Raw genomic sequence first — 62100 nt, 5'->3', positions numbered from 1 at the left:
GTCAAATAATTTACATCTCAAAGTGGTTATGTAGCCCTAAATTATAATTTAGCTTCATAAAAAGCAATGTGGTTTGGACACATTGGATGCAGAATTGAGCCTGAGTCTTAACTTTGTTTAACAGCTGTGTGATCCTGCATAAATCTCCTAGCCTCTCTCTGATTCAGGTTCTGATCCAAAAAGAATAAAAAGTGTGAAAGTGGTAGGCACAGTAACTGCTCTGTGTATTTATAAAGAGGAAGAAGAGTGAAAGAAAATTTTCCCTCTGTGCTTTAGAGGGTATGTTCACAGCACACCTTATCGTATAAAAGTACAATAGCCATTCATTTTTAAAGACTTGAAATTAGCCACATCAACCGGATTAGTCCTCAGTTTAAAGGGACAAAGGCAATTTGCTCTTGTCCTCTCTACAGAAGCCATCTCAGTTGAAGAGTATTAACGATCTATGGTTGCCCTATGAATCTGCGAGTAGAAGTGTAAGTGTCCCTGAATTGGTTTGTTTTGTTTTGTTTTTTGTTTTATTTTGTTTTAGTCCAGGGAAGTTGCAGTGTTAGATCCTAAGGTTCTTATCTAGGAGAACTTATATGGTGATGATGGGGTGGTGTACTTCTGGTATTTCTGTTTGCTGCTGAGCTTGCTCTACAGATGAGGGTCCTAATAGTCACACTTTACAAATCCTGTCCCTTTATGGGCAGGTGTTACTGAACAAACTGTGGATTTTATTCTCTAGCCCTACAAAATCATGAACTCTGTTAGGAGGCCCCTCACTTCCCAGGAAATACCTGTGAATAGGTGTTTTGGAAGAAGCATAATATGACATCATCTTTCTAAACTACACGTAGCAGCCTAACTACATGAACCTCAATTCAACTATGCAGAATAGTTATGGGTTCCTGGATAATTGTAGAAATTCCTTGCCTATAAAAGTCACCTTTTTGGAACCTGTGTAGGCCATGCATCATGCTATGGGGTGGTTTGGCCTGAGAGCGTGGTGAAAAGACATCACACAGATTGGAGAGGGTTGAACCAGTTGCCATAATGGTGAAGTACACGAGAAAGGGAGTCAGAGGCACATGGCAGTTGAGGGAACAGAAATGACCCAGAGAAAGGTTTGGTGTCCTGGGTGTGCTATGTTCTCTGTGGCATAGTTTGATGAGAGGGTTTCCCATCTTCCTTGTTCCTTTCCTTTCATTTTTCCTTTCCTTTCCTTTTCTTTGGAAGGATTTCCTTCTTTTTTCCTTCCCATCATACCTTTTCCTATGGTATGTACTTAACATAAATTGCATTAGCTGAAGGAACATGAATAGGACTTTTTCTGGTAATATAAAAGCTCCTCAGAAGCTAAAACTACATGTTTGTGCTACTTACTCTCCAAGATATGATGAAGACCAAGATGGAGTATCTGCCCAGAAAGGGCTTCCACACCCAAAGAAGGAGGAAAGCAGACAAGTGTAAAAAGATATTGGTATATTATAGACACTGATAAGGAAGCACGGATAGTGTAGAGCATGGGCCTAGTTAAGGGAAGGATTCAATGCTGAAACAGTGGATAAAGTTTTGGACATGTAATATTGGGTTCAGATTATAACTGTACCAATTATGGTACATTTATGAATCATTTATGCCCTGAAAATTTCTTTATTTGTAAAACGAGATGCTTCTCTTTTTCCTTGAGGACTTCTGTTATGTGTGTGAAATGACTTTGTACACTGTAAAGTGCTTTGTTCGTGTAAGACAGTAAAATGGGAATTCAGTGGCAGACCAAATCCCCAAGATCCAACTCCAGGGTTGTCTCAGTTTTAAACCTTGGAGCTCACTAGCCACATTAAAGTGGCCTATTAGCATATAGATAGGAAATTTGGTGAAGTGACTTGGTGAGAAAGATAAATTAGAAATGAAACCCACTCATTATTTAAAAATTTTCATTGATAAAATGTTATGGGACAGGGGTACTGTCCTTTGTGGGGGAGTTCTAGTCTGTAATGATGTACCCATTCTAGGGAGAATAAAACGATAGATAATATTCTGTAGCCAATTTTGGTAAATTGCTGAAGTTTTTCTGGGCCCATTTTTCTTTGTCAGTACTTTCTCCTAGGGAGAATATGATGATTTTATACAAGATATTGGAATCTAAGTCATTATGTGTGCTTACTGCAACATTAGACTACACATTATTCTTTTACATACCAAAGGATTTAAAGTAGTAGCTACTGAACCAGTCTATTTTTCATTTTCGTGTCTTCCTTTTTGATGTTGGTTTTTGAAGTTACTTGCACACCTAGGACTATCTTATTAATAAGCAGTTCTCTCCTGAATAATACTTGTAAAAATAATTGAGTAAAGCCCTTGGTATCCTCATAGAGGTATGTTAGAGATGCCAAGTACAAGCCTAATTATACCACTTTTGTTTATAATTGAAGGTATATCGAGTAGTAACATTTTAGTTTGTAAGCCATGTAATTTTCCCTGTAGAAAGGAAAGGCAAATACTTCTCATGCAGGTAATATCTGAAGGTTTCACTCCAGTCACTCCTTCCACAAACCCTCTCTGTGCATTAAATATTTCAACAGTGCTCCCACTTGGAAAAGGAAGAAAATGTCCCAACAGCTCAAACAATAGTTTCGTTACTTTGTAAGGAACTCCTGCCTGGATCCTTAGGGACTAATGCAGAGGCCGAAGACTGTGTACTCAGGACTGAGAAGTCCTCTTAAAAAGAGAAGTATCTTTGAAAAAGAATCTCAAGAGCCATGAAGTATTGTTAGTGCAGGATTTTTATCCTACAACTCCACAGGTAGATACTCTTGAGAAGACCATAGTAAAATTATGGGTCATGTTACAGTGTTACAGTAATAATGCTAGATATCTCTTGGGATTTCACTTCTTTTTTTTTTTTTTTTTAGTCCAACATGAAGTCTACCAATCTGAAGGCAAAAATATAAATTTTCCTACTTGGATTAAAATATATATTATAATTCATTAACCACTTATGTCAACAACAACAAAATAATATAGGTGGGATTTGCTTCCATGTGACCTTTGGCATTTCATGTTGAAAGAAAGAGGAAAGCTAGTAAGTGAGGAAAGATAATGCAAAGTAACAGACAAAATAAAAGAAACATGGAAAGGATACAGCATTGGTCCAATTGGGACATCAATATTTCTGTGACAAGCAGTAGTAAAACCAGTCATTTAGTGTTATCTAGGTGTTATTCTGGTTAGCACAAGTAAAGAACAAAATCAGATAACGTGTGTTTTGTTGGTGGTGTTGGTGTTCCCAGAAGTCCATACTCCGAGAGATTTGCCTGACAATGAAATAAGACACAAATTTCTGTTCTACATGGCAAAATCACGTTGTTTTCTGTGAGAGCTAAATTAGTAAGTGGCTCGCTTCATTCTAAATACATTTTAAACTCTGATGTCTGTTTTCAACTTACAGTGAGATAACATTTATATGCTTTAACTACCTACCTTCTTTACTTTTCAGGAAGGATTGGACTTAGTTGAAATGTTTACATCTCATATGTAGCAGGAATGACCACCATATGTGCACAGACATTCTTATCTGATGAAAGCTACTTGGCTCTGTGTGTGTGTGTGTGTGTGTGTGTGTGTGTGTGTGTGTGTTTATGGTATCAACTTGATAAAATACAGGTCTCTCACAGCTAATAATTGTTCTGTCTTAAGTGATTCTTTCCTAGTAAAACTTATACAATCCATAGCATGACCTAAATCTTTAGATTCTTTGACTAAAGTTACAAAAATAAATGTTGGGAGTCAGAAATGAACTTCTACTCCTTGACTCTTCAGTAGAGGTCATTAAAGAATCACAGAGTTTCTGCATTACCAGAAGCTTCATGACATTATGTCTAACCGTGTTTCCTGACAAGGGGCACAATGAAGCCCTGAAAGGTTGGGTGCTTTGACCAAAGTTACCCAGCTCCTTTAAGGGGAAGCTGTGACTCACCCTTGAGGCTTCTGGGTCCCAGTTCAGTTTTGACGATACCTGACCACCCTTACCCATTTTAAGCAAAACATGATGAACGTCCTTAGGAGGAAGATGCTGAAAGACTCACGTGGTAAAATGAGACATCCTATTGTAGCTTAGAGTTTTGGGTACCATTTATAGATCATGTCAGGCAAAATCTTGTTTAAAGTACTCTTTGTGGTTAAGATATAGATGACACAAAGTACCCATCTCTGAGAAGCTGTCACACCCTCATTAGGGTAAGCTACAATGATGCCCAGATGGCCTTTGATTTTGTTAATGAAAAAAGGGCAGAGTTCACGTTCAAGAAATGAAAGACAAGTAGGTGTGCCTATTTTCCACAACACCTATAATATTATACTGATTTTTCCCTAACTTATTCCAATCTTGAGACATGCTACAAGTTTCTACTTCCTAATTACAAATGTTACTAGTTGATGTTAAAAGATCTTTAGAAATCTTTTAGAAAAAACCTTAAATCCATCACAATTACCAAGAAATGTAAAACACAAATACTGTAGTACCAGTGGAAAGTAGGGAGAAATTAAACATCAAAAACATGAAAATTAGTAAGAATAATAAATCAATACTACCAAAAAGAGATGCTGAGTATGTGAAATATAATACTCTTTAAAGATCAAGGAGAAGAAAAATTAACTCTTCAATTATTGTCATAAAACATGCCTGTGCAGAGAATAGGAGGCAAACTTAAGTGCTCAGAGGTAGCGTTTAAAATCTGGGTGCATGCAATCAGTTTTCCTTACAAAAACAAAAGATTTATCTGAGTTAAAAGCATGGAGATGACCCCCAGAAGTATAACAAGAGATCTATACTGATGATTCTCTTTTTTTAAAATAATTTTTTAAAAAAGGATTTTATATATTTGAAAGAGAGTGAGAGAGAGTGTGTGAGCACTAGCTGGGGAAGCGGGGGACAGAGAGAGAGTGAGGAACAGACTCCATGCTGAGCTGGAAGCCTAAGGCGGGGCTCTGCCTCAGGACCCTGGGATCATGACTTGAGCTGACAGCAGATGCTTAACTGACTGAGCCACCCAAGTGCCCCAATCCCATAATGGAAGATTCTTAATTTCTATTAAAAATTGAGTCAGACTCTTTCCTTTTCCTTTAACAACATAAGTAATGATCATTTTAACAAGGAATTACACTTCTTTTTGGAGTTTTTCAGTTTACAAATATTCTTCAAAAATGGTCTTATTTAATAATCTGTCTCCCAAACTCAGAGAATGGAATGTTCTACCACTGTTCCCTTCCAAGCTTGGGCTGTGTGCTCTTTGGCAGTGTTAGGCTCCTGCATTGCTTTTTTTTTTTTAAGATTTTATTTATTTATTTGACAGAGAGAGATCACAAGTAGACAGAGAGACAGGCAGAGAGAGAGGGGGAAGCAGGTGCCCTGCTCAGCAGAGAGCCTGATGTGGGACTCGATCCCAGGACCCTGAGATCATGACCTGAGCTGAAGGCGAGGCTTAACCCACTGAGCCACCCAGGCACCCTCCTGCATTGCTTTTGAAGCTTGTGGAAACTGTGAAACCCAAAAGAATGGCACTTGCTGGGACTACTGGGTGGCCATGTGTTCCCTTATCTCCCTAGCCTTGGCTGTTCTCTGCCTTTTAGAACTGATGTACAGATGAGTCCCATGTAAGGCCAGTTGCCTGAGAATATGGTGGAAATCATTTTCCAAGCTAATATCTTAGTATCACTGTGGACATTCCTGGGAGACTGAGGTAAAGTAAAAAGTAGGGTATTTGCCTTTATTTGCTTTGAAAGCAAAATATGTACAATTTCCTAATGATCCCCTCCTCTTATCATTCCCTTTACTTTTTCTTAACTGTGTTGACTGAATTGTTCTGTCATTTGACCATCAATAGACTTATGTCTAATGTAATCTAGCTTAATTTAATTGATTTTTTTTTCAAAGATTATTCACTTATGAGAGAGAGAGAGAAAGAGAGTGCATGAATTGGGGGAGGGGCAAAGAGAGAGGGAGAGACTCTCAAGCAGACTCCTTGCTGAGTGCAGAGCCCGTCTCGGGGCTCGATTCCATGATCATGAGATGACATAAGCCAAAATGAAGTGTTGCATACTTAACTGACTAAGCCACCCAGGCCCCTCTAGTTGAGTTTTTAAAATAGATTTTTCTAATTGAAAATTAGTAAATTGACCAGCCTGATCTTCATTCTGTAGGAGCCTGGCATCAGAAGCTGCCTTATCTTATTCAAGGATAGGATACTTGCTATGCAGGATACCTGTCTGGAAAGCACTTCATGCCTTGAGCACCCAAGGGTTGGAGGAAACTAGTATAATATCCAAAAAGCCATGTTTATTTTAAAGAAATATATCATTTAAATGGTTCCTTCCTGGACTGCAGGAATACTTTAATAGTGCCAGAAAGGGTCTGTACTAATGACTTGGTTTTCTTCATTTTTCTTTAGCCATTTCTGATAGGAAAAAAATTCTCATATGAGTTAAATATTTCATGGTTATTCACAATGTAATTTTGACATACCTAACATTCCTTCATTTTTGAAACAAACCCACAGGGAAATAACTGTTTAAAAGAAATGGGCTTGACCAACTTTACTTCCCTACATATATAGAATCCATTTGCACTAGGAATTTTGACAACAACCTGTTTGGTTTAAGTATAAATAAAATAAAATAGAAAAATTAATTTTGTTTCTGACTATAAATTTTAGAATTGTTCTGGTATTTAATCTCAATTAGACTATGCCTGTGATGCCATTGAATTCTAATCCCCCAGCTTTTCTATGGAATTTGGTCCCTAAAGCATGAAGAGTCCTTTCAAGTCACCACTGGCTGAACTCACAGAACTCTCTTTATAGGAACAGGTTTAGAAAGGAATAAATCCCATGCAGAGAGTCTGAAAACTAACAGAAGAGTTAGGCCTTAAGTCTGCATTTCCTTTCCAGGCCTTTAAATTCTACTTACCATTAAAATGATTAAAAGGCAAATGTTCCTGAAAAGGAGCCAATCCATTCCTTCGAGTATCTCTTGCAGACGAGCCCCAGTACGATTTGATGTTAGTCCTATTCCTCTGGGTTCTGAATTTGGCTCTGCAGCAAGATCTGCTTCAAGATGCTCTTTTAGGAGGGCATGGGTGATAACTCTGGTGCTCTCTGGGCAGAGGAATGAAGATGTTCTATAATGACTCTGTTTCCCCACCCCAAACTCTTGGGCTGGTCTGGAAGGCTGGCATTGTTTGAGCTCTGGGTAAGAACATAGACACACCTTGATTCTTATTGCAATGAAACCCTTTGTTGGACACCAAAGAAAAATCTTATAGAGTGAGGACAAGATTTACAGGGAAGATACCCAATGAATAATAAATTACTCACAACATGAAAAATAATTAAAATGTTAGGGCCTATCATCATGCTGAATAAAATTAGTAGGCTTCTTCTTCTGCCAACATCGTAAAAGCAAAATTATATATACTGACAACACACACACACAGGTCCACTACAGCACCAACTTCAAGGACTGACACTTTGAGCAGAGGGCCTTGTGAAAAGGTATTGGGCCCAAAGGATGGTGTAGGGAGAGAGAATAAGGAAACTCTCATCTCTTAATTCAGGTGATTCCTGCTTCCCTCCTTGAGAAATCCTATCAAACTTCGTTTCTCAACTTTAAAGATGTTCTGAAAAAATAAGGTTAGGATAAAGAGACTCTGATTTCACCAGTATGTTTGTTCCCACATTTTTGCACCTTCTCTCCTCAATATACAATTGAACCTATTATATAAGGTACTAATTGACTAAACTGTCTTAAGGTAACCACAAGACAGAGTTTGCTCATTCTTCATGGCATTTCCACTGGTTAAAAAAAAAAAGTATATAACATGGGTAAGGAACACATTTGAAACCCTCATAAATATTAAGGAGAAGCTGAAATCGGGAACCTGAGAATTTAAGGGGTAAACAGTGCTGCAGCTGGATGTTCCTGAAAAATCACTTCCCTTTTTCCACTTCTCTCTTATCCATAGTTAGTGTGGGTCTAGAATAGATATATTTTCCCCATCGAAAAAATTGCAAGTTGGAAAGTATCATCAACAAACGTAAAAAGAAAATGTGGTTGAATGTTCTCTAGCTGCTATTGTGTGTTAGTTGGAGAATTTGATACAGTTCTTTGCCTGCTAATAGATGTTGGTTGGAGACTGATTTTTTTTTTCCATTTTATTTATTTTTTCAGCGTAACAGTATTCATTCTTTTTGCACAACACCCAGTGCTCCATGCAAAACGTGCCCTCCCCATTACCCACCACCTGTTCCCCCAACCTCCCACCCCTGACCCTTCAAAACCCTCAGGTTGTTTTTCAGAGTCCATAGTCTCTTATGGTTCGCCTCCCCTTCCAAATTTTTTTTTTTTAATAAACATATAATGTATTTTTATCCCCAGGGGTACAGGTCTGTGAATCGCCAGGTTTACACACTTCACAGCACTCACGATAGCACTTACCCTCCCCAATGTCCATAGCCCCCTCCCCCTCTCCCAATCCCACCTCCCCCCAGCAACCCCCAGTTTGTTTTGTGAGATTAAGAGTCATTTATGGTTTGTCTCCCTCCCAATCCCATCTTGTTTCATTTATTTTGTCTTCACTACCTCACTGCTACAATTCTGGAATAAGACGGGCTCTATCACTGGTTAATGGAATGTATTCTAAATAACATTTAGTCTTTGAGAATCTTAGTCTGACATTTTGGGGAGCATAGGAGAGAGCAATAGAGGGCTGATGTAGTATCCTAAAATGAAGATAAATGAATTATATGTTGAAAATATTTACAAGAAAGCAGGAAATTATATTTAAGCAATGGAAAAAGTGAACTGTTATAAAAAGGTGGTATTTGGATACATCTGTCCAAGCCAAATCTAATATTTGAAAGTATCTACCTAATTCAAAAATATATAAATTGACCTGATTAAGCATCCGTATGGTATCAAGTTTTGAAGTACATCCAGAGATCCTCCAGATACTAATTTACTCTTCCGTTGTCTGTTAGGTAAGTACTTAAACCAAGAGTTATGGAAAGCTATGCTTGAGTAAATAAGCTTTTAAAAAAATTCTTTTACAACTGTTTTACATGTAACTGAGCTTTCATCCTTTGTTTTCATAAATTGTTCAGAGGTTTGAAATGTGACAGTTGTCTCTACCTTGGAAAAACTTTCTTTTATAGCAAGGTTAGAACAGCGTTAAATACTTTTATTCTTCAAATATAACCTCTATCAATAGCGCTAGTGAGTTTTGGGCTTTGGGGACACAATGGCATTTTTCCTGTGTTTCTTAATATGTGAGAAATATAAAGGGCACTGTTGCTTGAAATGATTCCCAAGAGACAGGATGGTGTGAAGTGGTTCTCTCCAATCCAGCCCACCAAAGACCTTTTCGTTGACTATAACTGTGTTTTGGCTTTTTTTTTTTTTTTAATTTTCACACAAAGCATTCGAATTACTTTGGAGTAAAGAAGGATGGATGATGAGAATTTGGGCTATATCAATGAGTAGGGATAGTCCTCGGCGAACTGTGCATTGTTATCCCTGGGAACGTACCAGAAATAGCTATGGAGATGGTTTGTGTCTTGTGGAAATTCAGTGTGCTATGCTGCTTCAGATTTGAATTATAGAGATATAAGAGGAGAATACAAAGTGTGTCAAATAAATGGAATTTTAGGCTTTAAAAAAGATATGGCTGACCTCTTCTTTCTATGTGCCACCCAGCTGACCATGGCCCATGTACATAAAATTTCTTTTGGTGTCTGTATTGAAAGGAAAATATGAAGGCATAGAAGAGAATTCACAGCTTCTGGGCCATCAAGCAGAAATGAATCTGGGAGACCCTTTTATCGTAATGGGACTAACTGCAAAACAGTGGAGAATGGGAAAAGCCAGTAAGGATTCTTAAACAGACTTATGGTTATAAACAATGGGTCAGTCAGAGCTTAAGAAGGAATTAAAAGTTCAGGGAGAAGTCAGTGGCTGTTATGATGGTTTTATTTCCACCACTACTTCCAAATAGGCTCTGAGTCAACATATAATAGCGCATTACATTAATACGCATAGTAGGGCAAGTTGATTATTGTGTAGCCAGCTAAAGAAATTCATTTTTATTTTATTTCAGTTAATATTGAATTAGAATAATTTAATTTGGTTAAGAGAATTAATGAAACATATCTAGATCTCTATGTGTTCCTGTTTTTGACAAGGAGAAAAATTATACTCTTCTCTGGCTATGTTTGATGGAGGTATTTGCAAGGGTTTCCTCCCTGATTGATTTCTCCTGAAATATAAAATTTTCTACTTACCTGACTTGCTATTTATTCACAGGGTGAGTTTCAAAAAAAGAAAAGAAAAGAAACAGCAAACAATAGAAATAGGTACTAGATCTTTTAGGTGATTCCTCCATATTTCCCCATTTGTAACTCCTGTTCTCAGTGATTCAGAATTTGAATCTGGAGATTATGATTAGACACAGATTTAAAAGATGTTGCAGTAACTGAGAAGTGGACACTTGATCCCCCATCACCTCATTTGTATTTACTCCTTGGGACAGTTGTGGAAATGATCTCAAAGTAGAATCCTGAAAGAAGTTCAGTTAGTGGCTAGTTACTAACCGAAATCCTTTTCCAGGCAAAACGTAGGTCATGATTTTGAGCTTAGGTAGATAAAGAGCAGTTACTTTTGTTTCTGTTGTGGGGTACCAGCCATCATAAAAACAGTATGAAAATATTAATGCTTAAAAATACCCTAGAGATGATCTAATGCAATCTCTCCTCTCTTCCTTCTCTCCGATCCATGTTATAGGTATAACCCTTGGTACAGTGTAGTAATGCCAAAGTAGGGGAAGAATTCAACCTCCTGATTACAGTCCATTTCTATAAATACCAAACCACTATTCTGTATTGACTGGATATATGAAAGTAAAATAAAAAAGGGTTGATGGCCAATAGCTATTATCTTTTACAAAAACTCTTTACATAGTTTAGAGTTTACCAAACTATTAAGTTTAATAGCTGGCACTGCAAGCAAATTCTACAAGTAAGTTTGTCCTTTTATTAATCTTTGACATCAAACCAGTAGCGTCTCATTTGCTCATATGAAAGTATACATAGAATTTCAGGGATGTTCTTGATATTTAAGTATTGTTCTGTGCTTCTGTAATGTTGTCTTGTACTGGGACATTTTTTAAAATAGTGGGACATTCTCATTCCATACATCATGTCTATCTAAAAGAGTATTTTAACACTTACATTTTTTAAAAGTAATGCCATCAAAAACAGGTAATTGAATGCAGGTCAGTACAAATTATTTTTGGGAAAAAAAAAAAAAGAAAGAAATGTAATCCATTTAGGCCAAATATTGTGAACGTGATATTAAGGCAGCATTTGCCATCAAGTTATCAGGGTAGGGTTACTGGTGGATATTATTTATGTATCCAAGAGCAGCTCTGTTTCTTGCTAGCAGGTCTTAGAAGAAAGGAAATTTTAAAAGCATCTATAGTCCTAAACTGTGTTTGTCAAATGCCGTAGGCAAGTAGGTTCTAGAGTTGACTCAAGTAAAAAGGTTTTCATTAGCATGTGCCTGGGGGGAAGAACAAAATGTAAACAAAGCTTGTCTTGGTTTTGACTTAGAGCAGCGCTGTGAATACACATCTGTCTGTCCACCTTGAGTAAGTGGCACTGAAGATAAACAAACTGTCCTCTAGTTAAAGCCAAATTTATGTATGGCAACCGTGGTGCCTGCAAACCAGGTTATTTGGGAGGTGTTGGAAATCACCGAGATTAAATGTCAGTTTCCTAAAGAGTTATGTTAATACCATAAGGGTGATGTCAGTTTACACCCTAAAACTGACAGAGGGGCCTTGTTGACTCTCTCTGTGACGTCATGTCCTCAGTGTGGGATGCCTTCTCAGTCAGTGCAGAAAGAATAGTGTAGCTTCTCACTCTGTGTTAATTAAAGTGTGCCCTTACATACTTATTACATACTTGCTGCAGCCTTATCCCACAAAAATGTCATCTTTGTCTGCCCCCTGACTCCTGGTCATGATGACAGTGGCTGCTCTTCCGCGCTATGATAATTACCTAAGTGTCATGCTGGTTTCTTCAGTGGCTCTGGCCGTGACCCTGTTTGGCAAAATTGTACTGTGTATGTAGTTTATGCTGTTAGTTTTGCATCTAGCAGTCTCTGAAGTGGGACGTGGACTTAGGCTGTCTAGGAAGAAATTCAGGAGTAGGCAGGTCAAAAGCTAAGCAGTGGTTTTTGAAACAGATTTCTTGGACTGCTTGGACCCCAAAATCATAAGTCCAGTATATAGTACCTCTTTGTGCCTCTCCCTCCTGCCTCATACCCAAAGATCTCTAGGGGGGAGGAAGCTTAGTTACAGAAGATAAAGGTGACATATTTAAGGAGTCTGCCTTTTAGCTTCAACTTCTCTATGGACCAGTGATGTGGAATGGGTTCCTAGAAGAATGTTTTCTGATAATTCTATGGCTTGCTTACATCACTAGATCTTGAAAGAATGTGTTATTATCACATGTGTTAGCTTTTGTGTAGAATTTAATTTTATTTATGTAGTTTATCCCTAATTATAACTTTGCTCATAGAATTATCTATTTATAGTTCAGGTAAATGTGTAATGCTACTGCAGCAGATTGAAATGGATGAAGATGCAGATCTGGTTCAAATTTCAGATATTTTATTAACTTGGTCTGTTTCTGTGGGTGAGTAAATTTATCTCAATAAATTGTAATTACCTCATCTATTTTCTTCCTGGTCAGATTTTGGGAGTTACATTAGATACATTTCTAGAGAGAAATTAGCACTTAGTACGCTCTCTTTGACTAGTATTCTTTCTTCATTATTTCTAAGGTGAATATGTCTATAATAGACTTACCATTTATTAAAGCCTATGGCATGAGGTATCAATATGTTATTTTTTCATTTACTAATATTTAATTTTTGGTGACAGTCAATAAATATGTCAGTAAATATGGTTTTCCTTGTTGCTTGCTCCTCTAGTTTATAGCACATTAATTTCTGACAGTTTCGTACTTGTGTTTGAAATTTTATTCTATTTAATTGATTTTAAATCTTCATTTTGGCTTTAACGATTTTTAAAATACATTGTATATCTTTTTTTAGAAAGTTCATTTTTAAATATTTCATTTATTTATTTATTTTAGAGAGAGAGAATGAGAGAGAGAGAGAGAGAGAAAGAGCATGAGACAGGGGAGGGCCTGAGGGAGAAGCAGACTCCCTGCTGAGCAGGGAGCCTGATGCAGGACTGGATCCCAGGACTCCAGGATCATGACCTGAGCCGAAGGCAGTTGCTTTACCAACTGAGCCACCCAGGCTCAAGTTTATTTTTACTTATTTTTTATTTTTTAGATTTTATTTATTTATTTGAGAGAGAGAGAGAACGTAAAAGAGCGCAAGCAGGGGGAGCTGAAGTGATTGAGGGAGAACCAAACTCCCCACTGAGCAGGTAACCTGATGTGGGGCTCAATCCCAGAATCCTGGGATCATGACCTGAGCAGAAGGCAGCCACTTAAGTGACTGAGCCACCCAGGCACCCTAAGATACATTATGTATCTTTTTAAAAATTTGGTTCATTAGGGGTCCCTAGGTGGCTGGTAAGTTTTACATTCAAGTTTTCTAGGCTAAGATTATTTTCATCTTTATATTTAAAGTAGATTATTTTCCTGGTAATTGGTGTTCAATAATCATGTTTATAGAAGATGATTTATGAAGTAAAATATTAATTTATTGATTTGCCATGGGGAGATTTTTCCATTGCAGGATAACTATAAAGTTTATATTCTCTCTCTGAATGCCCTCCACCTAGCCTAGCAATCAAGGTAGTAGCTCAAAAATTGTTTATGGTCATGAATGAAAAGCAAAGATGAATAGTTATTTTGACATGATTTTCATCTAAGTTGCAGGGGTATCTAGTAAGGTATTCTTTCACCAGGAAAGAAAATACCTTTATTTATTCTTCCAGACAACAGCAAATGGAAAGGCCTGAATTTCTACAAAGGTTTGATTTAATCTATCAGGTGATGTATTTTAGAAAAATTGAGTAGTGAATGGATCACATTTATTTATCTATCCAACAAATAATTATTGAGTTTTTACATGTTGATTTGTCCACCTCACAGAGTTCTGGGAACACTTGCAACTGTCCCCATGACCTTTGTCATATGAAGAAAGCCACATTTTCATCCCAAGTTTTTTGGACTCTGTTTTCCAAACATTGTCCATTAAAAAATGTTTAGTTATATTTAAAAATAAACTATTTTTTAGTTTACCCTATAATTCCAACTACATCCTAGTAAGATCTAAATTTTTATATATCTATCCTTTCCCCAGAGCATATTTAAGACAATTGGTCAAAATATATTTTAAAATCTAACAAAATTAAGTTATATTGTCCCTCATTTTAAAGAGGAATCAGCAGGTCAAAGACTAATTTAGAAGGAGAAGTCCTGTTGGGAGTGATGGAATTTGACAAGCAATATAGAGTAGTCTGGGGGCTCAGTTCTCACATAGACTGTCAATGCAAGGATGGATTTTAGAAAAGTTGTGTAGTGAATGGATTGCATTTATGTATGTATTCAACAAATAATTATTGAGTTTCTGTTTGTTGCTGTGCTGACTTCTGTGTATCACACATCAATTCCAAATTTGTTATTTAATTACTTCCATATCCAAGGAATGACAAAACAATGTTTGATGTACATTTTTAAATAAGCCAGGTGCAAGAACATGTCTTAGAAAGTGAGTGAATTAACATGGTGTTTTTGGAAATAAGCTTTTAAAATGTTGTGTTGTGTATACAAAAAATGGTAACTTTAATGGACTCATGACCCTGCTTTCTAGCAGTAAATAGACATCCAAACCAATTGTCTATCAAGGTCACTCCCAAGTTTGTAACAGTAAAGCTAAGTCATCTCTTACAGGAGGATGATTATATGTCTAAACAGTTTACAGGGACAGGCATCTAATTAACATGAATAATACAATATCATAAAGGTACAAATTAATGACAGGGGGGACGTGAAGACTTTCCTATTTTACACCACCATGTTTTTAAATTCAGTTTATCAATATATTAACTTAGGATCCATTCTTGTTTACCGTGGAATATTTAGGAAAGGCCTATGAAATCCGAACGTTTTGTTTGTTGCTAGTAGCATATTCCACCAGAGTGCTGCTGAGTATAGCACCCCGTTGGTGCCCTCTCCCTGTATTTTGCCCTTATGTTTCAGTACCCACACCCCCAGTTTCTGACCGCTGCTATTGTGTTTCTTCACTGATGCTATAGCCACTTGGCCCACCTGTGCAGCAGGCATAGGTCGCCCTCAACTATAAACTGACGGTAGGTGATGTCTAAACACGGTCTCCCTCTTTTCTGGGATGGTTTAACTCTGCAGTGCATGCTTTAGACCGACTTCCAACATTTTCCCCAGGAGAGCTGAACTTTGGTTGCCCATGGGCGGAACTGGCCTCCATTGGCTATTTTCCCTTCACTGTTCCGTTTCGCATTTACTTACCGGTGTTCCTTTACATCCATCCTCTTCTCCCTCAGATTGCCCACAAATCCTGTTTCTCAGGCCCTAATTCTGGGTAAACCCAACCTCAGACGTGATCAAAACAGAGACAGGTCAGTAATTTATCAAGTAGAAACTGGCATTCATTTTGAAAAAGATATCTATTAATTTGAAAACTGCAAAGTATTTTCCACTGAAAAATATGATAAATTACATTCTGGGCCCAATCAGGCATGGCTTTTTTTTTTAAGATTTATTTGTTTATTTGAGAGAGAGAGAGCCCTCACAAGTGTGTGTGCATGAGTGGGGGGAGGGGCAGAAGGAGAGGGAGAGAAACAGACTCCACACTCACTGAGAACAAAGCCCAACTCGGGGCTCAATCTCATGACCCTGAGATCATGATCTCAACTGAAATCAAGAGTTGGATACTTAACTAAGTCACCCAAGCACCCACAGATACGACCTTTGACAAGAATTAGAGCCTGACATTTTGAGCAGTTGTGGAAAATTTCTTGAAGCAAGGGCTCTTTCCCCTAGGTTTTATTTTATTTTCTATTTTTATTTTATTTTAATTCTGGTATAATTAACATACAGTGTTACATTTGTTTCAGGCATGCAATATAGTGATTCAACAATTTTATACAGTATGTGGTGCTCATCATGATAAGTGTACTCTTTTTATTTTTTTTAAAGATTTTATTTATTTATTTGACGGAGAGAGAGATCACAAGCAGGCAGAGAGAGAGGAGGAAGCAGGCTCCCTGTGGAGCAGAGAGCCTGATGCGGGGCTCGATCCCAGGACCCTGAGATCATGACCTGAGCCGAAGGCAGCGGCTTAATCCACTGAGCCACCCAGGCGCCCCATCATGATAAGTGTACTTTTAATCTCTCCACCTATTTCACTCATCCCCCACCCTCTCTGGCAACTACCAGTTTGTTCTTTATATTTAAGAAACTGTTTTCTTGTTTGTCTCTTTTTTCTTTGTTTTGTCTCTTAAATTCCATGTATGAGTGAAATCACATGGTATTTGTCCTTCTCTGATTGCTTTATTTCACTTAGCTTTATACCCTCTAGGTCTACCCATGTTGTTGCAAATGGCAAGATTTCATTCTTTTTTATGGCTAAGTAATATTCCATTGTGTGTACCTATATGCTATATCTTCTTTATCCATTCACTTATCAATGGATACTTGGACTGCTTTCATAGTTCGGTTATTATAAATAATGCTGCAATAAACATAAACGTGCATATATCTTTCAAATCAGTATTTTTTTTGTATTTTTAAGGTAAATACCCAGTAGTGGAATTACTGGATTATATGGTAATTCTATTTTTAATTTTTTGAAGAGCCTCCAAACTATTTTCCAGAGTGACTGAACCAATTTTCATTCTCACCATCAGTGTACAAGGGTTCCTTTTTCTCCACATCTTCACCAATACTTGTTATTTCTTGTTTTTATTTTTTAAATTTTTTAAATGTTAGCTGTTCTGACAAATGTGAGGTGCTATTTCATTGTAGTTTTGATTTGCATTTCCCTAATGATATGTGATGTCAAGCATCCTTTCATGTGTCTGTTGGCCATCTGTGTGTCTTCTTTGGAGAAATGTCTGTTCATGTCTTCTGCCCATTGTTAAATTGTGTTATTTGTGTTTTTTTGGTATTGAGTTGTATAAATTCTTTATATATTTTGGATATAATTCTTTATCAGATATGTCACTTGCAAATGTCTTCTTCCATTTAGTAGGTTGTCTTTTAGTTTCGTTGACTATTTCCTTTGCTGTGCAGAAGCTTTTTATTTTGATGTAGTCCCAAAAGTTTATTTGTGCTTTTGTTTCCCTTGCCTCAGGAGACATAGCCTGAAAAATGTTGCTATGGCCAAGGTCAGAGAAATTACTGCCTGTTCTTCTCTTCTAGGATTTTTACATTTTAGGTCTTACATTTAGGTCTTCAGTCCATTTTGAATTTATTTTTGTATGTGGTGTAAGAAAGTGGTCTAGTCTTATTCTTACGCATGTAGCTGTCCAGTTTTTTTTCCAACACTTGTGTTGAAAAGACCGTCTTTTTCCTACTTTGTTGCCTCCTTTGTCAAAGCTTAATTGACCGTAGAATTATGGGTTTATTTCTAGGCTCTCCATTCCATTGATCTATGTGTTTGTTTTTGTGCTAGTGCCAAACTATTTGATTACTCCAGTTTTGTAGTATATCTTGAAGTCTGGGGTGGTGATACATATGGTTTTGTTTTTCTTCCTCAAGATTGCTTTGGTTATTTGGGCTCTGTTGTGATTCTATACAAATTTTAGGATTATCTGTTCTAGTTCTGTGAAAAATACTCTTGGTATTTTAATAGGGATTACATTAAATCTGTAGATTTCTTTGGATAGTATGCTCTTCCCCCTAGGTTTTATATAAGCAAGGATGACTAGCACATAGGCACAGAGCAGATGGGGATATACCAAGTTTCTCATAATTAAGTTTTGTTTGTAAAATTAGGAAAAGTAAGGGTCAGCTAGACTTTACCTTATTTGAACTCAGTCACTAAGTACATGCCCCCAAATTGGCTCATTTTCGAAATTTTGAACCAATTTAATATGCTCCATTTGTGCTTACTATGCTTGAGTTTTTTCAAGATACTTCTCTAATGAACTTTGGATTTAATCTAATGGAAATCCATTAAAATTCCTAAAACAGAGGATTGGCTTAATCTAATTTACATTTTAGAAGGCCACATAGGCTCATCTGTAGAAAATTGTTTGAAGAAAGCCAGTATGGAAGTAGAGAGACTACTTGAGAGGCAGTTCTAGTAGGGTGGTGGCAGATGGGAATAGAAGCTGTTGGGTGGCCTGAGCTATATTTTGATCATAGAATCAGTCAAAGTCATTAGCACACACTAATGGGTCAAATGAAGGAGGGGGATGTGAGGGAAGGGATGAAATCAAGGAGGAGTGCTTAGCTTCTGTCTTGAGCAGTGGATCACTGGGGTCATATTTACTGGGGAGTACAACAAGTATGTTTAATAATTTTGAACATTTTAAAAGGGGCTTCGATGATGTCTCGTAGAGACAGTGTAGAGTGTTAAGAGCAGAGGGCATGGGACAAAACTTTAGGGGGAACATCACCATTTAATAGTTGGGTAGATGGGAAAAAAACAAAATAAGAGAGAACATGGCCAGTGAAATGTAAGCTATATCTTGAAAGGATGGAATAAAAGCCAAGAAAGAAAAGTGTTGCAGTGAAGAGAGAATAGTTACTTTTTTTCAGATTCTTCCCAGAGGTTAAGAAAGATGAGGACAGAAAAGTGAACCTTGTGTTTGGCTATCTATAGGTCTTAGACAAATTTGACAAGGGCCATTCTGGCGGATGGGTAGGATGCGGTTGAAGTTTGATAGGACATGAGAAAGTAAAGAAGGCACATGTATCTGAGTCTTAAGAAGGCTGGTGAGGTGGGGCGCCTGGGTGGCTCAGTGGGCTGAGCCTCTGCCTTTGGCTCAGGTCAGGATCTCAGGGTCCTGGGATCGAGCCCTGCATTGGACTGTCTGTTCAGTGGGGAGCCTGCTTCCCCACCCCTCTTTCTGCCTACTTGTGATCTCTGTCTGTCAAATGAATGGGTAAAATCTTAAAAAAAAAAAAAAAAAAGAAGGTAGGTGAGACAAACCAAAAATGTGGTAGTAGCTCCAGTAAGGGATGCTGTTGCTGTTGAACAGGCTCTGAAAGAGAGTGAGAGATGGTTTCAAAAAGGACTATTAGGGAAGGAGCAAGGTCATTGAGCACAAATGGGGGATTGTCTTTTTATATAAATAGGACACTAGCTCCACTGTAATAAGATGGAGGGAGAGAGTGCAAGTACAGGTGGATGTCTCATGAACAATAAGATTAGGTCATCAACTAAGAATGAGGAGGAAAGAAGAGGTGTGGGAGTTTTGACGACAGAAAAGGTATGGAATAGTGAGCTAGTATAATGAGTTGAGAGGTCTATCAGAGCAGGTTGGATTGTGGGGAACCATTTCATATTAATCTGAGATTTGAGACTGAGTATTCAAAATGAAAAAAAAAAGTCAGTTTTGTTGAATCACTTCTTTAACTGTTTGTGTGAGGACAGAGGTGGAACGTGAAAGATTTGGGATGTGAAAGGGAGGAGCGGGGCAAGGGGTTCAAAGGCATTCACCAAGAGGCAGCGTATTTGAACTCATGAAGCTTGATTAGACATGGAGGAAAGTGGGGTGGCAGATAGTGGAAAGTGGGAGGAGTCAAAACAAGGAAGCTCAGATGAAGTGGAGGAACTGTGCCATCAGAATGCATGAGCTAGTGAGCTGGAAGGAGAAGGAGGAAGTGGTCAGAGGCTGGGAAGACTGACACAGGGATCCAGAAACTGCCGTGTTGGATTGGGATGGGGAGAATGGAGGTCTGAGAATTCAGAATTCCAGGTGTCAGCTGCCTCCTTTGTGGGGTCACTTGAGTTCCTGTGAATGCTCTCTGGAGTTGGAGAGGTCACAGTGGACTCTGGGCCAGACTATGAGTCTTCAGTAAAAGTGAGAACCTTGTTGAGAGGTCAGGGAAAGACACAAGCAGAAGAGAGGGGACAGGCGGTTCAGACAGGTGGTAAAGTTTTGTGTAAGAGGAAGGTGATCATGTTCTGAAAGTGGCATTGGAGAGCAAAAAGATGTATGCCCAGGAAAGATGAAAGGGCATGATTTGAAAAGAAAATAAGAAGAAAATCTATTTTAAAAGAAATATAATGCTAGTGTAAAGTTGCTTAAGTATCCAACAATGGATGTTTAAAATCCCAGCTACTTGTCATTTATGTGTTTGTGCGAGGCTGCTCAAGCCTGTGCTCAGACACTGCTCAAGCCTGTGCTCAGACACTGCTGGGAAGCCCTCTGGAGAGAAGACACTCCAGGAAGCTGGAAAAAAAAAAAGCTTGAAAATAAGTTTTAACAATGTGAAAATAAAATAACAATGTGAAAATAACAATGTGAAAATAAAAATATGAAAATAAAATAAATCATCTGGACTGAAAATAGTTATTAGATTTGCTGACCTCTAATTATTCCTTACAGTCTAAACCTCCCCACCTTTACCATTCAGAAAATATGATGGAAGCATACCAATCATTTTATTGCTGTCAACATAAGCCTTGGAAATTACAAACCAACTTAAAATAGCCAATGGAGGACCAAGCAAGGAATTAGCCCCCAAATAAGCCAAGAACTTTTATATTAAAACCCGAAAGAAAGCACCTTGTTTTAAACATCACCGAAGATGAATATTAGAGTTTAAAAATACTTGTAAAATAGCAAAAGAAAAATAAGTCAGACCAGGTACCGCTTGATGATAAAGTGTTCAGTAATTCAGATATAACTAAATGAAAGGAATACAGACAGTTAAACAATAGGTTATTCCTTGTCTTAAAATTCTTTGATGGTTAATAAGTTGAGCCATTCATGCTTTTGTCCTAGCATAAGTTGAACAATCTAGAACTGGGAGGCAGATTCTATTTCATGGAGACTAGTGATCTGTGTGGACTGGTATTGCCGTGCAAAGGGAAGTAAGTCTTAAAAATACCAGAAATCCTACAAAAGTTTGGGGTTTATTAAATAGGCATGGGAAAATGTGGCAAATACTTTTAGAAGTTTTGGGTTTTGAATGTCTTTCCTAAATTGGCTATTTTAGCCAATGATTATAAAACCTTTTAGTTCCTACTCTAGCTAAAGGGTATCATATGTGTTATACACTGGTTGACCTTCAGATGTTGGTATAAATTCAGAACTGAGTTGTGTATATAACTAAAAACATCCAGTTAGAGTGAATATGTAATTTTTGAAGGTATAATTAAAATTCTGTCAGGAAATTACATTGAATGGAAATTACAAGGCTAAAAACTATATTCCAATAGAGAAGAGATGTCCAGGTGAAGGCCTACATATATCCCTAGATAGATAATTTTTCTGTAAATCTTTCATGCACATACAGTTACATCAGGCGATAACATAAAGGCTAATAAAATGTAGCCAATATATCTGGAATTCAATGTCAAAATTAAGTTCAAGATGGTATTTTGGTTAATATTAAATTATAAAGAATTTATGATTCACTAATTTTTGACCCTAAGGGCCATCTCTTTAGAAAGTCAGATGTTTCATAAATACCACTTTCTTTTCAAACTATATACACATAACATTTAAATTACTATTTCTTCCTTCTCTCTTTTGTTAAGAGCATGTTGATCTGAGATACAGCTTGCAATATAGATTTGAATTATAGCTATTTGCTTATAAAATAATTTCTGTATCTTAGATCTGTAGAATGACCTAAGGTCTATGGGTTGCAGTAAAGAGCTACAGAGAAGAATTGATTTCTGCCCAAAGGTTGTTTATTGAAAAAATGACATGTCTTTAAGTGATTGTTAGAATTATATCTTAAAAAGATAATTTTAAAATTTAAGAATGAAGATTTAGAACATCAGTGTGTAATCCTGACAAAAAATTTATTTGAAAGTATTTTCCTAGAAGGATTGACAACTAATACTGTCACTTTTTATATCTTCCATGGTTTTTTACTAATGGATCTTAGTAATAATAGTTATTGAAGATGGTAAATCTGGCATTTTTAAGACAACCTAAAAAACTTTTTTGGAAGATATCAGGAGGTGTTTAAAGAACACTTCTGATGATAAATCAAAGTGACACGTAAGTTACTTATCATCAGATACCAATTCCATTAATTAATTAACCAATAATTATTTTTATTCCTTCAAACTCCTGAGCCCAGCATACTCAAGTATATTTCAATAAATACCTTTTGACTTTATTTCTGGAAAGATTATCCATCATTAATGGAATCCCCCTCCCCAAATGGGAGAGAAAGAAATGAAAGAAAGAGTTCCTCTGAATGACTTTATTTATACCTCTACATTTTGGCATGCTACAGACTATCAAAATTTCACATGGTCTACAGACATAAAATAAGATGTATATTGTGGCTTTGAAAATATTGACATCATCTGCTATAATATAGAGCAAAATAGCTCTAATAAATTAGTTCACTCCTTAGGCCCCCTTCATAAGTGTTGGAAGTCGAATGACTATTCTTTGATCTTGTAACACCCTGGGAAACTTGAGTAATTGGCGGGGAATAATCCTTGAAAGATTTTGTCATATCCAGTTTCACTTCCGTGAGCTCATACTAACACTGAATTTAGAAAAGAGAAAAAAATTCTTCTACTTTGCTATAGTAAACTTACCCGTGTCTAAGAATGCTTTGATTCTATTTAGAGATTTTTAAAACCAGGTAATACTAAATAGCAAACACATAGAAATGACATACCATAAATAATACATTATTAAATTTTGAAGGTAGAAAAATATATCATACTATATAATTTGGGAACTATCAATTGGAGCATTTTATAAGCCAAGAGCTTATAAGCAAATCAAAACAGGAATGTAACATTTATTCTAGGAGAAAATTTAGTTAGGGAGTGAGAGTAAGGATGTGTGGTGGTCTAGTACAATTTCAGTTGGGTCAACACAATACCATCAATGCTGTTAAAAGTTTTTAGTTGACCCCTTTAAAATAGTAGCAGAGCATTGTCTAAAAAAGTACTAAACTCAAAACTAATAATGTGGTATTATGTTACAGAATAATTCTAACTTTTCGCATTAAACATTTTACATGTTCTAGAAACTTTTTTAGATCCCCTTAAGAAAAAATTCCCCCAAAGCTTAGCTATACTGCAGGCTTTTTTTCACAGCTCAGCTTAAGTAAATTATTTTAACTTAAGAGATGTATAATAAAGAGCTGGATATAAATGAATAACACTTAGTGAACACACATCTGAAAATACAATGTGGTTTCCATCTGCTTCTTTGGAAGGTAATTTACCATTAGGGATGACAATCATGTCAGGTGTTACTTGCTTTAGTCAGAGAAGTACACTTGGCAAGTTCACACTATTAGGTCAGAGCCACAGTGATAAGGGGAAAAATAAGTGTGATATCCTGCAACCTCATCAGTATGTAATATTCATAAATACTGTCTCTACTACTAAACACAAGCTAGAATCAGAAAACTCCTTGACTCTATGGGAATTTTAGCTGAAACCCCTTTTCAAGATCTGGGATCAGACATTGCCAATGTCCCCCAAATAAATCTCACCCTATTGCTATTCTCTTTTGGAAGTTTCCTCCCAGGAAACATTTCCTAATTTAAGGTTTATTTTCCCTGGTACAATTATTAGGGTAGGAGTGCTTGGTGGCTTGTGAGCTGGGTTGTGTAGCCAGATTTGTTTTCTTTAATGGTTAATCGTGCTCTGAGTATATGGTTGGATTTTTATTTCTATTATCTGTGAAATTGACCAGGTGCTTGGCACATATTTCAAGTTCTTTCTGAATACTTGAGCTCATATTACATGTTTAGTCCTTTTTGAATATTGCTTGAGCTACATGGCAATCAAAATAGAGCAAGGAGAATTGTGCCAATAGCCATCTCAAGGCCATTTCTTTTGCATGACTGAGTTTAATTTATTCCTTGTGCTGGAGATACAGGACTGGCCACACAGAAGATCCTATCACTGTGCCGGCACAGGGAAGACCCTGTCTCAAGTTTTAGTTCACTGTCGTGATTCCATTAGTATTAATATAAGAAAAAGTTTTACAAATGCTAGGGAGAGCTCTTGCCCAACAGCACTGTTTACATATTTTTCTCATTGTGGTTTCCCACCTCACTCCACAGTTACTTAGCACCTAGTTGTGCATCATAAATCAAGATGTTAGTTTTTTGGTGGTGGGAGTTGAAGCTGAATCACCACAGCTGAGAACAAGTGTGCTGGGATCCTGGCTACTTAGTATATTGTACCGTACTGTACTTCGTGATTCGACTTCGGGCAGTGCTAGGGGAGGCAGATCCAAGGGTCTGGCTAAAGTGATGGTCAGAGGAGCTCCTCATGTGGCCAATGGTGGCTGTGCCCCCCATGCTGCTACTCAGGCCCCCACCTCCTCCCAGGCTGCTCAACCCAATGCCACCACCACTTCCTCCAGCTGCACTGCCAACCAGGCCACTGCCTCCAGTCATCCCAGCTGGGCCACTAATTCCACTTATGCCAGAGCCGGAAACAACCCTCTCTGTCACAATCACATTTTGGGCATTTGATAACTCAGGGTGTATACTTAGATTGCCCATCATGCCAGAAGCTGGTCGGATTACTCTTTCTGTCACTACCACATTTGATGACTCTCTAGGATCAGGCACGGTCAAAGAGGTGGGTAGACTTGAACTTGGTGCTATTACCCTTTCTGTCACTATAATGTTTGACCCATCTCTCAAGTCAGGCATCTCTAACATTCCATGCAAATCAGTGCCAGAGATTGGGCCGACCACCCTCTCGGTCACCACTACATTTGATGCATGTCGATTGTCATGAACATGGACAGAGGGCTTCAGAGTGCCAGACGTGGTGTAAGACTCGGTCACAGTAACATTACCATAGCCCAGAGGATCAGGAATGGGCATAGGATGCTGTACACCAGGTCCAGAGGGGTAGGTACTCTCAGAAATGACTGTGGTGGTGCCGAAATGTGGGGAGATGGGTGGATGTCCACCAGTGATGGGGTCTGTTCCCTGCTGAGGGCAGATCGGTTCAGTGCTTTCAGGTGGCCAAGAGGGATCAGGGTCTGGATATGGTTCAACTTCTTTTCCTAGGCTGATATCTGCCAACTTCTTAAATTTAGGCCCCAGTGTATCCAAAAAGCTGTCATCCAAGTCTTCTCCAATGAAGCTACAACAACCCACAGAGCCAGCGGGAGAACCTACACCTTCGATGTCATATATGAGCAAACAGTCATTGGATGGGCGTCCTTCATCTTCATCTGCATAAGCATATGCTTTCTGGATTAATAGAGGAAAGAGAAAAATGAGATTATGGATACATATTTAACAATAATAGAAGTCTTGATCATTCTTTTTTCTTCTGGGACATTACCAAAGAGGGATCTAGAAGGCAAAATTCTGACTTCTCCTAGAGATGCATTAAAAATCATTATATAATTTCCTAAAAGAATTTGGTTAGAAATTATTTTAACTGTAAGCCCGTTAATACATTTCGATTTTTAAAATTTATTTAAATGGACTTTCCTCATCACGGTGCACTTTGGATACAAAAGCACATACAAAAAAATCACATGAATTATTTTGTAACCATGTTAGGAGGTACTTAAAAGTAATGTACAGGAAGTACACCAAATTGTGGGGGTTTTCTTTCCTTCTTCTTCTTCTTCTTTTTTGTTTGTTTGTTTGTATTAAAAAAGGTAGCTCGTAGTTGATTTGGGTTCATTTGGGATTGCATTTTCCTTCCTCCAATGAAGTGAATGTGGTGGTTCTATAAAGATTTATTTCAGTGTAGCTTTTTCAGTAAAAAAGAGCATTTGACTTTAGGTCCATGCCATTTTGGGATTCAGAACTGAAAGTTTTTAAAAATAGGATTGCCTAAAAAAAAAAGAAGGCTACCTGGGTGGCTCAGATGGTTAAGCGTCTGCTTTCAGCTCAGGTCATGATACTGGGGTCCTGGGATCAATCCCACATGGGGGTCCCTGCTCAATGGGGAGCCTACTTCTCCCGTTGCCTCTCTCTCTCTCTCTCATGAATAAGCAAATAAAATCTTTTTTAAAAAATAAAATAAATAAAAATAGGATCTCCTTCAATTCAAAGTTAAAGCCCATAGACATGTGCACTTTTTTCCTTTTTTTAGGATTTATTTATTTATTTATTTCAGAGAGAGAGCACCACCATCAGGAGGGGTAGAGGGAGAGAGAATCTCAAGCAGATTTCCCGTTGAGCATGGAGCCCGAGGTGGGGATCCATCTCACAACCCTGAGATCATGACCTGAGATGAAACCAAGAGTTGGACGTTCAACCAACTGTGCCACCTAGGTGCCCAAACACATGCACTTTTATTTCATTTTTGTCGTTCATAATATTGGATTGTAAATTTTCAGGTTAAGTATCAGAAATATCTTTATTAGCAGACCAATTTTTGCCATTTCCTTCAAAAATGTTTTTGAGTCCTTACTATTTGCCAGACACTCAATTAGGAACTTGGCAATGCAGTAGTGAACAAAAGCAGATGGAGTCTCTCTCTCTGTCATATGGCTTACCTTTTAGTAGGAGGAGACAGGCAATACATAAACATATTTGTCAGGAGGTGGTAAGCTCAAAGTGAAGGGATAGAGTGGCCACGGGCAGCCTCTCATAAAGTGATGTTCGATCAGAGGTTAGAATAAAGCATCAGGGTGAGGAAAGTACATAGAGTATACCAGGCAGAACGAGTCATAGATGCAAAAGTTTTGAGGCAGAATTGTATTCTTTCATGAAAATAACATTCATTTGTAGGGACATGAATGGGAAGCATTCCTGTGGATTCAGCAACAGATTTCTTATTATTATCTACTATTATTTGAAAGGCTTTTATCATTGTTTAATTTCAAGATATCAGCCACCCTCTAAAGCCGTAGAAGAATTAAAGAAGGTATTTTAGGCCAGGATGTAGAAGGATGCAGATCTATTGGAGGCAGTTTCAGAGACAGGAAATCTCTGAAGGCTTAAGTATCATCTGGTGTGTCGCCACAGGTAATTTTGTCTCTACCTGAGGAGGGCAAAATTAATTTTGCTGGTTCTTAGAATATTCTGGAAGTGTTCTCTGGCTCTTGAACCCACACTTACGGAATGTTTACTATGTGCCTGGAACTGAGCTAGGTAGTGGCAACATGATATAGAGAACATATGGACAAGGCAATAAAAAACCGTGGTAGACATATAAACATATTTTAGCAATGATAGGTTCTATAAAGTTTATACACAGAGCACTACAAAAATACAGATAAAGACACATCAATTCTATTTTGGATGTGACGGTTATCAGTAAAAGGTTCAGAGAAGCAGTGATATTTGAATTGAGTCTTTAAAGATGAATATGAGTTTATGATAGAGATGATGATAAAAGCATCCTGGGAGGGGCTCAGCATAGGCAAAGGCAAGTGTGAATGAGGCAAAGACACTTGGTATGTGGGGTTGGTGGTAAGGAGTAATTGGAAATGAGGGAAGGGATCATTTTATGAATAATCTTAATTGTCATATTACGGAACTAGGACTTCATTGCCTTAGACAAATAGACCTGGGAGCCATTGGCTATTTTTAAGTAGAGGAGTAAAGTGATCAGTTCAGAATTACAGAAATGTTATCCAGCAGCAGTATGATTGTCAGGCATAGACTAGAGGCTGGGAACCTACCAAAGCCCTGTTGAAAAACAGTGGCAGCCTGGAGTAGAGCTAGAGGCACAGGATGGAGAGGAAGCTATGGCACTCGAGACATTACCTGACAGAAGTAGCTTTCCATGAAGTTCATATTCAAACCTCCTTCTCTACATTCTCTCATAGAATTTCTTCTTAATGTTCCAGAATATTCTTGACATATCTCAGGTACTCCTGAAGGTTTAACTCCTTCTGTTAGTTCAAATCCTGTTGTTCTTTCTCCTCCTCCTAGATCTTGCATTTCTCTGCCACCATACTCATTTGTGTAAACCCCTAGAAGTGTTGATAAAATTAAGTACACTTTCTATAGCGTATTGTAGACCCAAAATAAATAACTTCCTATAATGTATGGTTTCATCAAGGTAAAACAAAGGTGATACATAAAGGGCTAAACATACAATTTTGAGTTCAAAATACTATTAGTAATCAGTTTGTTGTTTGATGTTAATTATTTATTGCTAATTATGTGTCATGCTGGAAGAGAGGGGGCTGCATAGAGGTTATAAAAACCTATGCTTTAGTGAGTTTGATTTCAAATTGAGGGAGTTTTGAAGGGGAAATACCCAAATTCTAAAAGCTAAATAGTATAAGAATACCCCCAACATATTGGAAGCACAGTGCTTCCAGAGGAAGACCTGAGAACCACTAGCTTTCAGAGGAGAAGCCATGGCTGTGGTGATGGGAAAGGTTTGCACCAAGACTCTTGGGTTTTCACTTGGATGTCATGGGTGACTAGAAGCCTGTTACCATATTCAAGGCAAGTTAGACAAAATGATGGCTCAGTCCATGGAAAAGCTATGGATAGGGAAAGTACTGGCAGTGGGACAGGTGCCCTATGACTTTAATATTTCAAAAATCTTGATTTGGGGGGACAATATGTTTTTCATCCTTTTATGACTCTGATGCCTCTCATTGTGCATTGTTCCAGATTTGTGTAAAGTCTTGTAGATGTATTGAGGGGATAAATGCAGCAGTAAATTCTGATGGATTTGATGATTTGACAAGTCTTGAGAATAGATTGGATGTCAAGAATAGGGAGATAGAGGAGTCAACCAGGGCTGCTGCTCTTGAGGTGAGAGGATGTTGATGTCATTAACACAAATGGAAACATCAAGAAAAGAAATAGGTTTAGAGACCAGTGTGTCTAGTAGTTTGAGTAAGGTGCAGTCCTATAAACATTCCTATGCCTCTCCTATTCTAAAGAATTCAAAATAGGAATGGTAACAAATTTGAAAAAGACTGGGAGAAAAAGAAGAGAATGACTAACTTTGTTTTCAAAGATACAAAAAGTTTAAAAGAAAAAAAAATTTTTTTTATTAGCATGGTAGTTATCCCCTTGCTGTGAAATTCAAATTGTTCCCTTGTTTCTGCCTGCAAACTGGCTAGACCCCTGTTTTTTGTTTGTTTGCTTGTTTTAAGCTTTTATGAATTTATTATTATTATTATTATTTTTATTTGACACAGAGCGAGAGAGAGACAGCAAGAGCAGGAATACAAGCAGGGGGAGGGAGAGGAAGAAGCCAATTTCCCATTGAGCAGGGAGCCCGATGTGGGGCTCGTTCCCAGAACCCTGTGATCATGACCTGAGCCAAAGGCAGACACTTAATGACTGAGCCACCCAGGTGCCCCTAGCCCCTGTTTTAAGGCATATTGTCATTACAGTCTCGGTTAACCATGTGCAAGGAGAAACTCTACCCCCTGCACATGACCTCAGCCGACAACTTGGAAAGATTCTGATAGTGTTTCATTCACTTCCAGTTTAAGAACTGGGACAAAATTTTTCACATCAGCTTTCTGCTCATGCTGAGAATGGATGCAGTTTTGTTCTTTGTTTGTTTATTTTTTTGGTCATGATAACAGCTCAAGTCAGAGTGAGTTTACATGCAGATACTTTTTTTTTTAATGTATACAGTTCAGTAATAGAAATATTTTTCTCTTCCTTGTGATTTTCTTAATAACAATTTCTTTTCTCCAGCTTACTTTATTGTAAGAATACAGTATATAATATATATATATTATATATATATGACATACAAATTGTGTGTTAACCAACTGTTTATGTTAACAGTAAGTCATCTGGTAGTTAAGTAGTTGTTAAGTTTTGGGAGAGCCAAAAATTAATACTTGTATTTTTTGACCGATGGGAATCAGCATCCCTAATACCTGTGCTATTGAAGGGCCAATGGTATTTTTTTTTTTCTGATAAATAATGTTTGCTCTACTAGACAGAAAACCTGGACCAGAATTGACTTGTGGTTCTTCTCTCCTACTTATAGAGTCCTGATACAGTCATCTCCTAAGTACTCTCTGATGATTGAGGAAGATTTTAAAAATTCAACATATAAGAATAGTAATTCCTGGAGATTTTTCCCTTACCATTTGATCTGCAAATTAGTCATTTTTTTTTTTTTTTTTGCAAATTAGTCATTTAAAAATGAATGAAAGAAACAATGTTAAAGACAAGATAATTGAGAAATAGTAAGGTATGCAGGGATAGAGCAGAATTCCTTCCTAGTCATTTGAGCTGTTAAAATTAAAAAGACAAAACAAGGGGCGCCTGGATGGCTCAGTGGGTTAAAGCCTCTGCCTTCAGCTCAGGTCATGATCCCAGGACCACGGGAGCCTGCTTCCTCCTCCCTCTCTGCCTGCCTCTCTGCCTAGTTGTGATTTCTCTCTGTCAAATAAACAAAATTTAAAAAATTAAAAAAAAAAGACAAAACAAAACCTTCTTACCTGAAGTGTCAATGCATTCAATTAGATTTGCATCAGGAGGTGATATGGGTGGTACACAGACCGTCTCCTAAAAGACAAGAAACATGTCCCCATTTGTAGTGGCTCTTTTCTGTCCATCCTTGTACATTGGGTTTTCTCAAAATAGACTCAGATTCTAAAAGAATACTGTTTACAAAACTTCTGAAATCCATTTAAAACTTGCACTTCATTTGAGAAAGCCTTTTCTGAAGACTTCCATCTAATTTGGGTGTATCTTTGACTTCTCTTCATTTTCCCTGTGGACTATCCCAGAACGAAGAGTAGCATAGGCTGTGAGGGGTCACCACCATCTGGTTCATGTGCATGAGAATGAGTTTCGGGGACTACCAAAGGCCATTTCTTACAAGTTAGCACTTACTGGGGGAGGCAACTGTGGGCCTTCAACTGCCCATGTGTGAAGTGCTCCTTCTGAACATTCGGGGACAGGTTCAAAGCCAGCTCTCCCGCCAGGGGCACCTCCACATTCACAGCACATCAACAAAAATGGGACCACTGTTGGTGAAAGGAAAGGAATACTGGAATTAGCAGTGGAACCACATTAAAATAAAAACAATTTTCTCCTTTATGATTACATTTGAAACCCTAATATCATTGCATTTGACTTCAAAATTCTTATGAAAGTTTCAGAAAACAAATTGAACAATGGTCAGATACCAAAATCAATACGAGCTTCAGTATACTAGACTGCAATCCATTTTGATTTGTTATATAGTATTCAAGTGACAAGTAGTATTATATCATTAAAACAGATGAGTCTTTTCACTGTCATTTCTCTGAAAAATATTAAAGGAGACAAAAAGGAGAGCTGCTGAGGACAGGCCATATGTTTGAGTCTTTGTGTTCCATCCTCCATGGCTTTACTTTTTTTTTTCTTTCAGACATGCCTGTCTTTTTAATTTTCATGGTAAATAAAATCTTACTCATGCCTCAGGTAATTATTCCCTCTATTATTTTCCTCTACATGGATTTTTTTTTCTTGAAATTACTCCTGCACAAATGGAAAACATTACACTGGTTAACCATGTCTTTCTGTTAGTCAGTTGGGTTTCCTTATTCACCTAAATACATGTCTAGCCCAGAGCCTTTTACATAATACAATCTTGGTAAATTATTTAGAATGAATGGATGGATGAAGGAAAGTAGTGTAAGTAAGGAAAGTGTGTAAGTAGATGTGATGAAGGAAGAAAAGAAAGAAGAAGGAGGTGAGATAAAGAAGAAGGAACATAGTAAGGATAGTAATAAGGGAGGGAAGGTACGAGATGAAAAAAAGGAAAGAAAGGAGTAAAAGAATCCTGTGTATTTTGCTTTCTTGAAGATTTGCTAGGCTTAGAGAAATCTTTGAATGTAGAGGTGTTTGACCCCAAATACATAATTTTTCAATCTTTTATTAACTACACTACCCAAAGGCAATCAACAATATAAAAAACAAGCTCAAAGTGAAAGTCATATTACTTGCAGTAGAGATTGTCAACTCCTGGGTAATTAAGTTACTTTTATAAAGTACTTAATTCTAAAGTTTTAAAATGTTGGTTAATACTTAATATGGCTAACACAGTGAAATTAGAGAATGATCTCTTCTCATGTATTTTGTGTTACATTCTGCAAGTTTGCTTTCTCTGTGTAGCCGTTTCTGATTGTTTGGATCCTCTCTGATTGTCTTCTTTACTCAACTAGCAATCTGAGCCTGCCTGTTATGACACTTTCCCATGGCACTGAAATCGAATGCAAAGAAGTTTTTATCCTCCACTGCACTGTAAGGGGTCAAGAAGCTTGATTTTTTCATCTTATAGACTCAACAGTAAACAAGCATTTCTTGATAAGGGCACAAAATAAGATTTGGTCAAGTATATTTTATCAAAAGATCAAAAAGCTTATCTCCTTCCCATAATTTCAGGGGGAAATATGAATAGGATTGTTGCAAGTACTTACGTCCTAGGACCAAGAATCCCATGATGAGCAGTCCAATGCCGGCAGGACCAAAATGGACATTATCTGAGAGATTTTGATTTTCTCTTGGCATGGTCCCAGTGAAAATTTTTTCACCTGGGTCAGTAGTGGTTTCACCACTGTGATTCATATTTTCAGTGCTACTTACAGTATCCCCACTGCCTCCACCAGTACCCCCACTGCCTCCACTGGTACCCCCACTGCCTCCACCAGTACTCCCACTGCCTCCACTAGTTCCGGAATTGGTAGTACTATCAGTAACTTTTCCATTCTCAGGCCAGCCAGAACCTTGAAGGTCAATATTAATGGTTCCAGTACAAGTTCTTTGAAGAGTATCTGCAACAAGATTCAAAATGGAAGACATATTTAATGCATGCAGTGTAATACTCGTTGAACAATACAAAACCACTTTTTTTTTTTTTTTGGCATCAGTAACTTATTTCAAGTTCTTTATTCTCATCAATTCAGTAACTTCCCAAATCATCCCTTGTTTGTGATTCAGTTTTTAAATCAAACCATGATGAGGATTAGTGCTCCTGAAAGACCATGCCATATGTTGAGAAGCATAAACAGTAAGTGCCATGTCATATGTGTGCTGTCATTCACCTTAGATAAATAAATCAGTCATATTCCACATACTATTTAAAGGAATGGAAGCTACTTGTATTTGTATTTTATATGCAGTAGTTAGTTGCTTTATTTTCTTCTAAATTACCTTGACAGGGATTCCTCCATCACATCTGCACTATCCACTTCCCATAAGATTTGAATCTATGATAATCTCTGATTAGGAACTGCTCAGTGCAGAAAACCCACAATACTGAAAGTTCAGGTATGATTTTTTTTTTCCTCCTTCAGAGATAATATTTCCAAAGTCTAGCATCCACCTATAGAGCTATTAGGTCAGAAATGTGTCATAACTCTGAGACTCTGGCTGGACATTGGTGATTATAATAATTCTTACTACAGTGTAGAAATGATCTTGATGGAATATTATCCTTTTCTGTAGCCCAATTAAAATTATTTATATGTAGTTATGTCTGAAGCAGTTTTTTAAAATTCCATGATAAACCTTCCAATTTTATTGAAATACTATAAAAAATGAAATAACATTGTATAAACTTAAGTACACAGTGTGTCATTATGATATACTTATATATTGCAGTATGATTTCCACCTAAGTGTTAACCAACATCTCCATCACCTCACATGACTACTATTTTGTTTTTTGTGATGAGAATATGTAAGATCCACTATCTTAGGAACTTTTAAAAATATAGCAACTGTACTGTCAATAATAATCATAAGGCAAGACTCTGCATTAGGTCCCCAGAAATTAATCATCTTGTGACTGGAGGTTTGTAATTTTTAACCAACATCTCCTCATCTCCCCATCCCTTTAGTGGTCAGCCTAATTTTAATTTTGTTGGTTTGGAAAAGTAATATAAGTATGCTGCTTCCAAATTGTTCACACAAAGTTGTACATCAACTTTCCAAAAATTACATAAAGTTAAGTTAACTTTGCTTCTGGACTAATTATTTGAAAGTAACTTAAGAATATAATTTTAAAATTTCATTTATTGAGATTAATAAGAACTAACATTGAGTACCAGCACTGTTCTAAGTGTTTTACATCTAACAACTTCTTTAATATCTCTAAATCCATAATGTTAGTGTCTCATTTTATAGAAGAAAAGGATGAGGAATAAATGGTTTAATGACTTCTCTAAAATCCCATAGCTATTAAGTGATTGTACAAGATACCAACCGAGTCTTACTCCAGAATTCATGAACTTGGCACTGAGTTATACTTTTATATTATTAAAAATTTGATTCTATAATACCTAGTATGATTTTTTTGTTGTTGTTGAGAAAGGGTTATCTCAAAATATGATCAAAACTTTAATTTTTGAGTGTATATATAATTTCCTCCAAGTTAAATTGATTTCTTACCATCTATAGATAAAATTGTCCCTTGGTATTTTCCCCCAAGCATGTTATATTGTTCCCTGGTAACTCTCTTTCTCAAAGTAATTATGCCTGTTTTTGAGTCAACATCAAGTAGGTTAGCTGGATTATTTCCCATTACATATCTGTATTTGAAGAAACAATATGAATTAATGTTAGCTTTTGAAAGAGAGAGAGAGATTTTGATTATAAAGCACGTTTCAAGTCAGTGGTTGTACCCTCTGGATATCATTTTCAATTATTAGGGACTTTTTTTTTTTTCAAGGCAAGATGGAATGATCTCTTATGCCCACTTGGATGTCACAATAATCTTTGATTCTTGCAATCTCCTTTTCGTTTGGTTTTGGTGCACTAGACACTCCTGGAAGACCCAGAACCTGGGACCTCCTGGGCTGCTTCTAATTCTGAACTGTTCTCTTATCAAAGAAGTTACTTCTCCATCAGCTTGGGACTTCATTCTCTCCCTGTTTTCACTCTCCCTCCTCATACACACGATGACTTTATAGGACTTCTTTTGAATTTCATTCTCATTTATGTATTTGTTAAACATTGGCTGGATAACTCTGTCTCAAGTACTGTGCTAAACTCAAAGGACTAGAACTTTGAGAGGAGCAGAGTTGGGTGGGGAAGGTAGGATGGTCTGCCCTCAGTGAACTCACATCTGTGGAGTACAAGAGAGTTTATCAATATCAAATGCTTAAATGATTAAAGCGAAGAGAGCAACTGAAATGAATTAACTAAATCTTATTGATTTCAATCTGGGTGCACTTGCAATGGGAAAATCAGCCCATAAAATCTTTTGGGGGAATAACCATGATATGTGGTAATCAGCTAATTGGCAATAAAATACATAAATACAGAAATGTCAAACTTTCAAGATTCAGTATTTTCCACATTTTACATCTTCACATTTTTTGCATTTTACTTTTTGCCCATTTTTTTCTTTTTGTATTTTCTTAAGGTCAAAGCTCTAAATTAAATAGCAATTCAGTAGTTAGTATTCTTTATGATTGAACGATGGTTTCAAAAATAATGAAAAATATTTTAATTCAGATACTTAAAATTTCTAAAAAGAACATGTATACTTTAGCTCAATATATGGTAAAATTATTTGGAAAATGTCAGTCTTACCTAACAGTTGTTGAAGCATGACCTGTGTCCAGATCAGTGGCTATAAAGTCTCCCAATTTATAATTCTGTCCCATGTTACTAGTTACTACATATGTCTTTGAACCTGGTCGGAACACCGAACCTTCAATTACGTTTGACACAGCCACAGTGACTGCTGTTGCTGTGAGTTTATACTGAGACATAATTGAAGAGTGAAATTCAGCTTTATTTCTGACACCGAGACTTAGTTGCATCGTCTGCATAGCTTCGTAATCTAGGGGCTAGAAAATACAGAGTGGGATAGTTTTACTCTTAAAAAAAAAAAAACATTCTGGAAGAAAGACAAATCCTTTCATTATAGGCAAGAAAACTCCCACATTTCTTTCTTTAATTAAATATAAATACGTACAAATACACACTCTATCCTTTATCTTTAATGAAACAGAAATGCATGAAAATATAGTAGGAAAAAAGTTGAGAATATATGACATGAATTTTAATTGTCTATCAAAGAAGTTTAAAAACATAATATAGATGGTCAAATCCATGCATTTTATAGTGCAAAGATAGTTTATTTTAACTTCTGTCACTTCCTTTTTCTCACAAAGTAGCTCTATTTATTACAAAGTATGGGCCTACTATCTAGTACGTTCAATCATTTAACTGGTTTTATCTGTAAAGAACTATTTAGAAGAAATTTTACTTCTGTAAATATGACTTCCTTCAGTAAGCCCAGTAATAGAACAAAGTATAAAAATAATAAAAATCCTTATTTTCTTCAACATATTCTGGAAAAAAATTATTTCCTGTAGCTATTTTTATTATGAGGTTGGTGTCAATATCTACTTAATGAAATTCACAAACAACTATGCATTATGCCCATAAGTTCCAAATATATTTTTCTAAATTTTCATGTGAGAGTAATTTAGATGACTCTCGATTCACACATCAAACTCTCCACTTAGTAAAATCTTCAATCTTGGCTCCAATGTTGGCTTTATTTGTTATTACAAGAACGGCTATAAAATCACGTATACGTATACATCACACACACATACGCATAACAGAGGAATTAAGATATGATGTCATGCTTGGGAGAAAAATCAACATTACTCCCATTTTACAGATAGAGATATTGAGGATAAATAGACTAATTTTTAAAAGTAATATAGTAGTTTGGGGTAAAATAGATTAGGACGGTTTCCCCAGCATGGAGTCACAGCTAGAATAGGGATGACGGTATGAACTTAATAGCTAGAGAATTTGAATGTCAGCTATACCACTTACTAGCTATCGGAACTTGAATGGGTAACAACTCTCTCTTGTATTTATCTGCAATATGGGCATATAACCTAATTTTTCTGGGATGCTGTGAGGGGTCAACTAAAGCATCTGCACCCTGCCTCAGGAAATGGAAGCTATAGCCACAGGGACACTTTATGAAGACATGAGATAAATGATCCCACATTCCTCTGGGAACAGAATTCCTTAGAAGCCTATTTCCCAGGACTATTCTGAAGAAAGGAAATAACTAAAAAAGTACTGAATTCTACCATAAAGAATACATATTGCATGTTTCACACACAATCCTTGCATAACTATTGCAGATTTAAAAAAAAAAAAACAGACTCAAGTCTTACACTACAGGCTGAAATCTTCACCATAAGCTCCCTGTGAGTCACATTTTTTCTCTCAAATCTTAGAGGCAATTCTACCTCTGGTACATGAGGTGGATCATTAATGTAGGGGGGACAGAGGAATAGGATTCTGTTGACGTAGACCAAATCTTTGTGACTTGGACAAATCCCCAGGGTGTTTATGTTCATAATAGGCCTTGGTCAGCAGCTGCAGGGAGATGGGAACGTGATAATCCTAAAATTACAGTAATTTAATTTTAATTTTATAAAAACACACCAGAGAACTAAACAACTTTTAATTTACATGAGAAATATTCTCAGTGCATACTAATTAATGTATGATGTTGACAAAGACACATTTTTTAAGGCCATGTGAAATCTGCTTAAAAAATATTCTTCAAACATCTAAAACAAAACTTTAAGCATAAAATAAGATTCATTTTTAGAAATGCTCTTAATTTATATGATCTGTGAAGGAGTAGTGCATTAATAGAAGAGAGTTTCGAGTTTAATGCCTGTTTTCATAAACTGATATAAGTGGAAAAATTATTAAAAAGCTCTCTAATCTTATATCATTTTAAAACATGGTAATTTTTATTCTTTCACCCCCTGAATTTTGTGAAATGTTAACATTTTATCTCAAGATCAACATTTTGAAAAAGACCAAGAAAACAAAATATTTAGGATAATTATACCATACCTTAATAACCTTTAAAATTCCCACATTTGTCCTTTCATTCATTTCTATGTCAAACCAACCTCCCTCATTTCCGGAGATAAAGAAAATTACTGCCACCCAGTTAGCTGAGTACTCTTCATCCAAATCGATTACTCTAATCTGGAGCAAATTTGAGTGTAGGGCATTTTCTTCAATACTAATGGAATACTGAAATGAGAAGCAAAAAAATCTTAACACCAACTGTGTGAGTGAGAGAACAACTATCCTGGACTTACAAAGGATGTTTAAAACCACTCATTATTTAGAAACGAGATCTGTGTTTATAAACTCACATTTCATTGTCCAAATACATGTATTTTTCCTACGTATTATATAAACAAACACAAGGCAAAGTACGTGTCTACATTTGGGTTGTACACGACTAAAGATAACATGGACCTCTGTAAAAAGAATTGTTTGAATAAATTTTAGAATGTAATGAATTGATGTTGTTAATTTCAAGGACAAGTACTTACAGAGGGCTGTTCCATGTATGGGATGTTATCATTAACATCGAGGATTCTAATGTTGCACTCACACTCTGCTGACATGCCATCTGCCCCACCATCTCGGTCAGAGCCTCTCACAGCAAGGGAATACTGGCTATATTGCTAAAAGCACACATTACAAAAAAAAAAAAAAGAAAATCACAGTTGATCTAGACAGTCCTTATTCTGTCTCATGAAAAGTTCTTTTAAAATGTTGGCTCAACATTTACTTAAATCCATGATCAAGATACAGGTAACACAAACTTTGAAAATCCACAGATCTCACATGACTCAATATGACTGTTACCACTTCTATTTCCAGCAGTGTTTACCTAGCATCATTTAAAGAAAGAACATGTTTGAAGGCCTCATGCCTTATTATATGTCCAGGGGTTGAAAAGGTTTATAAAGGGTAAAGTGGACCAAAATGCTTAGGAGGAGAGAGATTAAGGTTTACCAAGAATTTATGAGATGAAAATTCCATACTGTCAATAATCAGCCCTAAAATGTGCAAGAAAAACAAAGAATGTAACAAGTGGTTTACAGTTCTGGGAGACAGGGGGTGGTGGGCTGGAGCAGTGGAGTTATTGATAATCAATCTTCTTGATTCTACTCAATGATGCTTTAATTTGTAGAACTGGCAAAAGCAATGAAGCCTTTCCCAGACACATGCATGTACTCATCATTCAAAAATGTGGATATAATTTTAGAGGATTCATAGTAAGAGACATCTTGAGATCTCTCCATGAATTCCAGGTTGAAAATATCTGCTTTGATGGCTTGCTAGTAACTTTATTCCTTTAGTTTTTAAAGTTCTTCACCACTAAAACTCTTTGGACATTAAAGGACTCCCACTGGGCTCTTTAAGGAAGTTTGAGCAAGAAAAAATTACTAGTCATTTTCTTCTGATGGTTATTTTCACACAACTGAAAAAGGAGATATAGATAATTTAGGAACTGATAGGATTTGGATCATTAAAGAATGAAAATCATCTGATTTATTCTAAGCCTAGGAGTCATTAACAGGGGGATTGTCATTTCAAAATAACTATAATATTAAAATAAAATTTAATTAAGTACAAATTCAAAAGTAACACTTATTTATATCCCTAAAATACTTACAGATCAGGTAAATCCTATCAATACTTTAAAAATGATGAAAAAGTTGATACTTTTATATTGAATAATGGGACCATATGTTATTAATAGAAACCATGCTGATTCTAACTTGCTAACAATCTCTAATTATTTTCTCATTTATAAATAAAAAGATTGGTCTAGATGTTACTCAGTTGCTATCCATCATTCTGATTCTGTAATACTTTTCCCAAAGTAATCAGGGGACTGTCAGTAGGTAAGAGAGAGGAAGGAAAAAGAAGAGTCCTGAAGTCAAATGAGTGTAGGATATTCTGGGTTAAAGAAAGAGAAACAAATTTCTTAGTCTGTAAGAATTCTTGGAACTTTTACCATGTTCATGCATTGTGACTTGCCAAGATGGCTGACATAATAACAATCGTTTCTTAAATCTACTTCAATATAGATCACACTTTTTCTTTTTTTAAATAGAGCTTCTACATTTGCCTTATGTATATTCTTGTGTAGTCTCAGAATATAGTTTTCTTAAATTGAGGCAGATACTAAGTTTGAATTGATTGAGTGAAAAATGGCAGTTTAAAATGTATTTGAGGAATCCCCATTTTTTCATTTTGAAGATATTTCTTATGTCATTACCATTATGTGAAAATGTTATATAATCATAACATATTGTTTTCTTTTTCTTTCTTTCTTAGGTACTCTTGCTTTTAGCATAACTTCCTTTGAAACTAACAAACCATTCAAAGAAAAAAAAATTACCTCTCTGTCTAGAAAATTATTCATTGTTCGAATTTCTCCAGTGTTTCTGTTAATAATAAACATTGGTGAATCAGAAGGTTCCTGTCTTATGATCTTGAAGGCTATTTTTGAGTTCAAATTATTTGGTTCATCTGCATCAGTAGCATTGAGTATCATCACCAGCGTATCTAGAAATCAAGGAAAATGGTTGCAAGTGGATAGTTTGCATTTTTGTTATAGTACAGTTTATTGCTTTTCTAACAAGGTGTTAGAGTTGGTTGTCTATATAGTGTATGTGCTACCATTTTTCCTTTCTTCTTCTTCAACATGTCATTAGCTTAGCTCCTTTCTATACCTTTGCTTTGACAAAAACATTACATTTTTTCAGGAACTTACACATTACTGGTAACGTTAGAAAAGAAAGAAATTGTTTAACGCTGCCTTTTCTTTCCTTATTCTAGTATAATCCTTTTTTTTTTTTTAAGACTGCTGTGGTGAAATAAAAGATATTAAAGCTAGACCAACTCTTTCCCAACTATAGAACTTTCTAGCTCTATGATTTTGGCTTCAATTTCCACATCTGTATACGGGGATGATAATAGCACTGTCCTCACTGAGTTCATGAGAGAGTTGAACAGTCTAATGAGAGAAACTCATAGAAAGTTCTGATTGGCTAATGTATACTCAATAAATATACATTATTGTTCTGTTTTTTTTTAAATTTTATTTATTTATTTTATTTTTATTTGACAGAGAGAGATCACAAGTAGGCAGAGAGGCAGGCAGAGAGAGAGGGGGAAGCAGGCTCACTGCTGAGCAGAGAGCCAGATGTGGGGCTCGATCCCAGGACCCTGGGATCATGACCTGAGCCAAAGGCAGAGGCTTTAACCCACTGAGCCACCCATTATTGTTCTGTTTTGCATGGTCCCAAGTGAAGTGCTAGGTAAACTATTAGGTTGAAAGAGATGCTTGTTTAACTACATATTTTGTCTTATCCCTTGTCTTTTCTTGGAATTTTATAAGCCATTTTGATGAAGGACACTGGAGAAGGAAAAGCTGCCAGTGTTCATAAACTGGAAATCTCTACACTGAAAGTTTATAAAAGTACATAAATCTCTACAATGAAAGCTTGAAACTGTGTTTCAAGCACAGTTTTCCTGTCTGTAAACACAAATGCAACGAAGTATCTCCCTTCTGCCTTTTATTTTCTCTCTCAATCTTTGTGTGTGTTTGTGTAATTCACTTCAGCATTCTTTTTAAAATATTTTCAGTAGGCAATTAATTATGGCACATTCATACAGTAAAATCTAATGCAGCTAGTAAAAGGAATGAAGACATGGGGCACCTGGGTGGCTCAGTGGGTTAAAGCCTCTGCCTTTGGCTCAGGGGTCCTGGGGTCCTGGGATGGAGCCCCGCTTCCGGAGCTCTCTGCTCCGCAGGGAGCCTGCTTCCTCTCTCTCTGCCTGCCTCTCTGCCTAGTTGTGATTTCTCTCTGTCAAATAAATAAAATATTTAAAAAAAAAAGGAATGAAGACATTTCATTTCCTAATATGGAAAAATGTTAAAAATATATTTAAATAAAGATTTACATTATGATTTGTATGTAAAATATCTTCCTATTTGTTTTCAAAAGTATGTTTATATAATCATAAAACATACATAAGTAACTAATGATGGTTCTTGCCTCTTAAGAATTATACTAGGGAAAACAAAGAATGGATTTCTATTCCATTTTTATTTTCCATATTGTGTAAATTTTTACAACAAACTTTTAAAAAGTGATTTTTACCAGTGACTTTAAAGTAGGTTAAAAAAAAAAAGGTGGGGGCGCCTGGGTATTCTCAGTCAGCTGAGGGTCTGGCTCTTGATTTTGGGTCAGGTCAGGACCTCATAGATCATGGGATCTAGCCACATGGAGGATTCCACGCTCAGTGGGGAGTCTCCTTGAAAATTCTCTCCTTCGGCCTCTCCCCCCACTGCCACTCTCGCTCTTCTGCTCTTTCTCTTTCTCTCTAAGATGAATAATTTTAAAAAAGGTCAGTATGAACAGAAATGAATGAGATGGTCCTTCAGAGCAGCCAGGCTGGGAGGATAAATCTCCTTCCAGTGCCCCTGCCACCACTGCACAAAGTATTTTTGGATTTCTCCTTAGGAATCTAAAAAAGAGCTGGTGTGTGAGTTATATGAGAAAACCTTTCTCATGTCTTTGGAGTTGCTCCTTGGGTATGCCAGATAGAACCAGCCGCCACAGTTGAAGGGACAGCCATTATGGAGACTTCTCATGCGTTTCTGTTCTGGATGCTTTTCTATATTTAATCTCTTACATTCATGATGAAGTGGTACCTTCTTAGTCTGGCCTCCCTTTGCTTGGCTAAGAGTGATCTGGAAGTCAGTATATTCTTGTTTACTTAATAAGATGGATACTTACTTGCATTAGAATTTTCTTCTATTTGTCCTACAAAAGTAGACATAGAAAATACTGGAGGGTTGTCATTTATATCCAAAACTCTGACTCTGAGCTCAAGAGGCCTCTCTAAATCTTGACCCAGTGAATTCAGAGCCCGGCAATAGATCTACGACAGAAGACAAGAATAATTATTTGGTGCAACAGATATTTAAAGTTCTTACTTTGTTTGGACACTATGGTAGGCACTGTGGGTAACCAAAAAAAGTAAGACATATTATTTTCTACTATAATGTAGATATAAGCAGCACTTAAAATCAATAAGGGGAGGCAAACACAAGTTCAAAATACCATTTGAGAAAAAGCAACCTGATAAGTTATTTAAAAGAAGAATAGAAATACTGTAACATCATAGGATGATGGATGACTGAGAAAGATCCTGAAAGAGAATTTCAGTAAGTGGAACTGGTATTTGGAAAGATGTTCCAAGTAAAGGGATTTATGTGAGGAAAGAAGCAGAGTAGTGAAAATACATTCTTTGAAATTGGGAGTAGGGGCTATTGGCTTTGAGGATAGGGTAAAGGAGAGTCACATGGGGGCTTCAAAGAAAGGTAGTTTTCACAAGCTATGTGGGAGACTATGTGGGTGTTCTTATTGTTGTTGTTATCATTAATAAATGAGGTGTACATAAATATAATGTATGTTACTTTACCTGTGTGCTATATGCATATACAAATTCAAGAAAAGCTAATAGGTTGGCATGCTGACCTCGAGAGTTTGTGGGTAAACATTGTCAGAGATAAGGTAGGAATATAGATTTGGAACAGAAAACTAAGGAATTAAAGTAGCTTAGGCAGTATAACTGAAAACACAAGCAGCCATGACTATTTGAACATCTTTGGGGATATGGATGGATGGGGTTTTAATTGAAGAACATACAAGATCAAGGAAGGTTTTCTGTATGTCCTTTTTATTCTAAGTATTAGCAAGTGTCGACCATGATGATATACAGAAATGGAAGCAGGCAAGGAGCAAGCAGAAAAGAGATGATAAAATTGATCAAATAAGGTTCTTGAAGAAACAGGTAATTATGGAATAATGGATCCCTCTTGGGGGTAAGCTGTGGAAAAAAGCAGAAAATTAATCCTGTTTTTGGATTTAAGGCAGAACATTTCTGAAGGAGGGGAGAGAGAATTGTGGGAGTGTGTGATGGAAGGCCTCAGAATTTCTAACGAAGCTGGTCATCAGGTCAGCGGCTTAAAGTGGAAAGGAGGTTGAGTGTTTGGAGTTTTGTCATAGCTACTGTCAAGAATGGAAGTATGATTCAGTTAAGGATGGATTAGAGTATTCCCAAAGCACATTCTGAGCTCAGGTGAGCTGTAGCAATGTGGATTTATAATAAAGTATGTTTACTTGAAGAAGCTCCCTTAGTAGCTCAAAAATCATCACTTGACATGAGAACCAATATTTTCGGTTGACTTAAAGAAAAAGAATGAAGAGTTAGGTCCTTGCCCTTCCAAACAGATATTCTAGCTTGCCACTAGGGACAGACCAGAGTCTCACATTTTTGCTGAGATGTTTCAGCAGGGCATTTCTCCTAATTTCTTTGTTTCTGTTGGGTCATAAGATGCTCATGAATTGAGACAATCAAAAATAATATTGAGATTTCTGAAGTCAAATAAAATATGATCTGAGTTTAAGATACTCCAAAAATAATGTAAGCCTGAACACATATAATGATGTGGAGCCCACTTACAATGAAAAATGGGGTGACCTCTCGATCAACTATGGATGTAATATTAATTTCACCAGTTTTTTGATTAATGATGAAGATTCCGTAAGGTGGCTGATCAATTCCTACTCCAGAGATGCGGTATGTAACTTGCTGGTTTGCAGCACAATCTGAGTGAATCTGCAGAGAGAGCGCAGGTGAAAGTATTACAGAGAGCAAATAAAAAGTGCTAGGTTTGATAAACAACAACTACCTTTCTCAAGAACTGTTGAATGTGAGTACCTGTTATCTTTTGGGAAATGCCGGAAATAGTTATTTCTCTAGTTACAACTCTAGTATATTCCATAACTAGCAAATTAACAAAAGAAATTCAGCTTCTATGTCTACCAAATAAGAAAAAAAAATCGCCTTAATAAATCCAAGACTATGCTGTCATCATTCACTCATTCATTTATTCATTCATTCAGCATTTACAATTGATTGTATTATTTTCCTGCTCTAGTGCTAGCACTGGAGTTAGAGTAGGGAACTCTTTGCCTAAACTCTTAAGGAGTTTACCAGTGTTGCCATTATGTAATTTTGATCCCTGACCCAAAGATTTTTTTAAAAATGTAAAGTTTTAGAAGAAAATTTTAAGTAGATTTATGTAGGTGACTGACTACAGAGTCACCTGACTCTGTGTTGAAGCCCTTAATTCTGAAAATGGGGAGGATGTATTATTAGAAAAGTAAGGAAATTGCCCTAAATAAGGGGTTTAGAGAAGGGGACTCTAAGCAAATCTAACTCGGGAGTCTCTGTGTATCTGAATACACAGATGTATATGTGTGTCTGAATGTGTGTATATATTTGTATATGTAATCTGTGTGTGGGGATGTATTTGTGTGTTATATGTGTGTGTGTGTGTTTGTACAAAGAAAGACAAAGGGCAATGAATGGAAAAGAGAGTAGGAAACAGGGTACATTGTGAGTTCTTATTTTTAAAAACCAATTAATCTTGAAACACTGGAAAAAATTAAATTTAAAAAATTAAATTTTAAATTAAATTTTAAAAAATTAAATAAAAAATAAAATCCAAAAGTAGGAATTCAATTCTGATGGATCAAGGCAGAAAGAATACATATTAAAATAGTCCCGCTGAGTGAGCTGGCTGTTAAATTCATTATTTAAATCACTGTATTTTTCTACCTAGAATTTGGGTTAATTATGATCATGTGTGGTTATTTTACCAATGAGTTGCATCAGTGTTTAACTGTTTACCCCAGTGCCCCAATTTTTTTTTTAAAGATTTTATTTATTTATTTGACAGACAGAGATCACAAGTAGACAAAGAGGCAGGCAGAGAGAGAGAGAGGGAAGCAGACTCGCTGCTGAGCAGAGAGCCCGATGTGGGACTCGATCCCAGGACCCTGAGATCATGACCTGAGCCGAAGGCAGCGGCTTAACCCACTGAGCCACCCAGGCGCCCGCAGTGCCCAAATTTCTTAATCTATCTTTTCAATAGCTTCAGTTTTCATAATATGAGTGACTATACTTCTGTTTTGTATCAGAACTTCCCAGTGAGTTATATTAAAAAAATATTTAAGAGACATTTTCTTTCAATATTTAATGCCATCCATTCTGATTTTTAATTTTATGCTTTGGTGTTGATACTTACTTTGGCAATTGGGTTCCTCTTTGAATTGTCTTCACCTTCACGACAGGCTGCAGCGAACTTGATCCATTCACGTTTTTGCCTCCTGATTGAATGCCACTTGACGGTGCCATTTTTGGTGTTGTAATCTCTTACCTTGAATGGACATGATAAAGTAGGGGTATCTATTAACTTTTATTCATAATTCAAATGTCACTGAAGGTTTTGGAGGAGAGGATAATTGTAATATCAGAAAGAGAAGATGTTTAATTGGGAAAATTGGTGATTTGATAATCTATTAATTTTAGCATAACATTACTTTTTTTACTTCTAAGGATAAATTTTCTTTGGAAAATGTGTTGTTACCCCCAAACCATTTTTCCTCATTTTTAATTTGGAAAAGATAGATTTGCTTGTATTACCTGGATTCGAAATTCACTGTTAACTTCCACCACCACCTATAAAAAACAAAATGATCACAACAGTTAATTTTATTAAGTGCTTTATAATTCATGTTATCCAATCATTTAAAAAAATTAAATAAATCTTGTGAATTATTAGAATTATTTTATCAGTCCGGATAGCAGATGGACATGGCTTCCCTCTTAAGTCTAATGATGATGCTGTGGATTCCTTTCCTTTTGTCTTTACTTTTCAGTTACACCCTTCTTTTTAATTACTTTTATTTTTAAACCTCTTTTTCATTCTTCACCTATGAAGATACTTGTTATGATATGAACTAGGACACTGAACCTAGGTGGAGTAAGGGTAGAAAATTTAAGCTTTCTTAGTAAATCTTGTGCCTATGGAGCTAGAGTTACTTTGCTACTATTCAGTGATATTCAACAGTAAGTTATGATACTTAAACTTTTGACTCTAGTTTCAGGATCTGACTAGCCATAGATGGAAAGAGGAAAAAACATGAATCTGAAAAGTTTCAGAATATTTGCTCCTTCATATTCTAATTTTAAATGGAAGATTTTCTAGTATTTTTGAAAATCTTAAGATGATAGATTTACTTTGAAATATGAGAATAGGGGCAGCTGGGTGACTCCATCATTAAACATCTGCCTTTGGCTCAGGTAACAATCCCACAGTCCTGGGATCAAGCCCCACGTGGGGCTTCCTGCTCTGTTGGGGAGCCTGCTTCTCCCTCTTCTACTCCCCCTGCTTGTATCCTCCCCCATCAAATAAATAAAATAAAAAAAAAAGAAATATGAGAATTAAAGTTCTAAAATAAAAGCAAGTAATTTCCTCTGTAAAAATGAGTTCTTGCTTCATGTTTTATGCTAGCCATATATATATATATATATATATGCATCCTTCTATAGTTCCATAACAAGGAGAAGACATTGTTGGCATGTAGGGACAAATTACCGGGTAAGCAACTTCTGTTAGCCTCTTCTAACAATTTCTCTGCTCAACAAATGAGCTACTCAAGCAGAGCTTTGCCTTGTTTCAACATGGCCTCAATCTTTACGTATGATTTGTAGTGGAAGATCAGGATAATTTAAATAACTTTTCTCTAAAACACAAAAGCATTTCTAAAAAGACAGACATTTATATATTAAGGTTAATATGTCAGTGTACTTAAGACAGAGTAAGACCAATCTAAAAAATTAGGTCTAGATGTGAAGGTTAATTTGCATTTATTAAGTTTTAACTTGCACTTAGAGTCATTAAAGATGGTGTAAATCCTTAGTTTTTGTTTCTCCCTAAATTTTCAACTTCTTTTTGAATTTTTTCAGAATTCCAGCTTAAGAAAATTATCACAATTAGACTGCATCTGTATTACTGATAAAAGAAATTATAGCTTGTATTTTAAGAATACTAGTAACAGTAATTTCAAAATATAGTGAGTTACTTTTTGTAGTTTCGTTACTTTTTGTAGTTTCAATCTCACCATTAGATTAAAAATAAAATTTTGGTTTTCAAGTACATATTTTTCAAAAATTGTTATAATTAATAATTCAGGAAACTATGAATTTTTTGATTAATAAGAGTAGAATAAAGATATTTTATAGAAATATATACTCATGATATCTACTTAATGTTGATTATTATTATCACTGTTAATATTCACTGAATAATGGCTAATTACTAGACAACGTGTTTAGAGAAATCCATGCATTCAGTCTTCACAAATACATGTGGTCAATACTATAATTTCATTATTTCCATTTTACAGATGAAGATAATGAGTTTGGAATACTAATTTATGGCTAAATATTACCCAATAAAATTTAGCCTAAATTTGGGTTTGTGATATGGGTTTTAAAATAAAATGCAAGATAGCCTATTCCAACTAAATTATTAAATAAAATATACTGCAGAGAATTGACATTACACCTTTGAGAATTCAAAACATTCTGATTTTAATCTCGTCTCATATTAGCCTTACAATTAGGAATGTTCATATATCACAACAACAACAATATTAGTGATTTCAGGGGGAAAAGAAGTAGATGGTGCAAATGGTTTGGATGAGTCACTGAAAATGTTATTGTTGAGTCCCTCTTGGGTGCAGAATTAAGATGATGTTTCTTCTTGCTGCCTGTGAACTCATGAGCAGTTTATCCTCTCTTTCATTTGTGGGTGTGGAATGGGAATCTGGGGATACCTTCTTTGTCTGTTTGGAAGCCATTTCTTCATAGCTACAGAGTTGTGTAGGCATCTCTTATCTTATCTTCCTTTCCACACTGAAGCGTCAGAGCCTACTGTTTGTTTTGGAAAACTGTGCTAGATGACTAATAAACCTTCCAACTTTATGAAGCTGGTTCATTCTTTTTCCCATGAGAGGCAATTTAGGCAGAAGACCAAGTCAGTTTCACCATAGTGTCAGGCTCTCGATTGAATTAGTAATTTAAAAACTGCCAAGTCTGCTTAAAAATATGTTGTGTTGACATAGCCTTATTGTCGTTTGCTCAGAGTCTAGAATAAACAAAGTCACTCTTGGACTTTCAAAGGCAAAATAATGACATAGAATGGGTATTTGGTAGAGTCAGAAAGCTTTCAATGTACTTCTTAAGTTCTCAAGTCTTAGTTTTCTCATTTGTAAAATGACAGGGGTAAACCAAATTATATATACCAAATCCCTGTCTGCAGTAGGAAAGTATCAAAGTTACTTGATCATGGAAACGGCATGATAAAATTGTGGGTCTAAAAGATCACTCTCACCACAGGTGGTGGAAAGAGGCAGGATCACAGGCCAGGAGTAGTGGAGTGTTCCACATCAAAACAGACCAGAGAAGAAGAACAGAAACAGTGGCAGGGGTAACAGAGCGGAAAGATCAAGGGAGAGATTCTACACAATTGAAACTGATGGGACTTGCGAACAAGTAGGACATGGGATTCAAGAGAAGGAAGGATCTTAAGTGATGGCAGTTTCAAACTAAGAGATGAGGAGGAAGGCAGAAGCAGAATTTAGCAGGTTAGAAAACAATGACTTTGAGATGCTACAGAAATGGTGAGGTGAAGGTGCTTAGCAATTTGAAATATGTCTCAACACGATGAACAATAGTTCAGTCCTCATACACATATTTGAGGGACACCTCAGGTAGAACAGTTTAAATCATGGGAGAATTTGAAGACCCTAAAGTTAGGGAATACAACAAAGAAACAGCCATGTGGCTGAGCATGAAACTAGAACAATAGCTACTTGGATAGACTAGGGAACAATGAGAGAAACAAGCAATAAAGAAAAAGAGAAAAGAAGTGGCCAAAGAAATGGGAAGACAAGATAATGCAATATCACAGATGTCAAAGGAAGGGAGAACTGAAAGAGACATGAGATGTGAACAAGTGTCAAATGACATAAAGTACTTGAGTAGAGTGAATCTCAAGGTTTCCTGTGACCTTCAGAATCCTTTCAGTTCTATGGAACAAGTCCTTCCTGACCAAAAGGGATTGGGGAACAAAACGGAGGGGAAAAGACATAAAGATGACCACCTTTCCAGGAAAATCGATTATAAAAGGAAACAAAGATGGAATGATAGAATGAGATCTGTCATCCAAGAAATGTTCTGGGAGAGGGAGACGTGGATTTTTGAAGTGAAGAAAGAAGGAAGTAGGAAATTTTGTTTGGAAAAAGAGGTTCAAAAAGAAAGTACTTGGTGGAAGTGTGATAGAGCAGGAGGGAATAGGTAGAAAGAAAAGACTCTGAAGACAGAGGGTAGGGAAGAGAGGAAGGATGTAGGTTTAAATCAATAGACTATGAGAGGTAGTTGAATGACTTTGTCCATTTGATCTAGACTCTGTCTGTAGAGTAAGGATAAGGTTATTTTCTATCAATCAGGGAAGCAGTTTGGATTCCTAGATGAGTTGGAAATATGTACTGTGGAGGCTTGTGATGGAGATTCACTTACAAATGAATACAGGCATTATTAGGCTGAGTATCTCATCTCTCTTGCCTACTGGGTGTGTCCCTCTGTGCCTCTGTTTCCTCAGCAGTTTATAAGACTAAAGCCCTTTCTAATTCAAAAATTCTTAAAAAGGAGTGGATATAATCCCCTTGAAGTGCATCCTCAGTGAGTCTTTCCTTCATTTCTATTTGAAGAGTCAATCCACATAAAGACTTAAAAAGCCACAAGACACAAAATTGTATGCTATTTCCAATGATTCTCTAATTCTACTCATTTTTAGGCTTTTTTTCCTTTGATACTGAGGTTTACATCTCTTTGCAAATAATAAAATGGTCTTAAAAGTAATAAATAATTTCAATGAGGAAAACCTCTTGTACATAGAATTGGGAAGTGGTTTTCCATAGCCACTTGCTGGTTGTTAAGCATCAAATACTGACGTATTTGAAAACTGTATTTTACGTCATGAGAAAGAACTTGAGACAGAGTTGAAATACAATTCCCTTCTTTTCAAAAACCTCCTCTTTTGTCTTTGTATTATGATCAGTTTGCAGTTGACAATACCTCATTAGGTTGATTTTTCTTTTTTGCTCATTGGCTTATTTATTTATTTGACAAAAATATGTACTGAATGTATATTATGTGGAGTCAAGGCTGCATTAAAGGGCTTAACCCCTACAAAATACTGTGGTAAACCTTAGATGGAATGTAAAGTAAATGTAATAAAACACCATAAAAATAATTGTTAAGGAAATTCAACCTGATTGTTTCTATGTTAAATACCTTGATGATTTTTTTGGAATGTGTAGGGGAAGAGAAATATAAACTATCTCCAAATTGCCTTCTGATGCCCCTGCTTTGTGTGATTAAACATCTATTGAGCAATCTTGCCCTGGTGCAAGGCACTACGAAGAATACAAAAGTGAATCAGACACAGAATCTGCCCTCAAATAACTTACAGTCAAGTAGTTTTATGAGCAACCGGCAGCCATTAATTTGTGGAGATGTGGTTTTTCATTAGACAAGTGTAAAAGGCTGCACCCTATTCTCCTAGACCAATAGAGAATATAAATCATCAGCCAATGGCATTTAAACTACTTCGACCTGCCTAAGTCCTTTAAAGGAATTTGCGTGGCAAGCATAACCAGCAAGAGTGGCGTGTCCCAGCACTCTGTAGGGCGTTCCCTCATTGACAGAAGCATAATAAGTAACTGCCATGCCGAGCATGCTTTCTGCTTATTTGTTAGGCAATACCTGTTAGGACATGGGGATACTCGGCACCAATGTCCTTGAAGAAGGTATAGTGGAGAGTTACCTGAAATTAAGTGCTCTGGGTATAGACAGGCGTGTGTTCTTTTCTACATCCATAATCCTTGTCAAATAGGTGAATCTTGTTCCTTGGGGAACAGCATTTCTCAGTGGTTTAGGTTTTTCTATTACCTAAGTGGGGCATCGCAAAATCCTTTACTCTAATTCAAACCAGTTAAGTGATGGTAAATTTCTAGTCCCTGTTTTCACAAAGGTGCAAGAAGATGCTGATCTTAAATCTTCAGTGAAATAATAAAGCTTTTAAGAACACATGGAAATGGATATGATTTTCTTTAAATACAAATTGTTAATTTTGCTGGAACAGGTGAACAGAAATATTTCCATTTTCTATGAAATAGTTTAGTGATGTACTATTACCTATAATATATATCACTATAATTTATGTACAAGAAAGCATAGAGAATCCTCTCCTTTGCTTGTCTTCTGTTTGGTCTGTACTAGTTTTTAGTCCTTCTCTTGCTTTAAGCATCAATGAACACAATTATGGGAATTTGAGATGTCTGGTTCAAGTAAGTTGATGAACTATGTAATGAAGTATGTATTTTTTTTTCTGTGTATTTTAGCCTGAATGCTGAGAAATGCTTTGAAAACTTCTGCATGTATGCTAAATTATTTCAGCTAAGTCAAATTGTGGATCTGGTGTATCAGGTGGCTAGAGGTTTTCTTTTGAAAGGAAATATTAACCATGAGAGGAGCAGAAGCTAAGCTGGTGTGATAAACTCTACAAATGGAATTATTCTTGGAAATCAGTAAAGACAGGTTTGCTTGTTCTTTGAGGATTAGCTGCAGAAGTTAGCCTTTGTAGAAAAAGATACCTTGAGTCTGTAATGATTTGCTTTGACTAATTGAATCTGGCAAATTTGCAAGTAATTTTCAGAAATCATTAGAACTATAAAAATTCTACCACTTCTGTTTACTTTCCTACAATATTATCTCATTGTCATAACCATTCACAGAGATTTCTTGTATATGGTACCTGGATGACATTGTTCTCTGGTCTAGAATACATTCCCAATCCCTCCTCCCCAATACACTAAATTTCATGGAGAGAAAAAGAAAGGAAAATAAATGAGGAGTCAGTAACATTTCTTTGGCTTACAGTGTTTTAATGGTATAAGCTCTTGTCTCTCTAGGAGGCTTGTCTAAATCATGGAATAGTCCTGCAGCCGTCTTGCTTGTTTTAAGAGCAGATTCTTCAGCTTTATTCTCTCTGATCTAACTCACTGCTCTGAACATGGCCTGAAACTCTCAGGTACATTATGGAGACTCCACAACGTACATGTGAATAGTTAGCTGGCTGCTCAGCTCTCAAATGGATTTGCCTTGAAGACATTACCAGTTTAAATGTCTTAAAGGTCTTTTAATTGTCCAAGTGTGCTCCCTAAGGTAGATTTTCACTTACTGTGGACTCTGAGCAGAGAAGAAGAACGACTTTACATAGAATTTTTTTTTTTTTTTTTTTTTGGTCAAAGCAAACATTCCTAGTGAGGCTAGCAGAAAGCTAAGTGGAAGAGCTTGCTATAGTGGTAGTTAATTTTCAGGGAAAAAAAAAATATATATATATATATTTTTTAAGATTTTATGTATTTATTTGACAGCGATAGAGAGAGGGTGACCATGAGTGAGAGAGCGAGAAACAGACTCCTCATTGACCAGGGAGCCCGTTGCAGGACTCGATCCTAGGACCCTGAGATGGACGCAAGCCAAGGGCAGATGCTTAACCAACTGAGCTACACAGGCACCCCAGAAAAAAATATATTCTAAAACAAAAATAGATTGTATAACCCCAAGGGATATTTATCCAAATCATCTGGTAAAATCTGTACTAAAAATAAATGATGATTTTTCAAACCTTAGAAAGCAAAATGCTTTATAAAAAAAGTTACAATAATATGAAAGAGAAACATTTTAATTCATTACAGAGTAAGTTCTTTGAGAAATAATTTTCACCAGACAAGTGAGAAACTTGTAATTGATTTCAAAGTAAAATATGGCAACAAACAAAAACCCAAAAGTATCCAAACTTAGTCAATAAAGTACAAATGTCCAGAAACCTCTCTACAAAGAAGAAAGGTCATTGAGAATACATGATTTTGAAAAAACAATATATTTTATGAAGAGTGACTAGACAGTGACTATTTAAAGAAATTTCATAGTATGTAATTAATTAGAAATAATCATAAAATAAAGAAATGAGTTATTTTATACTTTTAACTAAAGCGCATAAGTATCTCAATAAACTGTAATCAACCAAAGCTATAATAGGCTTTAATCAGATTTACATGAAATTAAAAATGAAAGTATTTGATTACCTTGCAATATACAGATGTTCCTATATTTAAATAACATAGTGTATAGTGCTTGTTAATCCCTGCCACATCCCAAATTATAATATTAACTAGTCCTAAAGATCCATTAAAAAGTCCATGATCTAGGGCTGGTCTTTGAAGGCAGCTTGAAACTAAAGCTACCAGCTTATTGATGTTTATTTGTAACAAATCCACTGGTATAACCTCTTTGACTTAATAAACTGAATTCAAACTAACCAGCATACATTGACTCAAAGGTCTAACTTGTTAATTATAGAAACCCAACAATCCGGTTCAAAAATTAAGCAAGTAAAAACAAATCTGAATCACAGCACTACATCCTGCCAAATTGGAGGGTGATTTACCTGGCACTTGCCTCTTGAGATTACATTAACCTTACTGTGAGAAAGACTATGATTTTAAAATTTCCAACCTATGTGAAATTTGGTGCAGCACCTTAGTGTTACCTTACTTATCTCTAAAAAGAGAAAATTAATAATGTGTAAGGGACACAGTGATAAAGCATCGCATTACATTTGTCTAAACATCAAATATACAATTTTTATATCACAGTCATTACTGACTTTCCAGTAGTAAGAACCAGTATCATAATAATTATACTTATTCCTTAATTATAGCTATTCCTTCACTTATTATGTCATTTATAAATCTTCCATACTGCCATGTTTTTTGAGATTAAAAAAAAAGTTGTTTTAAATACAATCATAGTTTAGCAGTGTGGGCTTTTGATATTAGAGGTATGGATCCCAACCACATATGGAACCGACGAGATTGTTTGGCTCGTGGGGCCAGTGGCACGTTGCTGTGGTTTAAATTTATATGTATCCTATTTTTGTGTTTTAAAATTATAGTGAATCTGCCAGCAAAGATCCCCAAAGAATGGAAAAATGTTTAGGTTAAAGATCAGGACCACCCGTGATACTAGTTTAAGAGCCCATCTGCAAAAAAGAATTTGAACGACCAAACGCTAGTGAGTGGTGATAAGACTTTCCCAAATTCGGTGTTTTCCCAGCATGACTGAGCACTGACTTCAGTGTCAGAGATATGATATGATGAGTTAACTCTGATGCATTAATATGCTCGAGTCTTCAATTAAAGAGAGAAACCCTATTTAAAAATCTAGTTCATAAAATCACCTTGTCATTAACATAAACTTTTAATGGGTTTAGGTTAGAAATAACGCTAACACTTTCTAAAAAGTTCTCCCTTATTCACAATGATTAGGAGGGTTTTGAACAGAATACACTTACCAGAAAAAGGAACAGCACCACGGCTCTGATAGAGTGCCAGTCCATTGCAGCTGGGTTCCTTACATCCAAGACCGATGGAGTTTTGTTTGTTCCTCTCTGTTCTTTTTCTTTCCCCCGCTCCGCTGGTGTCTGATTAAAATAATTTCTCAGTAGATGTTCCTACATGCAGGCTTTGAGGTGTTTCTGCCTTCTCTGAGAGAAGAACTGAAGCTACGTATAACCAGTCTAGATCCCCACCCTAAAAACTTGGGCTGGTCTCCCTGAAATGCTTGACAAGATCATCATTGCTCCCAGGTAAAAGCTCAGGGACACACCCTTCTTCCAGCTGAAAGGTTGGAAGATTCAGTCCTTTAATGAAGGTGTTCAATGTCAGGCGTTTAAAATGATCCGACATGTGGAGAGTCGTACAGCTGAGAGGGGCTTTGCTACCTGTGCTGTATTTACAAGTTGTTATGCTTTTCTCTCTTAAAAAAGCAAATATAGTCTGGATGCTGATAATATTCAAAGAGGATTATCTGGTTCATACTCACAGCCAGACGCTTAGGTCAAAATAAAAAATCATAAACTTTCCACTTTAATGGATGTTAGAAAATATTCAGTCGTTTTCTAAGCTGTTATCAAAGAAACAGAAAATCTTGCTGATGTTAAGAGTGAGGATTTTTTTTTTTTAAGTATTCATTCAAACAAGCAAAACTATGCTACTTACAATGATAAGGTCCCCTGCATAAGTCACAGTTCCTTTAAGTGGACAGCCTGAGTCCAGGGAAGCCTCTGTTTTTTCTCTGAGTATCTTCTCTCCCCGATTATTTTTCTCTCTTTAAGATTCTGCCCTTTTCAAATGTAGCAAAACAAAATTTAAGGTATCTCTAAGCCAGATTAAAAGTAAAATATCAGAGCCACCAATTAAAATCTTGTCGATCATTTTACTAATGAAGATCAGCGTCTGAAATGCTAATGGGAACACAGAAAGCTGCTCTGCAGGTGAGGTGGGTGAAAAGTCAATGACGAGTCCCAAGCACAGAGCCAAGAATCTGGATAGTCAGCCAATTAGAACATGGGCAATGCATTGGAGAAATGGCTGCCCACACACAAGCAAATGGGAGACTGAGCACAGCCCTGAGATTTATGAAAAGAGTGACTCTCACAAGGCATCATTTGAAAGTGTTCGTGGATTATCCTCTCTTCACCTGGCTACATCAAGTACAAATATTGTGAGTGGCAGGAAGTCTTGAAATGGAACAAGAGAGCCATCTGGTAAGATGTAGATTGTGGTCAGAAAGATGCTAACCACATCCCAGAAAGAGAAGATGCCTCTGAGAGTCAGAGGCTCTACAAACTGCTGTCATCTCACGACAGGTGTGTGGCAAAGAAGGTTACTCAACAGTAGTTTTGAAATTTCATTCCCTTCCTCATGGAGCTTAGAGAGAAAGAGCTACGATGCCCATGTGTAGTTTCAGTGAATAAGAATGCTTATGATAAGAATTGGTTGATATGAATTAATGGCATAAAAGGAGGTGCGTAGGTCAAATTCCTCTTAGCGGAGTAAGAATAGAATGTGAATATCGACCTATGACGTAGTCTGAGCCATCTATTAGTGTACGATTGTATGACTGTGAATGACAGAGGCCTCACAGAGCCCTGGAGAGGAAAGACTCTACTCCTCAGCTTTCCAGTGGCAAGTGAATGTTTTATCCACCTTGAGTTCTCGCCATGGTGCTAGTTTGCACACAGGCCCTCTTCATCCATTGACTGCTCCTTCCCCAATCCCAATCCTGGCTCCACCCCTAACTCAGTGCCCAGATCCAAAAGTCCCAACCACCTCGAGCATTTGTCAGGCAGCCATCTCTCCAGCAGCTCTCTGGAGAGGAGGTGTGGCAGAACCTTAATACAGGAAAGCAGTGGCTATCTTAAATGTCACAGGAGGACTAGTGATAGTGAGCACAAGTGGGAAAGGGAGTGTACGAATCATCATTCCTTCTCCTTCCCTTCTTTCCCTGCCTTTTTTTCTTTCCTACTATCTTAGTCTCCTTAGAGCAGAGTTGTCCAATAGAACTTCCTGAAATGTGGAAATGTTCTCTGTCTGTACTATCCAGTATGATAGCCATTAATCACCGATGGCTATGGAGCATTTGACATGTGGCTTAATATGACTGAGGAGCAGAATTTTTCGTTTCATTTAATTTTAGTTTAAGTTTAAACAACCATGCGTGGCCCGTGGTTAGCATATTGCGCAGTGCTGAGAAGTGAGAGCCGCATTGCTCATTATCTTCTATCTTGTTTTAAGCCTTCACTCCTTTTGTTCTTATACACTCAGCTCCCTTTAATTACACCTACTCTATTCCTTTTCTCAACTGTATTCCTCTATCTTTCAGAGTTTCCAGTCAATACCTTTTGATTCTCTTTTCTTTATGTGCTCTTATTACGTGAGTTGGCCAACTCCCTCTCCCTGGCTCCTTCCTGATCCTATTTCCTGATGCCGGTGAGTTTAGATACTTTAAAACACAGGCAACACAAACCCCTCTCATTTGCCTATTGATGCAATATTTTCTCAATTATTTTCTCAGTTGTTTCTTCCAGCCATCTTACCTGTAATTTCATATCACGTTGTCACATAACTGTGCGGCACGGTCGGCTTCTGGTCTCCCTGGACACTGTTTCTATCTGAACATTGGTTGGTGTGTGGATCTCTATGTACATACCAACAGTTCTCATTTCATAGACATTTTATGAAATTTGGCGTGATTTTTCTGTTTGGAATTTCCCTGATAAGCAAAAGATTTTCTCATGGGATCAAAAGTTTCCTGGGAAGGGATTTTCCTCTCTCTTATAAGGTGTTTGCAAACTCCAGAATTCCATCTCCACTGCCTATATTTCTGTAATTGTTCACAGCGCGGGGTACTGTAACACCTTCTTACAAAACAAAATAATGAGCATCTTTCAGTAAAGGTGATGGATTCTACTGATCTAATTTTTTTTAAAAGATTTTATTCATTTATTTGAGAGAGAGAGCGAGAGTGAGAGAGAGAGAGAGCAGGGGAGCCAGGAGGCAGAGGGAGAAGCAGACTCCCCATGTGTAGGGAGCCCAAGTGGGGAGCTCGATCCCAGGACCCTGACATCATTACCTGAGCCGAAGGCCGATGCTTAACCAACTGAGCCACCCAGGTACCCCCGATTTAGAATTTCTTTAGCCCAGTTAAAGTACCTGACCATTCTAACTGCTTCATATCCATAGCATAAATTCACATATTTTAGAGAAATAATAAGCTTTTATGTCACAAGTGAAATTCTACTTTCATATCTGTGTCAAATCACCCTATCAGCTCTACAAGTTATTTTTTAAAGATTTTATTTATTTATTTGACAGACAGGGATCACAAGTAGGCAGAGAGACAGGCGGGGGGGGGGGCAGGGTCCCTGATGAACAGAGAGCCCGATGTGGGGCTCGATCCCAGGACCCTGGGCTCATGACCTGAGCCAAAGGCAGAGGCTTTAACCCACTAAGCCATCCAGGTGCCCCTCTACAAGTTATTTTTAAAAATAGGTGAAAGATGAAAATAAATCTTAAAAATAGAAGAACTGAGGTAAATATGTTGAGGATAATATAAACAAAAATTTTTGTATTTGTCTCTATATTAATGTTCCTATGAGATGGATTGATTCTAGAATGTGTTCACCTTGTTTAAAATCAGGCTATTTCTCTGGGAGTCACAAGAAATTCTGGGGGTTGGAGACTATTGTTTTAGATTAAAGGATCCTTTTCTTTTAATATGTAGCAATCAAATACAATGTCTGATCCTTAATTGGATTATTCCTGATTTGAACAAAAGAGCTATGGAGCTATGGAGATGATTTTGGAGATATTTGGTGAAATTTAAATATAGACTTTTGGGGAATTATTGTAAATTTTATTAGGTTACGTAGCAGTTTGTCTTTGTTTTTGAAGATACATGCTAAATCATGCAAGGCAAAACTGCTGACAGAAATTTTCTTTATGGTAATTTAGCAATAACATAGATAAAGGAAATACGGCAAAATGTTAATGGCCAAATCTAAATGAGAGTATATGGACTTCTCTTAATTTTTCTGTGTATTTGAGAATTTTTATAATAAAATTTTAAAAAATGGTCTAAAGTAGGGGTTGGCAGATTATAGCCATGGGCCAAATTTGGCCCACTGCCTTTTTTGTTATTTTATTGAAAAATGACCATGCTCATTTGCTTATGTATTGTCTATGGCTACTTTCCCTCTATGACAGCAGAGCTGAAGAGTTATGACAAAGTGGCTTGCAAAACCTAAAATAACTACTTATCTGGCTCTTTACAGAAGTTTGCTGACCCCTGCACTAGGTGAGCAGATTATAATTTATAATACAAAATATGATTCATTAGGAAATTAGTTGACCTTAGAAGAATCCACAAAATTGATTGAAAGTGTATGAACAGAAATTATCATGACTTAAAGTAACCACTAAAATTAAAGCAATTAATCACTGAGGAAAAGATGCATCTTTATAATCAAAATATATTTTTAGTTTTATATTTCCAGAAAGACTGCTTAATTGACTAGAATAATCTATGGCCCAACTCTTCTGCCTTTCTTTTAAACCAATTTTAAGGTAAACCTTAATTTCACTTTCTCTAGTCAATTCTAGAATAAGAATTTGATAGCATCACATCTTAATGTATTTTTCTCTGTATAAAAAGAATATTTGTGACGAGAGAAAAGTCTCTGATTTATGAACTTGAGGCTCTATCTTGACACTTAAATATTTTATGATAAAATAAGAGTTGTCAAAGAAACTAAGCTATTATTGTTGATTCCTTTAAAAAATTTAAAAATAATTCTGATGGAGAATCCACTGCATTTTCATTGTGGTAGTAGGCATTGTGGAACATTCAAAATAATTTTGAACTTTACGTTTACAGAGGTTACTCTGTAGCTGCAAGTATAGTGTAATAGAAAAATTACTTCTCCCTTCTGAAATACTTTCTTACTCACACACCTATGTCTATTAGCTACTACCCCGGTGTATATTTGGATTTTATGTGCAAATTCAGTCCTTCCTTTTACTGATAGTAAATTACCAACAGGGTAGTTCTATGACTTCTTTTTTCCCTACTATTTCTTGACTATATACTATACTAGGGACTGGGATTATAAAGATGAATATACCTTGGTCTTTGCATTCAAGTGGCTCCAAGCTAGCTGGAATGGGAAAGACAACAGATTTTCCCCTAACATACTAAATAGAAACAAGCATGGGGTGTATTGGGAGCCCTTAGCCCTATTTTGTTGGAGGTGACATTGGAGAAATCTTATACTGTTAAGGACTACAGCTGTATGACATAATAAAATTGAGTTCTAAAATGCTGGAATTTTTTACTTCTTTTCGTTGTAGATTACCTAAACCAACTCATGTATGCCTTCAAACTTATATCTTCTTTTGTCTCAGTGTTTGCCTTTCTGTCTTCATCTCTACTGCTGTAGGTCCTCTCCACCCAGCATCGCCGTGGCCCACTTCTAACTGTACTTCAGCATTTGCCCTTTTCATCTATCTTGGATTCATTTTCCGGAATAATGTTTCTGGAACATTGATCTCCTTATGTCACACTTCTTTTCAAAGTAACTTCATATTTCCTCCAAGATCAAAGTGTCTTCATATTGGAACCCTTCAGCAGCAAATTTACGTCTCCGGGTTATTTAGTGTCTCTAGTGAGAGCAAAATGCAGTCACCCTCCACCTTCTTAAGATTTTCCATTTTCCACCATTGCTTTCATTTTTGAAGATCCTGCTTTTGATGATGATGATACTAATAGGCTTCAGAATAATATACTGATTGATATTTGTCTGGAATATTTTCCATTTAGGGGTGTATGTATAGTCTATGAGCAGCTAAAAAGTTGTCATTTTCAGAAACTATAGGTGACTGTAGTTTTAAAAATTCAATTCCACCAATATTTCTTGAGATTACTAGGGACCGTACTAGTTGTCAGGAGAGATAAAAGTAGGTAATAGAAGTTTTTGTCTTTAAGAAGGCTATGACCTTGACTGGATCTCAAAGGGAATGATGAGGCTTGTCTCTATGATAAAACACATTAAGTATGTGCTGTTGGAAAGACCTATAGTGTTTTATGAGCCCTGCAAAAGGGAAAGAATTCCCACATTAAGGCAGTTGGGGAACTCTTCATGGAAGAGGTAGAATTTGAAATTTTTAGTTGGCTACATTCTCAGCAAATGGAGATGTAGATGAGAAAGAAGGCAGAAAGGAACACAATTTTTTCAGGGCAAAAAAGGAGTCAAATTGGACTGTACCATTTGTGAGAGGGAGCAGAGCTAATGTGTTAACAGAATGTGGAGGACTTTAAATGCCTCTCTGAGGGATGTGGATGATATTCTATGGCAAACAAAAAATCACTGTGGGTTTTGAGCACGACGTGGACCTAGTGAACATTGTGCTGTGGGAATTTGTCCTGGAACATTTGCTGCACTTGATCTTAGCCAAAAGGCTGAGAAACGATGTCCTGGAGCATTTGGAATGGAAGAGAAAAGACAACAGAGGGAGAAAGATGAATTTGGAGGTCACCATAATAGTTGAAGTGATGAACCTGAAATAGTGTGGTGTCCGTGGGAAAGGGAAAATGAGGTGGAAGTGCGACAAAAGTAAAATAAACAGTACCAGCCAGCAGACTGGATGGAGGACTGAGGAATAAGATGCTTGGGACTAGTGGGAAAG

General features: G+C 36.6%; 1 protein-coding gene across 1 annotated transcript; it reads right to left on the bottom strand.

Moving 5' to 3' along the window:
• Positions 1-24398: 24398 nt before the first annotated feature.
• Positions 24399-55412, bottom strand: DSG1 (desmoglein 1). Its single transcript, XM_046025707.1, has 16 exons — positions 55368-55412; positions 46523-46558; positions 46125-46256; positions 44495-44650; positions 42763-42907; positions 40356-40522; positions 38491-38625; positions 37997-38182; positions 35681-35940; positions 34535-34674; positions 32813-32917; positions 32564-32743; positions 30993-31126; positions 30596-30662; positions 27927-28135; positions 24399-25445 (listed from the first exon to the last, which is right to left on the bottom strand). Exons 1-16 carry the CDS (start codon positions 55410-55412, stop codon positions 24399-24401), a joined length of 3144 nt encoding a protein of 1047 aa, XP_045881663.1.
• Between the last annotated feature and the right edge of the window lie 6688 nt (positions 55413-62100).

This window comes from Meles meles, chromosome 12 (assembly GCF_922984935.1).
Source record: "Meles meles chromosome 12, mMelMel3.1 paternal haplotype, whole genome shotgun sequence".
NCBI classification, from domain to species: domain Eukaryota; kingdom Metazoa; phylum Chordata; class Mammalia; order Carnivora; family Mustelidae; genus Meles; species Meles meles.
Note: the sequence above shows the minus strand (reverse complement) of the source record. Positions and strands in the feature narration are given on the sequence as shown.

Coding starts and splice junctions, on each gene's coding strand:
- DSG1 (XM_046025707.1), bottom strand. CDS start 55,412: ATGGACTGGCACTCTATCAGAGCCGTGGTGCTGTTCCTTTTTCTG. Junction 46,559..55,367: donor TGGTGCTGTTCCTTTTTCTG/GTAAGTGTATTC, acceptor TGTTTTTTATAG/GTGGTGGTGGAAGTTAACAG. Junction 40,523..42,762: donor AGAAGAAAATTCTAATGCAA/GTAAGTATCCAT, acceptor CTTGATTTCTAG/ATACGCTGGTGATGATACTC.